Consider the following 72089-nt stretch of genomic DNA (forward strand, 5'->3'; position numbering starts at 1 on the left):
AAGCCTGTAGATCGAACTCTTCCCAATCATCATCACTCATATTTGCCGCCTTAGATTTAATCCCTTTTAAAGTCTTGTGCAAACCTTGTTAGATGAGGATGTCCTTTACTTGGACTTGCTAAATCCCAAAGTTATTCTTCCCATTAAACTTCCCTACTTCAAACCTTGCATTTGACATCTTGGGAGTCATTTTTCAAGTCACACACAATAATCCAAAAAATATTTTTTCACTTGAGAATTTTATTGAACACCTTGTCTATACAAATTTCGAACAATATGGTTATTTACCAAAACTCAAAATCTTAGGTCGTATACTTAAACTCTGATACTAATTGTTGTGAATAACTAATATCATAAACAATGCTATTCACTACAAATAGATCAACTCTACACAATGATTGATCTTTCTCATTAGACAAGACTTCAACACCCTCCAAGTACTATCCCAACACTTCTCAATGTCAATTAAACAAGCATATAAAGTAAAATAATTGATGTAAAAAGAACAAACCACAAGACACGGATATATCGTGGTTCGGCAATTTGTCTACGTCCACACGGCGAGTTCCAAGCTTTACTTGATGTCCAGAGTAATAGATTACAAGAACTCTCAATTCACTCACAAAAAATGAACATTCAACTCACTAAGAATTGCTCTCTTACAATCTCTCTCTTTCTTGGTTTTTGGTTAGGTAAATTTTTCTTTAGAAAAAACTTTTGTTTTTTACTGTTTTCAAAACTGTCGAATTTTTGCCGAATTACGGTTGGAGCGCAGGTGCGCCCTTGTCCAACCATAGTTTGACCGCGCACGCCGTACAAACTGTTTCTTTTCTCTAAGCCAAAAAATTGGCTAAGTAAGAAAAAAAAAAAACGTTTCTCTACATTAATTAAGCGATGTACAACCACAAAGTCCTTACCGCCTTACCTTTATTTTACCACTTGTCGTAGGAGGGGAAAACTTGGTTTGCTTTTCCTTTGCCTGGAAACCCTGTGGCTTTCCATTCAATATCGACACTACATGCATGGTTGGGTTCTTTGATGACCTGTGCTTGATCTTGGGTCTCTGGAATAGCCTCATCTTCAACCTCGTCAAGTTCGTTTCTAGTCATCACAGGATAATTCACGTGAGGACAATCCAACACAATTAAGTAGATTTGTTCATTGCATCAGTTAAAGGGTGGATCCCAAATATCCTCTACCACCTCATTATCAGATCGGCCACTTCTATTATCGTGTCCCTCCCTCCATCTTCTATGGAGTCCCCTGCACTATGGCTAGGGCTATTTGTAGTATGATGACAAGGGGGTTCTTCAACATTTGAGTATTCGGTAGGGTTAACTACTAAAGTGTCTTTTTCTATAGCAGATCGAGATTCTATTGCCAGTGGACAATAGAATCTGGGCCATGTCCAAGTTACTTGGAGTAGGAGTCCTAACCTTAGCCCAACTATCTTTCCTAGGTGGTTCAACAGATATCTTCGCTGTTACAGCTGCACCATTAATTTCATTTCCTTGGCGCCTTGATCCGCTTTGCTAGTTGCAATTTCAATTTTCAATTGAGTTGGTTGTTCCTTTCTTTTCTCCCATTTTTTCTAGGATAGACTTACTTCCACTCATTAGGCTTCTTCATGTTAGGTGCAGCTAGCAAATTTGTTTTGCTGGGTTGTAGATATTCTTCTCGCATCTCCCAATATCATGGCCAAAGGTTTTACAGTTTGTACGTAAGAGTGGTTTCCATGGATATTCGAGGAAATAGAGATAATCTTGTTCTGCTTTGTCTTGTACAGCGCGCCCCTTAATGGGGCTTTTCCGTGGTAGAGCTGATACTTGATTTTTAAGAATGGGTTACATCATGAGAGGATATCCTCTCTGAATAAGTCACTGCGTACCTCCTTTGTTGTATTGGATTCTGTAAAGCAAAACCCCCCACAAGAAAAACAACCACCCTGTGAGGGGATGGAGTTCACCCAATTCCTCTTGTGTGGGAAATTTCTTATCTGCATGTAGTTTTGCTAAGCTCTAGGACTCCATAGTATTATGCATGACTTCACAGAGAACCTCTCAGTGCCGGCTCAACCCTTAGGCGAGTTAGGCGGCCGCTTAAGGCCTCAAATTTGGAAGGCCTCATATTTCCTAATTTATCCACATATTTGTTTATTATTACCTAATTTTATAAAGAAAAAAATACCAAAAAAGGATATGATAGTCAATTTGTTTACAAATGGGTTTTCTATCCACGCACTAAATTTCGGAGTGAATTAATGTGTAGTGTATACAATCCAATAGTCCACCGTACAAATGACATCTCGATGTATTAATATGAATCCAATGACTACACGCGCATAGTAATTTCAGTTTTTGTAGGAGTGTGCTCATTTAATCAAATTGTTTCATTGGAAGAATAAAAACAAATGGAAAATCCCACGTTTAGTGAAAGAATCTCCACATTCTATGCATTTTCTTCTTTTCTATCTTAATTAACTTGTCTTAATTAAAGAAATTGTCATTACACTTCTCTCATTAAATCTTTCTCTCTCACTTGTTCTATTTCACCAATTTCAAGTTTAACCGTTTGTCAATTTCACTTTTGAGTTCTAAACAGTTAATCATCAATTCATCATCTAATACTCACAGTTTTTGTGAAATTTGTTTTGTTTTTGTTTTTTTATTTCAATATGAATCTATTATTTTATTTATTTATAGTTTTGATGTTTATTTGGTTACGTTCTTGTCGTTTTTTCGTTCGATTTGAGTCATGATACTAGATTTTCGCTCTTAATTTATAATAAAATTGTGAATATATAGTGAACTTTTTTTGGTGATTATAGATGGCCTGAGAAATAAAGGCCTCGCAAATAAAGGCCTCGCCTAAGGCCACACTTTGGCTTGAGCCGGCCCTGGAACCTCTCGCCCATATCCACTTCTCCATCTAACTAAACCCCTCTCCATCATAATCTATATGATGATTGATGTGGTACTTTTAAATTGTTGTGTGTTTTCAATTAGCATGATATGTGACGTGTCAATAACTTGCTTATTTGATATCATAGTTTTTATAGTAATATTTTCTATGCAAGTCGTTGTTTTTTATGTAGGATTATTGGTTTTACTCAGTTATTTCTTGTGTATACTTTTGTATAAAATTTACTCTTTTTGTCCTGCTTGAATACCTTCATAACTAACCCTTTTTATCCTTCATAATAATATACCCTTCCAACTGACTATAGTGTAAAACTTAGTTGAGTTGGAGTGGTTTTGATCTTTTTAAGTAATGGCAAACCATATCAATTTAGAAATGCATATTATCGACCGAAAAGCCAAGAGTAACACAAAGCAGTGTGAAAAAGAATCTGTAAACTTGTGAAATAAATGAATTTACGAATCACATATCATTGAATGCTACTCAATGAGTCAATGACCATGTTGTCTCACCTCCACTGACCTCGTGGGAAACTGCAAAGTTTGGCAGCTGACGAGTTCTTTTAGACTGATGGATCAGTTGATGCAGAGAGTGCAGGATTGGGGGTATGCTCAGAGATGATAAAGGGTCTGTTCTCTGATACATTCAGGTGGTGATGGTAACATGTCAGTGTTACTTCAAGAGCTGAACGCTATCAAACTTTGGACTCCTGGGTTGCCGTCAATGCAGATCATGAAGATTCCACTTAATTCGGACTCTCTTATAGTTGTTAGTCTTAATAATAGCAGTGTTGTAGCTCCATGGTAGCTCACATAAAACTCTTATGTTAGGTTTGAGTCAATTTTAATTTCTCATATATTTGTATATAGGAAAGGGAACTTTGCAGCAGACTTTCTAGCAGTCGCAGAGTGTAAGGAACAGGTTTGAGTCACTTTTAATTTCTCATATATTTGTATATAGGAAACGGAACTTTGCATTAGACTTTCTAGCAGTCGCAGAGTGTAAGGAACATTTTGTAATCTACTCTGTACCTCCACTAATGGCCTCTTTGTTCTCGAGGAAATGCTAGGGAAAGGAAAGGAAAAGAGTTGTGGTTCACTTTTTCCGTTGTTTTTTAGTTATTTGTTTGCCCATGGAAAGGAAAGGCTGCTTTCTGTGTGGAAACAAAACTAGGGAAATGTAAATAGTTTTGAGTCTGTGCTCTAGACCTAAAAATTTTAGGGAAAGGAAAAGAAAAAAAAAAAAAAAAACATTACAATTTACTTTCCTTTCTACAGTTTACCAAACAGACACAATTTTAAAATTGTTTCCATTCCTTTCCATAGTGGACCATTCTAATTATTTCCTTTCCTTTCCATTAGTTAAAATTTAACAAACAGGCCCTAACTGTCTACGCCCCGCATAAAGACTGATGCAGCATAAGGTACCTAGCACCTAAACAAGATAATCCAAACTCCAAACCAACATGCTACTATGGGTTTCTTGTATAAGAAATTCATTTTGATATATAATACTAATTAATATTGAATTAAAACATGTATTTATTCATTTTATTATTGTAATTATTAAAAAATTTTGCTAAATAAACATCAATCGGTCCGACCGAGTCGAACCATGGTTGAACCATTTTAAGAAAAAGTCGGTTTGACCACCGGTTCGATTTTCAAAACATTGGATAATACAGTCAGAAGTACTATATAAAACTATTTCATTGTCAATGGGATGGATGCTTGGATGGGCGTAGTTAGGTAGGATAATGGGTGTAATACATGGTGGGTGGGGTCAACCGTGGGTCAAATAGTGACGGGGCGGGTCTAGGGATACAAATCCAGTGGTCCCCGATGGGATGGGGCGGGGCGGGATGGGATGAAGTGCCATGTCTTAGTACCACCACCCGACCTGTTAGGTCAGCTTACGGGGCTGGTTTCGGGCGGATCATCCGGGTTGGGTGGAAACTATCATTTTAACCCAATTTTACAAAAAAAAAAAAAAAAAAAAACCTTTTTTAATTCTGCAAGTAATATCTTTCTAATTCACAACATAGATAAAATTAATGGAATAAATCAATGAAAAATAAATAAAAATGAAAAACTATAACTTGAACCCAAAACTATATATATCTGAAAATTTAAAACTTCTTTATCGTGATTTACCATATGTAAATTGATTATCTTCCATATATAGCAAGATAAAATAAAAATGGGAGGATCTATAATACAAAACAATAAAATATAAACTAAATGAATTCAAAATTAATACAAGGATGAATGATTCATTTTCTCCAAAATTCCAAAGTTGAATTTGAACTCTTGATATTTGCCCAATGTTCAAAGTTGAAACATTTGAAATTAATGATGAACTCATAAGTTTGTATTCATATATCTCAAATTCCTACAAAAGTTAAAAGAAAATATAAACAAAATACAAAAATATTAAAGTTAGAGTCTTGGAACGGTGCTGGTCAACAGGGTATGACAATATGGGTCGGGTTTGAGCATAGAACCTACACCCATAGCCTGACCGCGTAGAAACGGTGACAGGGCGGGGTAGGGCTGTTTTTGGGTCGGTGCGGGTTTGGGTTGCAGATGAAAACCGGATGCCCTACCGGATGATGGGTTAACGGTTTATTTTACACTCCTAGGTAGGATCATTAAAATAGAAAGACTTCTGTCTGTGTGAGGCAAAAGTCGGAAAAATCTAAAGGCTCGGCCTAACCACTGTCCAGTGTCTACTACTATCACGTACTAGAGGAAACACGTGAATGAGGCACCAAGCATGGTAACAAGGTATGAGGCCTGCTTTGTAACATATTCGGCATGGAAATGCGAAAAGTTCACCACATGCAATTATGCAAAATAACTTTACATTCGGACCCTTTACATTCACAGCTTGAATTGTGACGAAGCCTAAGGCTTTCAAGCTTGAGATGTATGGTGGGAAGCTTTGAACTTGCTTCACTTGATGGCATTTTGGTGGATGAATTAGTGCATTAGTGGTGAAACGCATGCAATGCATGAAATCCAGGATTTTGTACTAGCCTCTGTAGCTAAGGCACTTAAAGGAGATAATAAACAAAAAATTGATTAAAGCAACATTTGGCTGGTTGGACACTAACCAGCGAATGCCCTGAGCAACTACAATCCTTTTATTATTATTCTTATTGTTTTCGAGGAAGAGGAAAATTTAGCTTCTGAAGATGATTCCATCTCGTGGCAAATGCACAATGATTTAGAATCTATAAGATGTTCACACACTAACATTCTCTTCAGACTTCAGATAGTGGTAGTCAGTCGTCACCAAAGTACCAAACACAAGAAACACACCTAGATTCAAGAGGAAAAAAAAACAAAACCCAAAAAAACCAAATAAAACTAAACAAAACAAAATAAAATAAACAAAAATTAAAAACTGATAGATACCCGGAACAATAGTTGTGAAAGAATCTCTCTTTCTCTATCTTCGCCATGGCCAACTCTCCTTTACATTCCCTTCTATAACTTTCACAAGCCTTGGTATTTGGGAATTGGGAGCTAAAGAATCCATTAAGAAAAATAATCTATTCTACGTTGTAATGAGGCGTAGGTGAGTGAGCTGGAGAGCTGTGGCAAATCCGTTCGCACAAAGAGACAATTTCATTTATATTATTTCTATTTGTCCCAACTTTCCATCTAAAAGCCTTGTAATATTAAATAGATTGCAAGGGCTGGGAAATGTATTAATTGGGAGCTAAATTTGCCATCCAAATTAAGAAAAATTTAATATCAAGTATTAAATGTTGGGGTTTAACACCAATACCAATCGATCCCCACTAACATGCCCAACTCCCACGCTAAAACAATTATTAAATGTAACAAATGATAATAATAATGTATAACTTGTAAAAGGATCAATAACAACTCAAGACACAAAAATATACCCTGGTTCAAACTAACATGCTTAACTCCACAAACAATTAATCTTTTTTATAAAATGGGAAGGAAAAGATTACAATCAAAGATATAATCTCATTTCACTCTTACTTCCACAAGAGCCTTTTACTAAGATCACTCTTCTTTCTTTCTGAGTTGTTTCTTCTCTCTTAAATGTTCTCTGTAAATGTTCTCTCTCAATTTTGATTGCTTTCAAGATTGGGTTTCCTCTCTGTGTGTTGTGTCTTTTTCGTGTCTTGCATGTGTTAGGTTTTGCCAAAAACCCAAACCTTATACTGCAAACTCGCAGTTTTGCAAAAATAGAAATCCTGACCAAAATAGGCATGAGTGCAGGCGCGCCTTGGGCAAGGCCAAAGTCGAGTGTGCGCCCTAAAAACACTGGAGGTTGTTCACGGCATGGCGCTGGCGCCACCGAGCAAGACTATAGGAACGCGTGTCGCCAAGCTTCCCACGAAACCGAACTCCTTTTCTCCTCATGTAAGGGATAACTCCAACAATCTCCCCTCAAATGGGGGGATACCTCCATGCAATTTCCAAATCAACGGGAGGAGTCTCGCTACTATTCGGCAGTAGACAAAGAAACATCAAACTTACCTTTCGGTAAGACTTTTGTCATCATATCCGACCTGTTCTTGTCGGTATGGATCTTCTCAATGCAGAAATGCTTGTTTTCGAGTACTTCTCTAATCCAATAATAATGCACATGTATGTGCTTTGATCTAGAATGAAAACTCGGATTCTTGCTCAAATGGATGGCGCTCTGACTGTCACATAGAACTACAAACTGTTTCTACTTTAGCCCTAGTTTGTCGGAGAACCTCTTCATCCATAGCATCTCTTTGCAACACTCAGTGGTTGCAATATACTCCGCTTCTGTAGTAGAGAGGGCAACACACTTTTGCAACTTAGATTGCCAGGAAACTGCTCCCCCTGCAAAAGTAACCAGATAACTAGAGGTGGACTTCATCGAGTCAACATCACCTGCCATGTCTGCATTAGTGTAGCTTTCAAGTAAGGGCTTACTTCTACCAAAACACAAATATGATTTGAAAGTGCCCTTGAGATATCTCAATATCCACTTAACACCTTCCCAACGCTCCTTCCCCAGATGTGATAGAAATCGACTTACAACACCAACGGCGAAAGTAATATCTGGTCTTGTACACACCATTGCATACATCAGGTTGCCCACTACGGATGCATAATGAATCTTTTCCATCTGACTCTGCTCATGCTCACCCTTTGGAAACATCTCTTTGGTCATGCGAAACTGGCCACCAAGCGGACAACTAACTGGGTTCGCTTGATCCATATTGAATCTCTTCAACACCTTCTCAATGTAGCTTTCTTGAGAAAGCCACAACTTCCCACTCTTTCTGTCATAAATAATCCACATCCCAAGTATCTGCTTTGCTTTACCCAAATCCTTCATCTCAAAGGACTTACTCAAGTCTTTCTTTAACTTAGATATCTTGTTCATGTTTGGGCCAACTATCAACATATCATCCACATACAACAAGAGCACTATGAAATCCCCATTTGGAAATTTTTGAATAAACATACAATGATCGGAAGCAGACTTCTTGTATCCTTGCTTCTCTATAAAGGAATCAAACTTTATGTACCACTATCTCGGTGCCTGCTTCAACCCATACAAACTCTTTATCAGCTTGCATACTAGGTGCTCCTTGCCTTTGACCTCAAACCCCTCTGGCTGGTCCATGTAGACATCTTCTTCAAGGTCTCCATCTGTCTTGACATCTAGTTGCTCAACCTCTAGGTTCATACTTGCGGTCATACCCAATACCACTCGGATAGAAGTCATCTCACTACAGGAGAGAAAATCTCATCAAAGTCAATACCTTTCCTTTGACCAAATCCCTTCACAACAAGGCGAGCTTTGTGCCTTGGGTGTGATTATTCTCCTCATACTTGACTTTGTAGATCCACTTATTCTTGAAAAAATTTCTTCCTTTCGATTTCTCAACTAACTCATAAGTGTAATTATTATGCAAAGAATGCATCTCATCATGCATGACCTTTAACCACTTCTCTTTGCCTGTACTTTCAAGTGCCTCTTGATAGTACATATGTTCTCTTCCATCAGATAGTAAAACATATGCATGTGGTGGATACCTTGTTGAAACTTGTCTCTCTCTGTCAGACCTCCTTGCCCCATCTGTTGGTGCCTCAAGAGGATGCACTTCTGCTTGCTCAAGTGGTGGTTCATGCACTTCATCTGCATCGTCTATATCAATAGGTTCTATCCCATCATGAGCAATAGGATTCTCATCATGAGCTTCAAACTCATGGTTCTCTGTATTCTCAATGCCTTCTGCATGTTCCACAGTAGGAACTTCTAGTTCTGAATCAACATGATCATAAGTGAAAGCCTGTAGCTTCTCACCCTCCTCAAAGTCTGCTATGGTTTGGTCTTTCAAGAACACAACATCTTGACTTCGGATTACCTTCTTGTTAATCGGATCATAGAGTTTGTAACCAAACTTTTCATCTCCATAACCCAAAAAAATGCACTGCTTGGCTTTGTCATAAAGCTTGGATCTCTCATCCTTCGGAATATGCACAAATGCCCTGCACCCAAATACCCTCAAGTATCCATAATCAACATCTTTGCCTGACCATACTCTCTCTAGATAATCACTATTCAGAGGCTTTGATGGCGATAGGTTGATCACATGCATGGCTGTACACATTGCTTCTACCCAGTAGCTTCTAGGTATCTTAGAGTGAGACAACATTCATCTTATCCTCTCTACAATGGTACGGTTCATTCTCTCTGCTATTCCATTCTGTTGCGGTCTCTTGGGAATGGTCTGCTCATGACGAATCCCATGACTCTGGCAATACTCTTCAAACGGCCCAATGTACTCACCCTCATTATCTGAGCGAATACACTTCAACAACTTCCTTGTCTCTCTTTCCACCATGCTATGGAATTTCTCAAACACGCCAAGTACTTCATCCTTGGTCTTCAAACTATATGCCCATACCTTTCTTGACGCATCATCAATGAAGGTCATGAAGTATAAAGCTCCCCCGTGGGACATCACTTTTATAGGACCACATAAGTCTGTGTGCACTAGTTCAAGGACATTGTCCTTTCTGTGAGACGGAAATCTTTGGAAAAACACTGGCTTGTGTTGCTTTCCTACAAATAGTGAGTACATCTATTTAAATGTGTACCTTTGATGTCTAGCAAGACCTTTTGCTTAGCAAGAACTTCCATCCCTTTTTCGCTCATATAACACAGTCTCTTGTGCCACAGTTCAGAGGAAGCTTCTTCTTCTGCCGCATTCACTTCTGCTTTACACAAACTAGCCTGTGTTTTGTAAAGAGAGCAAGTTTTTTTTCCTTTTGGCTGCTACAATGGAACCTCTGCTCAGTTTCCATACCCCGTTACCAAACGAGTTTACAAAGCCATCATCATCTAACTTTCCAGCTGAAATTAGGCTTAGCCGAATGTCAGGGACATGTCTTACATCCTTGAGTGTCAAGGTGTATTCGACATTGGTTTCTATGTGAACATCCCCGATCCCTGCAATCTTTGAGACTCCACTGTTGCCCATCTTCACTTCACCATATTCACCACAGCTGTAGGTAGTGAAGAATCCCTTGTGCAGTGTGACATGATAGGATGGTCCTGTATCTATAACCCACTATGTATCCTGGTATGAGGTACTAAAACAACATTCACCATAATCTGACACAATTCCCACTAGACCATCATCGACTAATAGCGGTAGTATCTCTGCCTGAGTTTCTGTTCCTCTTTACCATGTCTTCATGTACACAGTTATTCTTTTCATCCCTCTTCAGTGTTCTACACTCATATCTGAAGTGGCCCTTGGTGGCACAATAGTAGCACTGTCTTTCTCCCTTAGGAGTTCTAGCTTCACCCCTAGATTTGCTTCTGTCATCACCTCTAGAATAAGATGGTTTTCTACTTCTACCTCTCCCTCGTTTCTCTATGACAAGGATCTCTGAGTGAGAGGAGTTAATTTTTGAACTCCTTCTAGTCTCCTCATTCAACAAAGACACGGTTGCCATCTCCATGAAAATAATTCCATCCTTGGTTGATCCGTGTAGAAAGACTACTAACGTCTCCCAACTTTCGGGTAGAGAGCCTAATAGAAACAAAGCCTCAACTTCTTCTCCCAAATCAATCTTCATCAAATGCATCTGATTGATGGTAGTCTGTACTTCGTTAAGATTCTCAAACATTGAAGAACCTTCTTGGTACTTCATGTTGGCAAACTTCTTAACGAGCAGTACATTGTTTCTACCCAACTTCCTCTCATAAAGGTTTTCGAGTTTCTTTCACATGCCAAAAGTTGTAGTCTCTTGGGATACATTGTGAAAGACACTGTTATCAATCCACTGTCGAATGTACCCAATTGCTTTTCTGTCAAGCTTTCTCCACTCAGCCACAGCAACCGATTCCGGTCTTTCTCCTCCATTCTTAATGGGTTGTGCCAAGTCCTTGCAATAAAACAAGTCTTCCATCTTGGCTTTCCAAATGGTGTAGTTCTTTCTATTCAGACTCGTCATGCGAGTGTTTACGGAATTGTCCATCTCTACAAGTTATTTAAACTCAAATCTTCCCTCAGAAATTTTGTCAAACACCTTTCGACCAAGATTTGGATAACACCCTAGGTTAATCTAACTAAGGCTCTGATACCACTTGTTGAGGTTTAACACCAATACCAATCGATCCCCACTACACAGATAACTTGTACTAGGATCAATAACAACTCCAGACATCAATCTAAATATTCCCTACAACCAAACTAACATGCCCAACTCTCTAAACAACTATTAACAACAAATAATAATGTAAAACAGTAAAAACATACCATGACACAAAGATATACCATGGTTCGGCCAATGGTGCCTACTTCCACAAGAGCTAATCCTTTTATAAAGTGGGAGGGAATATTACAATCACTCATTTCAGTCTCTCACCTTACTAGATCACTCCTCTCTCTTTACAGGGTTGTTTCTCTGTAAAGGTTCTCTCTCAATCTTGATTGCTTTCAAGATTGGGTTTCCTTTTGTGTGTTGTGTCTTTTTCGTGTCTTGCATGTGTTAGGTTTTGCCAAAAACCCAAACCTTATATTGCAAACTCACGGTTTCACAAAAATATAAATCTTGACCAAAATAGGCATGAGCGCGGGTGCACCTTGGGCAAGGCCAAAGTTGAGTGTGCACGCCCTAAAAACACTGGAGGTTGTTCACAGCATGGGCGTGGGCACGCCTGGAGCAAGACCAATAGGAGCGCGTGCGCACTCAAGCTTCTCCACGCAAACTGAACTCCTTTTTTCCTCATGTGAGGGATAACTCCAACACTAAAAATACGGTGTCTACTTCAAACTTCTTTCGTAATGATCTTGGCCTATACAATTCATATTTGAGCTTCTTTTTCTTTTTTCTCTATTTTTTTCCCCACGAGATCCTGAGAATGAGCACTTCATATCAATAAAACACTAAAGCCATATAAACTTAAATACTCCCAAGTTTGAGACATAGATTAATCAAAGTTCTCCTTGGCGAGAATCTTCTTCAACCGTGTTAGGCAATACTTCATTGTGCCCTTGCAGCTTTTCCCTTTAGTCCATTATTCTCTATGCTGGCTGCTGAGAAGCATACATTGCCAAGTCAGCCTTGGACATCACCAGAAACCACTTTTGAATCTTTCTACAAGGCTTCCAAACTGGCCCTTCTTAAACTGAAGTTCATCTACGACTTCCACAATTTTACTAGTGTCTGCAATAATCACAAAAGGTCTAGCGACCAAACATGCCCCTGCTGGTGGACTTTTTCCATGATCAAAGTTGATCCCCAGGAAATCTTCATCAATCCAAGAGTAATTTTAGCCCACGCCATCCAGTTAGGAAAGTGATAATAGATTGTTTTTACTTTTAAACCCGAAAGATGTTGAACACCAGAAAGTGTCATACTACATCCACCAGACACCTTCAAGCAAATATCACCCACTTTTTTCCATTTTTTTTTTGGTAAGTGAGCTTATATGTAATATATATTAATTAAATGAGAAGAAAGATGTCTACAGGAGGGTGATGAGTAAAAGAAAAAGGAAAATAAACAAAAAAGAAAAAAAGAAAAAGAAAAAGGGTATGCATTGTTATGAGTTATATGCATCCCTACTAGGTAGGCACCCCATGTAATACAAACCATTTGCACATCCCTCTAGTTTTACTCCTAGTTCACAAAATGATAGTAGCTTGGTCAGGGACCTCCCATTTACATAACCGCTCCTATTGACCTTAGGTAGGCACCCATTTACAAAAAGTAGCTACCTACACACATTATGTAGAATTCCATATTAGTGGTGATGTTATGAGAGTTGTGACATTGATATAATGAGAGAAAACAAAGAAGAAGAAAAATTTAGAAGAGAGTAGGCTAGAATAATAGGGTTAGAGTTATTGTATTTTAGATTGTTCTCTACCCAGAGTTACATACTTATACTAAACTAAAACATGATAATAAAAACTACTAGATATGAAATTCCACACGTATAGAAACGTGGGATTTTCCATATTGGACATATTCTAATACTGACATATTCTTATACTCCCTCTCAAGCTGTAATGCTGCAAACATGCAAATTGCAGCTTGAATGGCAAAAAGAAAAGATAAGAATACAACTCCCCCTTTCGCATAGAACTGTCTTTAATTGAAGAACTGGAACAACTGTTGAGACGTTCTGGAAGTGAAACTGTCGGTTTAGGCAATGGCAAACAATAACACTGATTTGATGTGAGCTTCTTGGCTACTACTACCAATATCACTGTTGAAGTCTTGCACAACATAAATTGTAAACAATAACACTGATTTGATGTGAGCTTCTTGGCTGCTACTATCAATATTACTGTTGAAGTCTTGCATAACATAAATTGCAAACAATAACACTGATTTGATGTGAGCTTCTTGGCTGCTACTATCAATATCATTGTTAAAGTCTTGCATAATATTGTTCTGGGTACTCCTGAATACTTAAACATGAGTGTAGTTTTGGCTTGACTGCTACCTGGAAACGTGAGTGCTGAATAGTGGGGATGTCATATTGTTGAGATGCAAAGAAGTGAGTTCGCCAAGACATGATGGAATATGGAGAAATATGGAGACATGAGTACTCTTCCACATACATCTCCATATTCTCCTTGCCTTATATACTACTCAATGTCCTCATATCTCCATATTCTCCCCCTCAAGTTGGAATATACAAGACATAGTTGGAACATACAAAGGCTTGTCTATTCCGACTTGAACTGAGCACCGAGCACCACTGCGGCATAAAAGGAATAAAAAAAAATGATAACCCCCAACATGATGAGGATAACAAACAAACGCGAACTGGATAACCCCAAACATGATGAGGATACCGAAAAAATGCAAACATAATAACCCCAAACATGATGAGGATAACAAACAAATGCAGACAGAATCAAATCTGGCCTAATTTGACCGGCTAGGTGTTCTTCGAGTAAGTTAAATTAGTAACATGAACATGAGGAACTGGGTCGAATCTAGCCCAATTTGACCTTCTTCTTTACCCATTTACCCACAAAACCATATCACAACACCCAACACACCTATAATCAAACTCCATATAGAAATGAGCTAATAATATGTAACTGTCGGCAAGAATAATTCCTCGTGAGATAGAGGTCATGTGCCCCTATAATACTTCAAACAAACAACTTGATCATGTTCTAGAAACAATATCAATATCAACTCTTGGCGAAGACAATCCATCACATACAAATCAACCCTCAATCACGGAAAGCTAGAAACCCAAACATCCATAACGACATACAAATAATACGACCCCTCCAATCCTGGACAAGAGTGTAAACTACCTTCCAAAGGCTTGTCTACTTCAAAAAATCGCGAAACCTCATGTGTGGAGGCTAGAATTTTCCGTCAAATTGAAACATTTCGGTACTTGATATACTTGAGCAAATAAAAACCGGCTAACGATCTTAAGAATAACTAATCAATATCAACGTCCAATACTAACTTCAGTGAATCAATACTAAGATAAAGAGATTGCGTAAGGCGTAACAATATCCAGCATTCTTCAAATAAATTTTAAACACCAACGGAATCTTGAAAACTTACTGTGAACAGTACGATGAATAGTACCGGCAGTGAACAGTGCGGTGAATAGTACCACCGGTGAACAATGTGGTGAATAATACCGCTAGTGAATAATGAAAGATTAAAACTTCAATTGAGATATAAGACCTTCTTCTTGTGAGAAAGCTTGAAACTTAACTTGAATACTAAAAAACTGAAAAAGAATTGATTTTTTTCTTCTTCTTGTATACTAATTTTAGGAGATACCTCTCCTAGCATACCACTAAACTTATATTTGAACTTAATGCTCTGATACCATGTAGAATTCCATATTAGTGGTGATACTAGGAGAGTTGTGACATTGATATAATGAGAGAAAACCAAGAAAAAGAAGAGTTTAGAAGAGAGTAGGCTAGAATAATAGGGTTAGAGTTCTTGATTTTAAATTGTTCTCTACCCAAAGTTACATACTTATACTAAACTAAAACATGATAATAGAAACTACTAGATATGAATGTCCACACTTATAGAAACGTGGACTTTTCATATTGGACATATTCTAATACATTACATAATCGCGGAACTATGTCTCATTGTCTTGGTAGCACTTAGTAGTGACGACGTACTTTAACTCCTTCGTGACTAAAATCAACAAAAGTGGAAGTAATGTATTAATCAATAAGCTCCATGATGGCAATTTGATCTGTAGTGTCAATCTTGCAGCCTTTTGCGGGAACTACTAGCTCCATCTTTCCAATCAGTGCAATTTTTTTTAAGGTGCTTACGAAAGGTTTCTTACAACCACTACAAAGAACTGAACTACTGAAGTATGACTAACCAAAGCAAAATTTATGTTTTCATTACCTGCACCATTCATTTTATAAGAGTGTACCCCCCCGCCCCCCTTGTTTCTTATATTCTAAATGAACACGGAGCATTATTTCCCAGTAACTCCACTCAACTTCCTTAACTAGCTAAGTGTGGTTATACAGAAATAAGGGAATGAAGCATATGAAGTTATGAACTACTATGAAGACCTACATCCAAAAAAATCTGATAGATGTAGGGGTGCAAAACGGGCTGGGCCAACCCGGCCCTCAAACCATGAAGCCCTTATGACTTAAGGGACGGGAAGGCCTAACCCTCTCATGTAGTGAGGGGTGGGCCTATGAGGGCCAATGCTAAAATTGTGAAGCCCTAACCCTCACCTCATCCCTCTCTTTAGAGAATTGAGGGTCGGGCCAGAGGGTCGGGTTTGAGGGTCGAGCTAGAGGGTCGGGTTTGATTACTCTCTTAAACTCTTTATTTATAGTATAATTTTGCTAAATTGATACACGATAAATTAATTATCATGTTTAAATAATATGTTTTCTCAATCTTGACTTTGGTTAATGTACTTAATTAATAATATAGCTAAAATTTGTAAGATAATAAAATTCAAAAGTTTCGTTCTTAGGTTTGATGTGCCGATGTATTACATGAATCAATAAGAAATGTATATGAGACCAAAAATATGATGTGGTGTTGTAGGTTGTAGAATAACTTGTGTTTGATTAGTTGAAGTTGATTAAAAACTTCATCATCATATACCAAGGATCATATCACATCACTCTGATTTATATTTTATTCTTGTTTATATATGGTGAAGTGACCCGGGTTCATATCCTGACAAGAGAACAATTTATTATTTTGAACTAGATTTTTCATGTAGCGTTGGAGGAGCCTACACAAAGCACTAACTTATGTAAAACATATTTTTCATTTTGCTATTTAATTTATACAATTACGTATTTTTTAACAAAATATAAATAAAATTACATATAAAAGTTGTGAGGGCCTTAATGCGAGCCTTGTGAGAGCCTTTGAGGGTCGGGCTGAGGGCCGCCCTCATGCTTTCACATCTAGGCCCTTACCTTTCCCTCAAAATGTGAGGGCCGGGCCGGGCCGACCCTCAAATTGCATGAGGATTTAAATTTGAGGGATTTTTCAGCCCATGGGCCGGGTCGAGCGGACTGAGGACTTGAAGGCGTTTTTTACACCCCATAAGGGATCATATAGGAGAACTGTTGAATTTGGTCTGAAATATTTTCTTTATATATATATATTTTATATATATATATATATATATGATTGGAAATGCTTTAAGAGCTTAGGTATGTCAGGTTTAATGTCATTTATCTCTTTTTCTCCAGCTTTTCCAAACACAATTAGTTTCAATCCAAACATAATTATTTTTTATTTTTTATTTTATTTTATATATATATATATATATACAGCCCCACTCTTAGACGGACGACTTTTTACGGACTTTACTTAAAAACTGAAATTTCAAAGTACGAAATATACTCTCACATACTTCTCTTTCTTTCCAAAGTCCAAACTTACCTGTGACTATTTCCCTCCCTCCTGGTATTCTCTTTCTCTTTCTCTTTCTCTTTCTCATGGGGAATAGTGTTGGTTCTTCACATCAGGAATAATTCTTTTGATTCAATCTCATGTTCTTGTTTGAGCATTACTTTGTTGAGGAACTAATGATTGCTAGGTGGAATCCAGAGCAATCTCACGAGGAATATATAGTAGTAGATATATGAACCGAGTAAGGATTTTGAAGAAAGTTCTATTACATTTTCTTTTCTAGTCAATGAGAAAACTTTCAATGTAGGATCTGAATGTTAGAGTATTTCACTAGTCATTCTGGAAGCATAATTCCTGTTGCGTTATTTTTATTTGAGAAGCAATAAGTATCTGCTTCTTCTATCCGTCTTTCTATTGATTTTAGATATATGTTAACTAATGAGTTATGAGTTGTCCACTTTTATTTGTATTATTGAGGGTTCCTCTTTGACATTCACTGTTTTTTTTTGGGTCGGGAAGTCTTCTTATGTTTATTCATCGTGTCCAAAGCTTTCCTCATTTCAACAACTTTTCAACGCGTCAGAATCTCTCCCTGGCTTCCTCATCTTTAAAGATGGTAGGTGTGGCTTGCTCACGGGTCATGCTGAACTTCTTAAAGTGAGCAGGTTGATCTACTCAACTGAGCGTGTTTTGGTTGTGCCATTATCGATATCTCGACCAATGAAGATACACAACAGTATGAGTTGAGTTTAGAGGAAGCTTTATACTCGTTTCAGTCTTTGAAGTTCCTTAAAATTAAATGGAAAGAGAAGTGTTTCAAGAACAGTGATAAACTATGGGAGTTGATGAGGTTAATGAGGAAACAGTTTTCAATTTTCTACAAGGCCTATTCTCATACCTGAACAAAAATTTGGGTTGTGAGATCAGGAATTCAGTAGAGTGTGGATCATCCTTCTCTGGTTCATTCTGAATATGCTGTGATTGTATCAGAAGGCAATGGTAATAAAGACACATGCTTGCTCGCTTGGCCTGACATGCCGCAGTTCGCCTTTAAGGTGGTGTTGCCAAAGCATTGTTACTTCTTCACACTGAGAAGCATAGTTATGATGCAGTCTCCTCTTCATGTTTAGAGCAGTACACAGTTGAAAAACAAACTGTTACCAGATGAAATACAGAGCAATGTCGCGAGGAAAGAAGGTAGTTAATAATGCATATGAACAAGAAATATAGCACCCATTTTGTTGCATATGTATCATATTAATCATGTGTTTGATTGGAATTATCTGCATACTTCAGTTGTACTTTTTGCTTTTTCAATGGCACCAAATAAGAAAACATTGCGTGATACTATTTTCAGTACTGAATTCAATACTTTGAGTTACATCCAACAGGTCAGAAACTAGAAATAACCAATACAGGTTAACTAACAAATTTGTCAGATAGAGAGAGAGAGATATATATATATATGCAGAAGAGGGAGCAGAGCAATAGGAAGCGGGTCAGCATCAGCAATAGGAGCAGAGCAATAGCAATAGGCGGAGCAGGAAGCGGGTCAGCATCAGCACCTCCAGGGAAAAGAGGACGTCCAATAGGAAGCTGTAACCTGAATAATGTATCAGGTGGTTCTGGTTCAGCAGCAGATGCAATAGCTCCAGCTAGTCTGTTACTTGGTCCTCCACTTCAAATTCATAACTCCTTATCTGATCAAAATAACAAAAGAATTGTTCTTGCACTTCAAAGTGGACTGAAAAGTGAGTTGACATGGGCATTGAACACACTCACATTGCTTTCATTCAAAGAGAAAGAAGAAGTGAGAAGAGATGCTATCCCTCTTGCTAAAATACCTGGTTTGCTGGATGCAGTTCTTCAAATTGTAGATGATTGGCGTGACATAGCTCTTCCAAACGAGCTTAAAAGAACTCCTAGGGTGAGATTGTTAGGTGCAAACTCTGTTGTTTCTGGGTTCGGAAGTGAATACGAGGCATTAGATAAGGATGAAGCGCATCTTCACCATGGCTTAGCACCATCCGCATCTAGTACCGCGAGCGTAGGACGTAAAAACTCAATAAATCATCATCCCTCTGAATGGTGGTTCGATGAAGATGGCTTGTTTAATCTAGACGAAAAAGGCTGAGCAGAAAAGCAGCAGTGTGCTGTTATTGCTTCAAATATCATTCGTAACTTCTCTTTTATGCCGGAAAATGAGATTATTATGGCTCAGCATCGGCATTGCTTAGAAACCGTGTTCCAATGCATAAAAGATCATTCCACTGAGGGTGAGGAGCTTGTAAAAATGCTCTTGAGACAATTGTGAATTTAGCACCACTGCTGGACCTCAGGATCTTCAGCTCTTCCAAGCTGTCATATATCAAATTAAACGAGAAACGTGCAGTCCAAGCTATCATGGGGATTCCAGGATCCTCTGTCAAGGCCTAGCACTGTGCAGCTGCTGAATTGCTTGGTCGCTTAATAATAAATCCTGACAATGAACCATTTCTATTGCCTTTTGCGCCACAGATATATAAGCGCTTAGTTGATCTCTTGAGTCTACCAGCAATAGATACGCAAGCCGCAGCTATTGGAGCACTTTATAACCTTTCAGAAGTCAGTATGGATTGCAGGCTGAAGCTTGCAAGTGAGCGATGGGCAGTCGACCGGCTTCTGAAAGTGATTAAGGCTCCTCATCCTGTACCTGAAGTCTGCAGGGAATCAGCAATGATACTGGAGAGCCTGGTCTCAGAGCCACAAAATAAAGCTCTTCTTCTAGCTTTTGAAAATGCCTTTGCAGAGATCCTCTTTTCCGATGGAAAATATTCAGACAACTTTGCCAGGATTTTATATGAATTAACATCTAGACCTAACAACAAAGTGGGTGCGGCTCATGGCATTTGGGGTGTAGGCGTCTGATTTAGATTGTTCTAGAGGGCGACTATCACTCTTGCATGTAAAATATTGAAAAAGGTATTTATAGCAGTTGTACCTTTGTTTCAACATGTTATCCTTTTGTAGCCAATATATTCTGTTTGATCAACATTTGTTTTTCGTTATAAACTCTACTCTATACTACTTGATACATGATGGTTTAAGATTGGCTCTCACTCTTTTGTGTTGTTGTTTAAAAAAAAAAAAAAAATTTGTTAGAGGCATAACCAACAGAATAGGGAAAGGACTGTCATCTGCTACCAGATACGAAATTACACCATATGCTCATTTTCACGTTCATTTCAACACAGAATCTTTCTTGTACTCTTGCATTCCATTCATCAATAGACCAGCAAAACCACAATTCTTGTTTGGCACAAAATAAGGAAGCATAGCTTAATACTAATCAATGCTCATTAAACATAAACCTTTGAATTACATCCAACAAGTCGGAAAATAGAACAATTGCAAATACAGGTTATCTAGAAAAATGTATTCTCATGTTAATCAGAGATACAAAGAACAAATACACCCAACAGATTAGGGAAAAGAATACCATCAATATCGGTTAAGCTCAACGACTCAAGAAGCGGGCAGCCTGAGAAGATCTTAGTGGCATCCTTAGGGAAAGAGTCATCGCGATAATACTGAGAGAGAATAGGAGAGAGAGTGAGAGTCGCAATAATATTGAGAGAGAATAGGAGGAGGTTTGGGGTTTTTTAAAACCCTTCGTGAGTATATTTCGTATTTCGATATTTCAGTGTTTAAGTTGAGTCCGTTTACGGACGTCCTGTATATATATATATATATATTTTATTATTATTATATTTTTTATTTTTTGTATGATTCTATTAGAGGATGAAGGCGTGTGCCCCTTGTTTGCTCTTGGCATGAGGGCGTACACTCCCTATACGTAGTTGACATATGTAAAGTCGCCCACGTTTCTATAAGTCAAACTCATCCGTATCTAGTAATTTCTATTATCATGTTTTGGGTAACTTCACACCCAAGGTAGGTTAGTATAAATATGTAATTATGGGTAGATAACAAAAAAAAAAACCCTAACTCTAATTAATCTCTAACCAACTCAATCTCTATCAATTAATCAATCTATGTTCTTCTTCTTGGTATCTCTCCATCTCTCAATACTCTCCTAGCATTATCACTAACATGGAATTTAACATTGTATCGGAGCGCCAGGTTCAAATCAAAATTTATTGGTACGTTAGGAGAGGAATCTCTCAAAATCAATATCCAAGAAAAATCAAAATAAATTCTTTTTCAATTTTTAATATTCAATTCAAGTTTCAATATTTCTCACAAGAGGAAGTTCTTATGTTTCGAATCATAAGCTGCACTCATTTGTATAAAAAAGCTCGTTTTTGCTGATGTTCATTGATATAGTCTTCTCTTTCTCTGTTGGAGATTTTCTTTTCTGGCAAGCAGATCTGGTGGTGTTCTCGTTGATTCTATTCTTATGCTCTAGGGTTTACTGTTCACGACACTGTTCATCTCACTGTTCATGGTACTGTTCACAAAATTCAACCGGCTAGTTCTAATTTGAGGGCGTGCGCCCCTTCCTAAAGGCAAATCAAAGGGCGCGCGCCCCTTCACTTTAGGTACTCAAGTCCAGTTTTCCGTATTCTTCGGCAGTTTCTCCTCGTCTCAACTAATATGATTTGGTAGAATTCCTGATTATTGGTTGGTTGATAAGTTCTTTCGTTTGTAAAGGTTTGACTCTCTTTAATGTCATGGGTATGAGTTCTATGGTGTTTCACCGACTTTATGTTTTAGCCTTCTTATTGAGGAGCTTATTATATGCTGCTGTCGTTGATGGTTAAACTTTTCAGGTTTTGATTCCTTTTATGCCGCAGTGGTGCTTAGTACTCAGGTGTTACATTAACTCTTACTATCTCTTGTTGAGCTCTTTGGCTGAAAAACACGAGTTTTCTATTCATCTCTTAAGTAGTAGGTACATCATCACTGCACTATTCAATATTAATCTCTCAGGTTACAGTCACATCATAACTGCACTATTCAGTATTAATCCCTCAGGTTGCAGTCACATCATCACAGCACTACATATTCATCTCTTAGTATTCATCAAACAAGTGTTATGTTTTCAGTTTGTGCTTGTGGTACAACTTCAGTATTCAAGTTAGGCCATTGCCTACACCAACAGTTCTACTTTCCCGAATGTTAGTTGTTCGCGTTCTTCAACTAAAGATAGTTCTCTACAAAAGGGAGAGTTGTATTCTTATATTTTCTTTCTACAATTCAAGCTGTAATTTGCATAGTTTGCGGCATTACAACTTGAGGGGGAGTATTAGAGTATGATGGTGTGCGCCCCTTGTTTGCTCTTGGTATGAGGGCGTGTACCCCCTATAAGTAGTTGACATATGTAAAGTCCCACGTTTCTATAAGTGTAGACTATAAGTCAAACTCATTCGTATCTAGTAATTTCTATTCTCATGTTTTGGGTAACTTCACACCCAAAGTAGGTTAGTAAAAATATGTAACTCTGGGTAGAGAACAAAAAAAAACCTAAGTCAAATCAATCTCTAAACAACTCAATCTCTATCAATTAATCAATCTCTGTTCTTCTTCTTGGTATCTCTGCATCTCTCAATGTCACAACTAACTCTCCTAGCATCACCACTAACATGGAATTTAACAGATTCTGACTCCCTGCGAGTGACAATATATAGCCATAGTTGACTAGCTGTCACCTGTATTCTAAACTTGCCTTACAGAAGCAATCAGAGATTATTTACAATGCTATGTGTTGAATACAAGAAAACTGAGAGAATGTTGTATAATACCAACACCTATTTTATTATATTATATATTAGTAATATTGTAGAAACTTGATGGACATTCCTTACAACGTTAACTAAATATAATCACAATGTTCATCCTCAGCGAATGACACGGTGGAGGTCCTAAGATCAAACAAAACCCTGTAGTCTGATTGAGCATAGTTTCCTATTATCGCCGGAACATTAGGGTAGCGATCTTGAGCTTGAAACACCAAACACATACAGTCGGGCAAATACAAGAACGCTTGCTGGTCTACATTATGATCAGTATTCTCAAAGTGGTATGTTATTGTTGGGATCGAATCGGTCTTTTCCCCATAGCATAATACGTACACCTGGAAGCTCAGGTTTGTCTATGATTGGCAAGTTTTTCTGTTGAAAGTAGGACACCATTGCATCTTTCACCTTCGTGTATGCGCCTATAGGAAGAGAAGTGAGCGGACTCCCACTGTCAAGGACACATCCTCGGCTTCTCCCATCTGGTGATAAACTGAAGTCTCCAGGTGGGATTTCAAGCTGCATTCTATTAACACTGATGCCTAGCAAATTCATATAGTAAAATGGATTTGGTGATGCCAACAAAGGAGTCGTGAATATCTGTTGCCATTCAGGAAATCTAGCATCTTCACCGAAGCATAGAAAGAGACCGGTGGTCATAGATCTAGTATAAGGTACTTAGGTACGCAGAGTGAGAAGCGGCCTTGAGCCCCAATCACCTAGTTGGCTAATCAAGGCTTCAGGTCCAGGTTCCATGCCAATCATCCCAGCTACTTTGCTTGGGTTTCCCAGAAAGTTGAAGTTGAACTGTTTTATTCCACACCCACATACTAAACCATAAACACTTTCAGTTACACCATTCTCATCTCCGGACTCAAATGTGAATCTATCACTGCCAAGGACACCTTCTGTTGATGGTCCACCCAAATATCCCGCTGAGTGTGCATTTGCCATCGTTGCAGTTGTCTTTGCTACATTGGTTGTTATCGTCACAAAGCAGAGACTGGTAAGTTTGTGATCGAGAAGCAGGGAACAAGGGGTCAGTTTGAAGGAAGCACTCTTTACAGTTTTCACACTGAGTCCATATAAAGCTGCTACCAGTGTCAACAATCAGGTAGTAGTTCTGGTAATTTGGTTGGGGTGGTGGATTATCAATAGTGTCGAGGCCAACTTTGGCTGTATAGTGAAACCCCTGGTAATCTATTTGTGAACGTATCACCTCGGGAGCAACCTCCCAGGACTGATTCACAGCTTTTATAATTGCAGCCAGGTAGTTTATTCTCGCATCATTCTGATGCAGAACTCCCTCCAGCCTTTGCTCCTTAGTGAGATCTTTGACATAGAATGGTGACTCCTACAAATCCCAGTGAACCAGTTTCATAGTGAAGCCAGTAGTGGTTGCTGCTGAATTTGTTACAAGTTTAGGAACATGAAAACAGAGAATATGCATTGTAATGAAATAGAAGAAGCACTCATGATGGCAACCATTTTCCTTGATGAAGTGGTGGAGAATAACTAGCTTTCGTTTACATTATATAACCTCGTTCTGTCCTACGATTTTGACATGTAACTCAACAAGATGTGCTACTAAAGGATTTTAGAATCTACATTTCCAATTTAATCAAGGAAGTTTAAGACTTTAAGTGAGGTTTAAGTTTAACCGTTGATACCATCCCTATTCATCTTAGTAGGTGGTTATCCAATTTAATTTCAATTTCAACCATTAATCTCCTCTGCAAGGGGTTTGCTGATGTTTATACTTTTCTATCTAATTTCAGCTTAGGCTACGTGTATTTCACATGGGAAGTACCATATATAATTAGAGTGAGTACCACGTTGAGAACTCAGAAACCGAGTGAAATTGATAATGTGTCGAAATTATGTTCCTTCTTTTGATAACTTCCGCGTAATTTCTCCCGTTATCTAAACATTTCACATTTTGTACATGAACATGGGAATTCCCAAAATAAGAGCAAGTATCATAACTGAGAAGCCGAGTGAAATTGATTCATTTGAATATTTGATACTCCTTGAGTATAACATGTGCAATGCAATAAACATCGCAATTACCAACAAATTCACAGCAATGTATTCCTCATTTGGATGCCGCCATCATAACTAATGGAACATATTGTCTGAGTTCTATTAGAGCAAAGCAAGTCCAATGGGGTTGCTATATGGGATGCTAAAGGCCATATAGCACCCCAAACACCAAATGAACCATTCTAATGGGGATGCTAGGAGGGTCTTAAATTTGACTGGTGTGATAAACTCAGCCAAATTATTGTAGCCTTGTTTAGCAGTTGCCAAAACTATGTTTCGGGAGACGGATGACACAATTTATGTCGTTCGTGTATTAAATTTCTGCCGTCTGTATCAATTTGGCACTCCAAAGTTTTTTTCTTCCATTGGAACTGTTTTTGAGTTTTTCGCATCTCAAATTTGACTTGCCTACTTAAATTGCTAAATTTCCTACATGGTACCGTTTTACCAGTCAAGTTTAAGAGCTCAAGTCCAATGGAGAGCTGCTAAAATGGGATGCTAAAAGAGTGCCATATAGGATTTTTAGACTTTTTAGCTTGCCACCAAATTTGGCTTGCCAAAACATCAAAAACTAGTCTAATATGAGGGTTTTTTTTTAGCATTTTGTGAATCAAAATTGGTGGACAAACGACAAACTTTCTATCGTCTGTCACTATTCGATGAGCGGACAGCAGACTATTGAACAGTAACCATGAACAGTACAAATAATAGAATTTATGTCGTCCGTCTCCCAGAAATTATTTTTAGCGCCAGCTAGACAAGACTACAAATTTAGCTAGGTACTAGATTTTGGACTCGGGCGATATCTATTAAATATTTTGTGTGCTGAAAAGGCTTTACAAAATGTCTTACACAAATTTTGGAATCAGAATATATTTTTATTGAAAATCAACTGAAATACGTTAATGAGTAGCGATTATGGTGTATAAATACTTGAAAACTAAGGCATCAAATTGAGATAGCCTCTTCACTTTGTGGTTTAGGATATTAATCCCTAATTTTTAAATGGAATTATCTTAAACTCGATATAGTTTGTATAATAGTTTTCTTCGATTTATGGTGATTTAGCGGTAAATCATCACCGCTCGGCTTACGTTCTAATGTGTATAAATCACTAAAATATCTATCAAATCGCTAAAACAGATTGCTTGTTTCCGTATCTTCAAAGAATACACTACTCCTACTTGAAAAGATTTATCACATGAACGTGTTCTACGAAGAATTGATAAATACAAAAAAAAAATCTCATTCAAGAAAATGTGTTCACCTACTTAATTAGAATACTCCCCTAACTATTTTCTCTTTTTCTAGGTGATTATTTGTATACATGCAAAATATATTTATTCAATTTCAACATGAATAACAGAGAAGATCATGTCGTTCTATGTATTTCGTCAATGTGAACATGTCAAAGTGTTAATGTAAGATTGGGTGGCTAAAATGAGTAATGACCATTAATTTTCATATTTGAACAATCTAATAATCAAATGGATGGAAAAAGAGTATGCTTTTCAAATAACATTCCCTTTCCAAACTTGAAACTTCTAACACACACCTTGAACTTATAAGAGAATGCTCAAATATTCCATCTTATTCCACATTTTTTCTTATTTTTATAGTAGATTTATCTATTCTTAATGTTTCTACAAGCACATTGCAAAACAAAGTTCGGATGAAGAAATAGTACCACAAATTTTTTCCAATATTGCACTAATGTTGCAAGGATTAAGTTTGATTGTATTAATAAAGTGCCACAAAAATAAGTATAACAATAATTCACACAAACACTCTTCACTGTTTTGGACCAAAGAATTATCATCCATCAATTATTAGTAGAACACTCGTAAGAATTTTTAAGCTTAGATATATTTTACTCCAAAATTATTAAAATTCCTACAACCAAAAAATATTTAGTTGTGGCTCTCTTTGTAACCAAAGTTTGTTGCGTATCGAATAAAGGTTATGGAGCTATTGCAAGTTCAACTGTACTTCCTTCCATCGCTTTGAAATGCTCATCACAATGTAAATTCAATAATAGCTTTTTATGCAATACCAAGAGTAGCTCATATAGGACATCATATTATTATACAACTTAGCAAAATCCTACTCCATATAATGATATAGACATTCTATAAGCACACCCATTTATGAAGTTAAAGAGGTGAAACATACTTGGCAGGATCCTACTCCATGATATGGACATTCTATACGCATCCTGACCCATATCGTTTAACATTATCATATCTTCCTACACTCAGAATGAGCACAAATTTTGAAAATTTATTTTTAGCACTATCCCATCTTCCTGTACTCAGGAAAAAAATAACAAAACTTAAGAAGCCAAAGACAGCCACCTCGATCAGTTAATTTAATCTTCGCTCCTAAATGAAGTGATTTCACTCACCGTATCTTTTATTTGTTATAAAAGTCAGTTCCAATTTCTGTTCCAAGAACTAAAATAAAATGTAAGAAGGTTGTATATATTCAGTTCAAAGAAATCCAATGTATTGTTTATAAATGAAATTAGTTAAGTACATATACTTAAGGTTTTGCTTACCATTTGGGCCCTAAAGGAAACCGTCCCAAGTGCCAAATACAATTTTAATTTTGAGTTCATTTGTGTTTCCCGGTGATATCCGGATACAAAATCTAGATTGTTATATATAGTCAGCTCTTATTGTGATAGAAAAAGCTCTATGGATTCACATATAAACGTACTCTATTGCTCTATATACATTGAATAGAAAAACAACATCACATGCATAACCATGCATTACATCTACCTGTCTTTCAAATATGACTATCGGTGATCGTCCGATCCTCTCTTAGTGTTCTTAAACCGATAGAAGCACAATTCTCTACATTAACGAGAAAGAACTTGGGAGAGTTTCCACCTTGGCATTTGATATCCTGTTAACTTTGGCCTTTTCTGAATCGAGTGTTCGAGTGTATGTATGTAAGAGGTTGTGTTTGGATGATTATTAGATATATCATTAGATTGTCTAAAGAAACAATGTCATATAAAGAAGCATAAATCAAATGTGTAAATAAAAGCACCCCTTCATAATAAGTCGATGTTCTTTTTATAGGTCTAGACTTTCAATATGTATTATCATATTGTAGCCTGCATGTGTTTGAAAATCAAAATGAGATCCAAGAAAAAAACACGAAAAGGAAGAAAAGTGCATATGTTAAAAATGTGAGAGTGTGTGATGGGTATTCAGACACTTCCTCGGGAAGTATATTGGTTTACTTCTTAAGAGTTTAATAACCAACAACAAATACAAATTCCAGGTATATGAAGGGGTTATACGAATAACATTTTGAGTGTTCTTATTCAGTATGTCTCACATGCATAATCCTTAGAGAATGTGGGGAACATCGGAAGCTGATTTTACACTCTATAATAAGTTATTAACTGAAGAATATATAATGTTTTTGAAGCCGCGTTAAGGATATATTCGAAATAAGTCGGTGCTTTATCATAGATACTAAAAGTGTATGATTTGTAATAGAGAATTTGCTTCTACAAATCACATATTTTTTAGCAATTTTTTTTATTTGATTAAATATATAAGAATTGGAACACTACAAGTGTCTGATTCATAATAGGAAATTACCTTCTACAAATCACCTATTTTTTAGCAATTTTTTTTATTTGATATATATAAGAATACAAATATATAAGAATTGGAAATACACTCAAACTCTCTAAATATAAGAATTAAAAATACACTCAAACTCTCCAAAGAGGTTCCATGTATGTGGGATTATAGGCTATTAGAAAAGACTATCTTTCATATTATAGTGCCACATAGGAGAGAGAAAATATTGTCTCTCATATTAGAGTGCCACATAGGAGAGAGAAAAATCTTTTTTAGAAGTCTCTGCTTTAGTATATGGACAAGGTTTTCGACCCGGCCATATGGCCGGCTCTTTCAGAGTTTTCCATGACTTGGGTATTTGTAACTTTGTAACAGCACTACAACAATAGGAAGAAACATATACACACATAACATGTGTTTTTTTTTTATACTCTAACGTTATAAGTTATAACACAAAAAATAATCCCTACCAATAGTCAACAGTTTGAAGGTTTGATATTGTGATTGCCTGCATAATCTCGAGTGACCAACCTAAGGCCATTAGTATTGGATGTTCCAGTATCTGGAAAATTAGTCTCTGATAAGAGCCCAAAACTGTAGTTTTAACCCCTTAATAATATTACATATAGACCAATTATATTTATAATAAATAAGAGTTAATACTGTTTACGTACTTTTGTGTATTTCAGATCTTTGAATCAATTATGTGAAGAAATATTACACTTTTGCAAGAGAAAGGAGCAAAGGTTGGTTACTAAGAAGTACCCAAACAAAAAGAGAAATCTTTTAAGAAAGAGAGAAAATCAAACTATATAGCCATAAATTTGAATCTATGGTTAAAGCCCAAGTTTCAAGGAGAAAAAGTCTTTTTTAAAGCCCAGTAAAAGCTGAAAAGTCAAAGTCAATGCGGGAAAAAATAGAGCATAAAAGTCAACATAACTTCCACAGGCCGTATCTTTGGACTCAGACCTCGGAATGGGGTCTATTATATGTCAAAATGATTGGCTCGGGAAGAGATTTCTAATAGTCTAGGCCTTGATCTAATAAAAAGGTAAAAGTGGATGAAAAGAGCTGTTGCATTAATTTCCAACAAAGAAACCCTTTTTGGACTTAAATAATTAGGTTTTGGGCTTGATTTAGTGGCCCAAAATATAGCTCCAAAGCCCATGCATGAAATTGTAAACCTAGCCCTCTCCTATATAAAGAGGACTATGGCAAAACTATAACTCTCTCCTACCTCTTGTCTCTTAGCTTCTCTCTTTAGTTAAAACCTAGTTTATGTTTTATTAGCCTAGCCACCATTAATTCAATTCAAGTTATTTTTAATAAAATAGTTCTTTCATTATGTCTTCTTCTTCTTATTATTTATTTCATGATGGTCTAATAATCCATAGCTAAACCTCCATTAGAGGGGTTTGATTGAAGCTTTAATGAAGACTTGATGTGTTAGTATAAAATAGTTGTATTTAAGAGTTTCAATTCTAGAGGGTAGTTCATTCACCATGAAGAATGAGTTTCAAATTCCTCTCATGATAATTATTAGTTGGTTAGAGATGCCATGAATAATTAGGAATAAAAATACCTAGCCTTTATGTTGAACCTTGTGTGAAAACATAAAGATTAGGGTTGCAACAAATCTATACTAGCATGTTAGGGATTAATCAAGGTGGATTTCAAATCTCCCTAATTCCTTCATCATATTCACATCTTTATTTAATTTTCATAGTTCAATTTAGAATACATCAAATCATAATTTTCATAATATTAGTTATATTTAGAATAATTACTCTCGTATTGTTTAATTGTTCATCATTAAGTAAATTAGTTATTTTCTAAACAACTAGAACTGGAACAAATTCTTACTCTAGTTTTATTTCATGATAATTAAGAATAGAAACTTTGATCAAACGAGTATAATTTATAGCTTTACTTCTTCCTAGCATAAATCAGTTAAGATAGGGTAAACGACTATTAATTTACTTTTCTCAAATGGTGTCGCTGCCATCTTAGTTGTGTTTAGAATTAAATTATCTTAGTTTTCAATTCTACAATTGCCCAAATTCACCCACCCACCCTTTGGTTTGAATCTGACTATATGTTCTGTTTCTTGAAAAAACATAATTTTGCTCTTGGAAGTCTACTGAAAATTTTCAAAGTTGTAACTCGGAGTGCGTCCGTGCCCTTATTTACACTAAACTTGAGCATGCACGCGCCCTTCCTTCCAGTAAGCAAATTTCGTGTTCTTTCTAATTTTCAGGCCCAGCCCATTAAGAAAGCTCCTCTGAAGAAAGCTCAATATACACAGGTTAGTTACAGGTCCTCTTTTCATTGGGAATTCTTGTTTCTTTAGTGTTCCAAGCATCCACAGGACAAGTAGGTTCGTATTAAAGATGCAATTCAGAAGTGTAGCAAGGAGGCATCCAGGTTCTCCTTTCTTTAGTCCTCGTTTCTTCTGTCGGAGGAGTTTTAATTATAGTATATCAGGTTTTGTTTGACTGCTGTTGGGCTTCTTTCTTATTGGACTTAGCCTTGCATAAGAATAAGGTCCGAGAAGAGAAAACCATCTAACGTTATCTATAGTAAACATCAACGCACACGCCTATGTAAAATATCACACACTACACCTGCATTAATGGTTGAAGAAGCAAAGACTCCTCTTTCTCTGATTTTTATAAAGCCCTAAACGATGGCCCTAAGTCATGCATCGTTCTTGCAGATCCAGTGGGGGATTTTCGAATTCCCCCGAATATTTTTAATTTGTTACCCATTTTTCATGGTTTAGACCACGAAAAGCCTTATCAACATATGCGTAAGATAGAACAAGTTCTCACTATATTCCATCATACTAATGTAGGTTCTGAACAAATTAAACTCAGGCTGTTTCCTTTCACACTAGCCAATAAGGCGACATCTTGGTTAACTACCCAAATGCCTAATTCCGTGGACTCATGGGCCAAACGTGTTCAATTGTTCATGGAACAATTTTACCCATCACTGAAGGCAGATGAAATGATTCAAAAGATTCATTTCTTCTACCAGAACCCTCATGAATCCTTTTCAGAAACCTAGAACAGGTACACTGATCTTCTTATATAGTGTGCACATCATAACCTTGCGAAAGACACGCTTGTTCGTGCCTTTTTCAAGGGGCTTTCACATCATTATAAGGAGGTTCTTGATATAATGAATGGGAGTAGTTTCCTTAGTAAAGGAGCCTCAGAGGCTTATAGGTTTTTAGAAGATCAATTCAAGCGTAATAATAACTGGAGGAGGGTAACGACATCCCCCGCTCTGCTACTTCTTCTTTTTCCACAGCCAAGGCTACCAGTATGTTTAAGGTTAAATCTGATCCCGAGCTTAGAATACAAATCTAATCCATCACGAAAAAGGTAGTAGCCATTTCTATTCAAAATAAGCCTACTCTTGTCATGAACATCAATTCTCTTCCATATAATTTCTATTTTAGTCTTGAGCATACCGACTCCTATTGTCCTCTTGTCTATGAACAACCACCCGCACAACCGGATAATGTTTGCTTGTTAAATAGCCTTCATATTCCTAACACACCTTGGAGACAAAACCCCAACGTCAGTTGGCGAAATAATCAACCAATTACACCTCCGGGGTTTAATAATCATAATATTATGCCACCAAACAACTATAACCCAGCTCCACCACGACAAGGACAAGGACTAGGTAATTATAATAATAATAGAAGTATCGTCCCGGTTTATAACAATTATCACGACCTATAACACCCCGTGTTTTTATTTAATATTTTCCTAGTACAATAAATAATAATAATAATAATAAGAGATAAAATAAAATAAAAGGATAAATATTAGTAAGAGATAAGGTAAAGAGGATAAACCCTATTCTCTATTGGAAGGGGTTTTTGAAGAAAAAAAATGTGTTTACATAGGAGTTGACACGGAGAGTTTTAAACAGGGAAAGAGAGAGTTTTACACAGAGTGGAAAAAAAAGAGAATGACAAAGGTTATTATGATTGTTTTCTGACGATTGTTAAGTGCCGTTTTTCGTTCTCAAGTTTTTATTTCTTCACGCCACTCGTAAACACAACAGAGGTGAGTAGTTATATTTTTCACTCTATTTCACAAAAGCTTTACTGTCAGAGTTTTTGTTCTCGCTCAGTTTTTCTACTTTTTCCTATGTCGTTATTTTTCTCATCCTATCAAATTTTTGGACTAGTTAGATGTTAGTATAGTTATTTACTAAATCATTGAAACTCTGAATTTAACTGTTGGAACTTGGAAGAAGTCGTTAATGGCGGCGCAAGCTAGAGTAATCGTCTGTATCTATGCGCCAGAGAAATCGTCCAATATATTATCTATTTTATCTGAACCATTATAATGTTTATTATATCTGTGGAATTGTTGTTGTGTTGGTTAGATTATGATTGGTGTTAGTGGGATGTTTGAGTGCTGTAGAGTGGGGGTTGGCGAAGCTCTGAAGGAGTGTTAATGGCGGTCCAGATTGGGTTTGGGGAAAGGGTTGTCAATGTAGTCTATATGGTAGGTTGTTTTGATGGATGAATGGTTGGTTATAGTGAGTGATTGAGGGCTGGAGAGTGGGGAGGTGCTGTTGAAGCTTGAATGTCCATTAATGGCGTCAAAACGCGATTTTAGAGGAGTGATAGAATTTAAATTGGATGGTATCGGCATACTGGGTTTTTAGGGAGGAGTCAAACCGCTGGGATGAGGGGTGGTATAGAGGAGTTGGTGGTGTCCGGAATTCGCGGAGGAGAGCTGCTGATGCGCGTGAGGAAGAAGAAGAGATCATGTTCCTCTTAGTTGGGCTTGGGCCAAAGTGTTTAACTTTTGTTTCTTTTAAGTTTGGGCCGGTTCTATTTTTTGTTGGGGCGAGTTCTAATTTTGTTTACATGGGCCGGTTTTCTTTTAGTTTTTGGTGGGCTGGTTCATTATTGTTTTAAGTGGATCTGTTTCTTTTAGATATTTCTAGTTGGGTCCAAACCATAACCTTAACCATGACCTTAGTCATGAGCCCATGAGCCATGCACCTTTACCTTAGCCGTGACATGAACTATGACCTTAGCCATGAACCATGGCTGACCATTAGTCTGTTGACCATGAAAATGATATGTTGACTGTCGACTTTGACTGTTGACCATTGACTTTTTGAATGTTGACTTTTTAGACTTTTGACATATTGAATTTTGTGGACAAATCCAATAATAGGATATTGTCGAAACTTGTATAAACATGTTTGTAATTATCTAATAAAGATTTGGCGTGGTATTATGCAATAATATATATTTGGCATTGATGGACTTTGATTTTGACTATATGACTGATAAGAACTACAAAGGCTTGATTCCAATCTTAAAAGATTTGGATACGTAGGCAGCTTTGAGCAAAAGTGCAGCCACTACACTATATTATATATTATATATTAGTTTTTGTGATAACTACATGTGCACAATGTTAGTACTTAATTGTGTACATGATTGTGGTTGTTTAAAATGTATTCACGAGATATTTAACTAATGCGTTATTCCTGATTGAACCTTTTGATATTTATGATTTATATAATTGATAATGAGGTGAGTTGATTAGTTATTGTGTTTGGAATATTTAGTAATTATTTTATTGTTTGAGACGGTGTTTGTTTTGTAATGAAAATATTATAATAAATGAGAACTCTTGAGTGTTAAAAATCCTGTATAAAAATGTCAAGTGAAAATTTAATGTGTTGCCCACATCTTTAGATCTCTCCACGTGCACGCCTCTGTGACGAAAAGAAATGTTTATGACTAATGATGTCATGTGAAAAGCCGCCTTAGAGAGGAACTAAGGCATTCGCTTTGCGGATGGGCTGTATTCCTTCAATGTACGAGAATGTAGGTGGGTATTCCTTGAATGTGGCGGGAATGACCCAAGGTATTCATTGAATGTGTCATGAATAACCTGTTAGTGTTATGATAGGTATTCCTTAAATGTGGCAGGAATGACCTAAGGTATTCATTGAATGTGCCATGAATGATCTGTTAGTATTATTATGGGTATTCCTTGAATATGGCAGGAATGACCCAAGGTATTCATTGAATGTGCCATGAATGACCTGATATTTTGTTATGCCCAAAGGAGGCTTTGTGATTATGTGTATGGAGAGCCCAGTGATGGCTGTGACTCACAAATTACGAGTTTACAAGATGAAAGTATGTTCCTAGAGGCGATATCCCGCTTGGGACATATGTCTTATAGTGGTACTTGGTGTGAGTGAGGCACACGGATATGTGTGATTTAGCAAATGTGTGTAGTACAAATCGTGGAGTATGAACTAAAGGTTGGGTTGTGTCATTGAATAAATGAGTCAACAAGATAATTAATAAGCAAAGTAAAAATATTGATTTTACGTGTGATGGAGTTATTGCTTATGATGTATATGATTTCTTATGAGAAATATATACGTGGTTTATATGAGTTGATACTCACAAGGGATGAATGTACTCCTTGGGTGTGATATTTCTCCGTTCTCATAAGTAGACGAGTGGTTTTTAAGTAAAAGTATATGAATTGTGTGATGTTATGAATGTGAAGTGTGACAGTGAATAATATTAGTAAATGATTGTGATTTCTATGTGACTGCGACATGACTATAACTTGATATGTTATTATGAAAATATTAATGACTTGTGATAGTCTAAGTTCTATGGTTATGCACGTAGAAACTTTATGACATAATGATATCATATGAATAACTACCCTTGATATAGGTATTATGATAAGTGGTATTCCTCGAATATGCGGGACGAACCAGGTTTTATCAATTAGACTTAAATGTCTTAAATGAAGTTTGGTTATGAATGGAAATTTGACTGGCTGAGATAAATCATTTTATTGTGATGTCTAACTCTATTTTGCAGGATGGTAGGATCTATTAATCTTTTCTGCAGGGACATAAATATCCTACCCTAAGACGACGTGTTGGCTTAAAGGTAAGGTATACCAAACTCATATTTAATTAGGTTATCATATGTGCATTAAATAAATGGAATGTAAGTGGTATTTATGTTGTAAGTTATTTTGGAAAGTGGGAATGATGAGTACTGTTATATGAGATTCTTGGAATTTGTATATTGGGGGTGAAATCTTACTTGGGAAGAAACTATACGTCTTCCAAGTTGAAATGGTTGGTAATGTTATATTTATTAATTTGAAAGATTATTATATATTTTGTTGTTAGTCTACTCATACCATGAAATTCAATTTGCTGACCCATGTTTGCTTTGTTTTGCAACGTGGGTGTGTTCTTGAGAACATAGACGGTGCAGTGCAGTGGATAAGGACACTTGATTTGGAGTTGCTCTTGAAGTCTTCTGGTTTAAGATTTTCTGAAGGGTACGGTTTTGTTTTGAGACAAATGTAATAGAGTTGGTTAGTTTCTTTGTAGTTTAATAATGTGATTTAAGGATTTTTCCTTTTAGTTTTCTTTTGATTTCAGTTTTGTATATATCGTGTTTGATAATAGGGTTTTAGGTTTTGTTTCACCCCGGGTTTCCAGATAATTGAATATAATTGCTTTAAATATTGTCTGGAAATTTGGGGTGTGACACAACCCACCCATTAATAATCAACGTGAGATAGTTCCTGTCACACCACCTGTGGCCACTACACCTTCACAACTGGATCGTTTCGATGCCTACATGCAAGCTCAACAACATATTCTACAACCCATTCAACAATCCATACATCACTTAACCCAAGAGAAAGCCCAACCAAAAGGGGTGTTTCCAGGTCAAGCTATAACTAATCCTAAAACGCCAAACACAACCTTTGAAGTAACCGATAATACTAGTAACGGAAATTTAAACGTAGGTGAGTTAAATGTCATCACCACTCTTCCGTTCTGGTAGAGTGGTTGATAACGCCGTCACTATGCCCGTTGATACACCACCAGTGGTCATTGAAAATGAAAATTTACTAGATACCAATATAGAAACTGAAGATCCTACTCCTATAGAAGTCCCTGTTAAATCCACAACCCAAAAAAAAATGGCCAAGGTTAAAAATCCTATTGACCCATATGCTAAATATAGAGAGAAACCACCATTTCCCCATAGACTAGCCATGTTAAATAAGGATACAAATTTTGATGAGATTAATGAAGTTTTTAAAAATCTAATGATAAACCTACCTTTTCTTGAAGCTATTAAAAAATTACCACAATATGCTAAGTTTTTAAATGAATTGTGCATTACTAGGCGGAAAACTAACATTCCAAAATATGCATTTTTAACTGAACAGTTTCCCACTCTATCTGAACATAATAGAATTGTTAAGTACAAGGACCCTAGTCGTCCAACTATACAATGCACCTTAGGGGATACCCACATGACAACTGCTCTATTAGACCTGGGGGCGAATGTTAACTTACTCCTTTATTATCTATATAAACAAATAGGTCTACAAGAGATGCAACAAACTAAAATGAAGTTGCAATTAGTTGACCATTTTTTATTAAGTATCTTAAGGGTGTTTTTGAAAACGTGTTTGTTAAAGTTCAAGATTTTTACTACCCAGCCGACTTTGTTATCCTTGACACAAAAGCCGCTAACGACTTTGTTCCTATCATCTTAGGGCTTCCCTTCTTGGCAACCGCCAACGCGCTCATAAACTATCGTGATTGTTCGATGTCCATGTCCTTTGGACACCTTTTCGTGAGGTGAATGTTTTCAAAATGATGAAACAGTTACCAGATACGACTATCGATGGAGAAGTTAGCATGATCGAGAGCTTAGCTCAAGATTATTTCAACAATACGTTTCCTGAGAACCAGATGCACCAATTCCTTTCCTTCAGAAGTTCCAACTTCGACGATGTCTCCCTGGACGTAGATGAAATCGAGGAAGATTTCCTTTGACTCTTTTGAAAATCTTCTTTGCCACCTCGCGAGTCCCCCCTATCAACATCCATTCATCCCTTGACGTTATGACGGAAGATGAATTTTTCACCCTCTATCCCAGTGATTCTTTTGACCCACCTATTGAGGAATGTATAGCATATCTCAAGGCCTCTAATGATATAGAAATAAGAACACTAGCTATGCACCATTCACCCACCTCACATCTTCATGTCACTCATTCACCTTCCATCACAAATGTTCCCTACCCTCCACCTTTTCAAAGGAACCTTCAGTTTGCACTTGACCCTCTTGCTTCTCATGTGCTTCATAATTTTCTAAACCCTCCTAGTAAGAAAATACTACCCAAGGACAAGCCACCTTTCATTTTTAGATGTGTGATTATACCAACCCAAGCCACCAATGAGTTTTGTGCTAAATCCACATTCTCATTTTTTCCATTCCTCCCTTCTAAAACTTATCTATATCCCACATATCTTCCACAACCATCCATTTTTTCACGATCATTCACTTGGCAACCCTTTCGTTAGAGAAAAAAGAAGAAATTGCATGCTAGGTTAGGTTCTAGATCTATCTGTATTCACTTTCATTCCACTACGCCATGTCATAGAAAATCTTTGTGCCTAATTCTGTTTGGGTTTGCAGTCCATGTTAATTATTTATGGACAGACCCGCAACTCTTTAAATTGTTGATATGTGGTAACTACATGTTAATACATGTTTTAGATAAAGTCTCGAGTATCTGACTATAAAATACTCATTTTATTATTCAGTGTACTCCATTCCAATCTTATATTATAGGAGTGCACCATTAAGGTAATTGGACCCTCCCTTTGGAGTGTATGGCTGTAAGTACCGAATCCTAAGTCCATGTTTAACGTAATTCATGTTTTCCACTCTTGCATGTTTTCTCGTTTTTGAGTTGTGTTTCTCTATGGAGTGATTTACGTCCTTAGTGCTTTTTTTGTTTTCTGTTATATTAAACCTTATTCATAAAAAGTAAAAAAAAAAAAAAAAAAATCCTATAAACATTAGTCTAGTAAGTCTCGGGAATTTGACTTTAAAAGACCCACGTTTTAAAACAAATTTTCTAAACCATGTTTTCAAAAATTTGTTTGGGGGTGGGGTGTTTGGTCTTTCCATTCTTTATCACTCAACTTCATATTCTTCTCCCTTCCTCCTCTTGTGGCTAGTTCATTTGTATTATTTTTAAGAATATTTCCCTATTTTAGTAGATTTTTTATTCCGAGTTGTTTAGTTAAGATGTTAATATTTGATTATGTAATTAAGTTGGTTGTTATTTGAATTTTAAGTTGGTTTAATTTTTGTCCAAGCATGCTATCTATTTTTCATGAATCCCACCATTCCGACTTGTTTGGGGGTGGCATTATTTGTTTAGCATTGTATTTTACCATATCCACATGTTTTTTAATTAATATTGCAATGTTTAAGGAATATAGTTTATATATGAGCATGTTGCTAATGTGGTGTAGCTAGAATTAGCTACTGTTGTTTGGTACAACCTCAAAGGTTAAAGGCATTAAGATTGCTATTTGATAGGCTATTTAAAACCATATAGAATTGCTATTGTGAGCCTACTCTCGGCTATTTCTATTTTGGTTTTAACAACCCTTTTCTTATTCCATCTCTTTCCTTATCAATTTGGGAACCTTTGTTTAAGAAACTAGTGCTCTATAAATACATGGAACGCCATATACTTCACACTACACCTCTCATATTCATACCACAAGGCTTGCTCCAAGCGCGCACGCCCTTATTTTACATTAACACAGAGCGCGCCCGTGCCCAAATTCCAGTATCGCAGATTTTCCTTTTCTCAGAATAGAACGCGCGCCCGCCCTCAGACATAAGCCATTCTGAGCACCCGCACCCTAACCTTAACATACATCTAATTCTTTTTTCTGGGGTTTTCTGCAGTCACTTCTAGGAGTTCAGTAGTGTATTTGTTTGCTATGAAATCTCCTCAAATCATACCGGAGCAATCCTTTGAAGAATTGCTCGAGAGTGACACCTATTGGATCTTGTTTCACAACTTAATTGTGCAGTCAAGATGGCAGCCTCTAATGGTAAGTGTTGATGACACTTATTCTCCTACACTTACTGCTTATTTCTATGATAATTGTAAGTTCTTTTGCCGACTAGATGGGGAACAAGTGTTCTCTATCACCTTTGATGATGTAACAATGGATTTAAGCAAGTTTTTGTTATCCTATGCTATTGGACTGTCTATGCCTACTGCCCAAAACTCGTGGGGTGGTTATATGGCTGATAATATGTATATCTACAACTATAAGTATTTCCATGAGACCTATAGGGCAGGGATTTTTCATGTAGAGGACCAAGGGCAATATAATGTAGCCCTTGGTAGCCTGTCCCTTAACTTAGGCACTATTATGTTCTTTATCATGCTAAATATTTTAGGGGAATGGCGTTTTTCTTCTATGAATAACGCCACTTGTGATGTCTTCCTTGCTCTAGCTGAGGGACGTATGCTATATGACCTTCCCCAGATTTTAGTGTCTAGTTTAGCACGAGCCCATAGTATGAATCATAAGTACCTTCTTATACCTGTCTTGGTTTGTCGAATGATGTTATGTTTCTTTCCTGAGTTCTATACCCATTTCACGAATTGGGTTGGGGTTGATATAATGCAACCTACCAATTGCATTATACGCTCTTTTCATGTTATGATTTGGCCAGGGTGGCGGTTACAACCTAATTGGGTTGCCCCTTACACCCCATCCGACCAAATGGCGTGAGGCCTACAAATTATCATGGCTTGAAAGGACGAAAAGGAACCTCACTTCTTTATAAAAGGGGAGGATAACGCGTAGTGCGGGATATAAAGTAAGTTTTACTTTTAGTTAGTGTCTGCTTATGTCCCAAGCAATTTAATTCTTGTTATTTCTATAATGGGTGGAACTCATATATATAGGAGATGCGTCTGTTTTTCTTTACCTATATTAGTATGTTCTAAATTTGTTTTGCAGGTGCTCTGAAATTTTCACGCGTTTCCATGGTATTTTCTATCCTTCTTATTTTATACTTTGAGGATAAAGCATGTTTTTGTTTGTTGGGGCGGCATAGAAACACGCAGCGAATTTAAAGGCACCTATTAGGATATATATATATATATATATATATATATATATATATATATATATATATATATATATATATATATATATATATAATATGCACTTGTTTTCAAGAAAAAAAATTATTAAAAAATATAAATAAAAAGTATTTATACTATGTACTTAGGAATATTGGTATTGTTTCTTTTTCTGTGATGATAGTAGTCTAGAAGTTTCACGTTAGCTCTTAAATTAGAATAGTTTTTAGAAACTTAGGTTAATATGTAGGCAATAGTCATTGCATATTTCCATAAATATATTGCATGAGCATCTATGTTTGTATTAGCAGTAAGTTTCTGAAATCTATGCTAGATTACTTATTCTACAAATCCAATGAGAATATAGCCTAAAAGCCTTATATGAGTGAAATATTTGAGTAATAACACAAAAGAGAAGTAAATTCCGAATAGAGAAATCACACGTACCCACTTGCTTGATCACTATACCATATCCTAAGCGAGAATTTAGGCCATTTTTGGATCGATATAGCCAAAAATTCAAACCTATATGAAATTATTTTCCCCTAGTCGCCCCTCTGAACCTTTCTTTAGCCTTTTCATAAACCACAAATCCTTTACCCTTTTATAAAAACAAAATAAAAAGGAAATCAGCCTACCCAATTTTGAATGAGTCTAAGAAGTATGATGAAATGGAATAAAGAAAAGAGAAAGACCTGTGAAAAATCAAGAATTTGTTAGTTGTTTCAAATAAGATAAGAAAAGAAAAGAAAGTTTCCATCCAAAGAAAAGAAAAAATAAATAAAAAGTTAGAAACAGAATCAAAGGAGTCAAAAGTCAAAAGCCAAAAGAAAAAAGAAAAAATAGCTAAAGATGGAAACAAAGTGTAGAAGGAAAGTAAGAACAAGATTTTCTCTAGTTACATAATATGAAGACCCTATTTTCTCAGACTTGTCCTTTTGAATATCCATTTTCTTCCTTCTTAAGCCATCACCTGATCCCCGTAATACCTAATAAAGACCTCTAGCTCAATTAGGAATATGTTGGTATGATAGTAAGTGGCAGATGTATTTGATCGATCTCGGCTCCCTTGTACGTCATTGAGATTGTGAGGAAAAGTGTGCCCACTGCACACTAGAGTGAGCAAAACTTGAATGGAAAAATCAGAGTGTTTTTGTCTTGACATATTTGTGATGACCTACTTAAGGATGCTATTCCAAAGTTTCAGAAATGGATCTGTTATTGCATTTCATAGCATAGTTCATTATATATATGTTTATCCGTAGATGTTTGATTATTATGCACGTATTAGCTTCGGTTTCAAATTGATTATTATGTATTCATTGTTAGTGAGATGTATAGATATCTGAGAATAAATAAGGAAACAGTAATTTTATTTTTTAGTCGTTGTAGTATAAATAAAGTTTGTGAGTATCTTTTCTGTAAAACTCTCATGAGGCTATAACTCGTCCACTAGGGAATTTCCTAGTAGTTTAAGGCCTTATTATATATTGTCAATGCAATCACACTCGGCAAAACGAGATTAGTTAGAACTTCATTTTTGGTCACTTATTTTAATTTCTCATCTTTGCTTGAGAACAAGCAAAATGCTGTTTGGGGGTGGTTTGATAAGTGATAACCGTAAAAATACTAGAATCCAAAATATTAATGTTAACAACACTAATACGTAATCCTACCATTCTTACGTTTAAATCAATTCTTCTTACTCTCAAAACATAATCATGCAATATAATGAGTAAGGATTCGTTCCACTCTTAACTGTCTAGACTTAAATTGAATTCAAATAATCAAACCCAAAAGGAACAATGGTGAGAGTAATGATTTGATGTGAAATTTCTATACTACCATTCCCAACACAAGAACAATAATAAGAACATGTCATTATGGAATAAGTAATTAACTTTATAAATCTAATAGAACAATAAGAACAAGATATGATTGAATGAATAACAACTACTTATTAATCTAATGAACAATAAAAACAATGATTCAATACTCAAGAAATAAACTAATTAATTAATCTAAAACTAGATCTAGAACTAAGGTTTAATGGCTACTTTTCTTATCCTAACCTAATTTTATTTTCTAACCTAACTATCTACCATTAACAAAAAGTCAAGCTCTTGTTTTTATACTTTCAGATCCAAAAATCGTGCATGGGCTTGGAGCCATGTTTTGGGCCAGAGAATCAGGCCCAAAACCCAATTCTTTCAGTCCAAAAAGGCCTCTTCAGCTGCAGTTGGCTTCAACAGACTTTTCGTCCACTTCTGCTTCTCTGATTAGGTCAAGGCTTAGACCATTGGAAAGCTCTTTCCGAGCCGGTCGTTTTGACATAAGGTAGGCCCAATTCCGAGGTCTGAGTCCAATGATACAGCCTTCGGAAGTTCTGCTGACTTTGTGTGTTGTTTCTGCCCGAGTCGACTTTTCAGCTTTTAACCGGGCTTTAGAAAGGCTTTGTCTTCTTGAATCTTGGCATTTAATCACATAACTCCTCAACAACCGACCTTTGCTCCTTTATCTCGCTAAAGTGGCATATTTCTACACATAATGGACTTTGAAGCCTGAAATACATATAAACACGTAATTAGTATTAACTCTTAATTATTACTCACGTAATTGGTCTAAAAGTATGACTCTTACAGGGTTAAAACTACAGTTTTGGGCTCTTATCAAACCACCCCCAAACAATATTCTCAAGCAAAGATGAGAAATTAGAATAAGTGACCAAAAATGGAGTTCTATCTACTCTCGTTTCGCTGAGTGTGATTGCATTGGCCATATGCAACAAGGCCTTAAACCACTAGGAATTCCCTAGTGGACGAGTTATAGCCTCGTGAGAGTTTTCTAATGAAGGTACTCACAAACTTCATCTATACTACAACGACTAAGAAATAAAACTATTGTTTCCTTATTCATGCTCTAAATTAACTATACCTCTCACTAGCAATGCATATAGAGTAATCAAGTCGAAACTTAAGCTAATATATGCATAATAATCAATCATCTACAATAAACATGTATACAATGAGTAATACTATGAAATGCCTAGCAGGTTCGTTTCTGAAACTTGGGATAGCGTCCTTAAGTAGGTTCTCATAATAATAGTCAAGATCTGACACTCTGATTTTTCCACTCAAGTTTAAGCTACTCCGTGTGTTGCACCTTTACCTTTTACAAATCTCAATGACAACAAGGAAGTCGGAGTCGATCAAACACATCTGCCACTTACTATCACACTAACCTATTCCTAATTGAGCTATAGGTCTTTATTAGGTGTTGCGGGGATTAGGAGATGGTTTAAGAATGAAGGAAATGGATATTCACTACTACAGAATGACACTTATACCACTGTTTTTAAATGTGGTATAAATATATTTACCACTGTTATGCAACCGTGACAATAGGTGGTGTGGTATATAATAATAGCAAAACTGTGGTATATATGTTTAACGAATACTACGGTTTTTCAAAGAACTGTGGTTTGTATGCCCATGATATACCACGGTTGTCAACAGAACCGTGGCATATAAGCTATTGAAACTGTGGTTTATATTAGTGTATGTGTTATAATACGTGGTATATAGTTATACTAAACACTATGGTTTATGCCAAACCATGGTATATATATATATTTATTTTAATAATAATACTAGTAGCAGTCTTCCACTTAAAAACCGAACCTGCGTAACAAAATGTACACAGCCTGCCTACGTACTACATTTCCATTTTCCCAACAAATTTCAAAATGTACAATAAACTATCAAACATTGCAAAAAAAGATAATAATAATAAATAAAAAAACTTCCATTAATTTTTTGAGTGCACTAAGAAAACAAACTTCAAATTCCTTTTCATAAATTAAAAAGGTAAGACTCATATATTAAACTGGACCCAACATAGCTAAAACTCATCCTCATTAAACTTCGGCTGAAACACCCCATTTTCACGGATACCAACTCTACCACTATAGGATACCAACTCTAGTACCATATAATCACACGAGGTAATGATGTGCCTTTGAAGGCTCGAAGCCCGAGCCATACATGTTCCCTTTTCACCAATTAAAAGAAACCAAAACTAGGTTGATTTTCTCCCCTCACTCGGATGTGGTCGACATTTCATTCCCCTCAGTCGTAGGTGCTCGCTTTTGATTTGCTAAAGTAGCCATTCTTCCTTTCTGCTTGTCGGTTTCTGCTCTCAATTCCTGGTCGAAGTCCCTCTGCCTATAAGTTTGCTAAAGACCGGCATGAACAAACAAAATGGAATACTTTCGGTTTCTATTTCCTCCATCTCTTGCACAACCTTAGCGTAAACTTTTAGCTTTTGGTCTCTCTCCTAGATCTGTGCAGGTTAAATAGAGAGTAAGCTCAAGCAGTTGACAACAAGCAAAGGATTGGGGATTCAGTACATGCATGTGCTAAGCGTGAGGTGTCCATTAGAAAAGAGAAAAAATAGTAACAATTCTAGCAGAGTGCGGTATATACTGAGTTTCATAATATAACATATTGGAATTCTATATTAGACCACAAAAATTAAAAGGAATCCATAACAAAGTAATCTTTCCCATCTTAAGCAACAATGCTTAAAGGCCCCCTCTTAAAAGAAGAGTTGAATCCACTTCCCTCGGTCTGTAACCCTATGATCAATCTTCTGCAAAATATTTAATGACTCATATTTGGATGGATTCTTCGAATAAAATGGCCAATGACATAGCCAAATTCAAATTGCAGTAGTTCAAAGTTCGACTTTCATTAGAAATTTCATAACGAACTACCAAGAGACAACCTCGGACATTCAAAATGAATCAAACGGTTTGTCCCACTACTCTAGGAAGAAGAATGATCCAAAGACAGAGTCTTGAATAATTCAACTTTACATTTAAACAATTGAGCTTTCTTTCACTACCTTCCTTTGTTATCACTACCTAAATCCATTAAAATCGTCCGGTCTTTTGCGGTTTTCGTGAACTTCGCTGCATGATACAAGTGAAATAACCTTGTCCGAGTTGAGAATGGAGATTCACAAGTAGAAATGCGGCTTCTGATATTGAATTCATAGAAACATAAACAATATATTGCAAATAAAACCCGACACCTTACCTAAAAGGTTCATCTCCAATTGTACTTTCTCGCACCATTTGCATCCCGGTAGAGCACACGGCGAAAGCATCTCGATCTTTCTATACCAAACATGTTAGCTAACTTACTATAAAGCTCTTGATGCGACCCAAGGACTGAAAGATCTAGGGTCCTTCCAACATCCTCGATTCGAGAAAACTTTTATAGTGGCGGTTCGGACCCGCCTTCACTTAGCTACGCTCTACAAAGTAAGGGTGAGGGTTACATGCTCATAAAAGTTTGTTGCATATGCATTTTACAAAAGCACATTATATATGTAATTAGACAAAATTGATATTTATACGGTAATTGCATAATTGATTGTACCCGGACTTCGAAAGTACAAAAATCGGCCTTATACCACTCGAGTCTCAAATACTACCCTCCCCCAAAAGAAAGAAAAATAAAATAAAAATAAATATCCGCCACATTTGGTTTGGGTCCATAGTCGATCTTTTCTTTTCACTTCCATACTCAACCCAAAGCGACGTTAGCGACGTTAGGGGTGACCATATAGTGTAAGGGTGACCCTATATTTCGATTGCATACTAATAAATGTATATTTTAAATGGGCATCCAACTTATAACCAATTGGTGATAAGTGGAGAGGCCCCATGAATCATATAATTTTATGCGTGGCTTAACATATCCCATGTGGGACTTTTTTTTTGTTTTTTGTTAAAGGTAATTGATTAATTATAAAGAATAAGGCTTACATGATATCAAAGGTAGCAGAATAGAGAAAAAAAATAAAATACAAGCCTACAATATAAATGAAAATCTAGTGAACAAAACAATAATAAGTCGTATGATGGTTCTCCAGATGAATCATGAAAGAAGGTCGAGAAATCCACCATATACTGTCTCCCAGTGTTAACGCAGCCCCCTGTCTGGCGCAACTGTCCGCTCCCAGATTAGTCTCTCTCCAAGATGGAGTGAGATTAATCCATGCCGCTTTTTCTTTCAAAGATTGCCAGATTTCTTTGACTCCAACGCGTTGTGTTGTGTTGTTCGAAAGCCCGACAACTGAAGTAGAATTACATACCACCCAAATATAGCGCTAACCCAAATCAATCACCTGTTTAATGGCCTGGATAATAGCCATTGTTTCTGCCATGTAGTTAGTGGATATACCCATCCCACCAGCAGCCGCTCCCAAGAAATCTCCTCTGTAGTTTCTGAAGACATATCCCCACCCCGATCTTCCCAGATTTCCTTTCGAACATCCGTCAGTGTTTATCTTGAGTATACCCAGAGGAGGAGGTAGCCAATAGCACTCAAAGATTTTTGGGGACCTGCGAATTTTGAGCTGTAGCTGAAAATGCTTTAGAATCTTGAGGTCATGCATCGAGTTTTCCATAATCCCCGAGGACTTATGGTGCACTCTTCTAATCGCTCTCCTGACCAAGAAGCAAACTTGTGTGTAGCTTGGAACTTTGTCGTCATAGAGGGCTTTGTTCCTGGTTTTCCAAAGACTGACCATGATCGTCAAGGAGCAAGCTTTCCACATATCCAAGATGAGTGAGCTGTAATGCTTGCTCTGCTGCCTCACATCAAAGAAGGACTCCAGTTCTCGCTGAATTTGAAAGATTTGCTGTGCAAACTTCCAAATCTTCCTAGCAAAGGCGCAATGGAATAGGACGTGCTCCAGAGTTTCCTCCTGATTTTGACAAATACAACATCTAGATGCAAGGTGAAACTTCCTTTTTTGTAGCTGATCATCCATTCTAGCAGCACCTTGCGCTAGTTTCCAAGCAATACCCTGTGTTCTCGGCAGAATTTTGGCGCTCCAAGTGAACTTACTCCATGCTGATTTCGGAGCTTTTTTCCTGATACCTTCATATGCCGCTGCCACTGTAAAGTGCCCATTTGTAGAAGCGATCCACACTCTTGAATCTTCTTTGGAACTGTCTGGTTGAGGTAGCTTAGAGATGTCGATGCCCAGCTGATGGAGTACTTGCGTCATCTCGTTGGAGAAGGACCATCTATCCTCGTGTATGTAATCACAGAGTCTAGCTTGGAATTTAACAATTTCTTTCCTTTCCTCCTGAAAAAAGTCACATATGGGCCTTTGCAACAGCCATTTCTCCCTCCAAATGTTAATCGCCTCACCGTTACCGACGTTCCAACCATGTAGAGATGCCATTTCATTGAGAGCCCATTTGATGCCAGGCCAAACTGTTGAGGTTTTGTAGTTTGACCATCCACCAACTCTGTTGGTATATTTCCCCTTCATGAAATCTTCCCAGTCTCCATCTCCGGACAGCAGCGTCCAAGCTTGTTTCATTAACATCGCAAGATTAATATCTTTGAGCCTCCTTATTCCTAACCATCCCTCCTCTGTTGGTTTGCATGATTTCTCCCAAGAAACCGTTATAACTTTCCTTTCCGCTGGGTTGCCACTCCAGATAAAGTTCTTGATGATGTTTTCACATTCCTTTATCACCGATTTTGGCCATTTGTAGATAGCCAAATTGTGAACCGGGATACTATTGAGGACATGCTTTGCTAGCACCACCTTTCCTTGGAAGGATAGCATTTTTCCCGCCCAACCTGCCGCTCTCTTTCTGATCTTATCCACTAAAGGAGCAAGAGCCGCTTTCGTAACTTTTCCCTTGATAAGAGGAACACCCAGGTAATTCTCCGGCAGAAGACCCTCATTGATGTTCAGCACCCCCTGTATACGGGTCTTTCTTCTATTGGGCATAGGGCTAAGAAATATCTTGTATTTTTCCTTATTGATAATCTGCCCTGAGGAGTCCTGGTATCAATTCAGAAGTTTCACCAGATTCTTGATACCTTTCATACTAGCATTGCTGAATAGAAACACATCATCAGCAAACATCAAGTGTGAGGGGCTACAGTACTTTGTATTGACCACCATATGTGAGAGCTCTTTATTCTGAATTAGTTTGCTGATGGACCTGCTTAAACAATCCTCCTCCAGGGCAAAAAGCATGGGAGAGAGAGGGTCGCCCTGTTTAAGGCCTCTTTCTACAGTAAAGTGACCTTGTGGGCCCCCATTGAGCAAAATAGATAACATATTGCTTGCGAATGCTCCCTTCAACTATTGAATCCATTTGTCACCGAATCCCACCTGTTGTAGCACCACCCAAAGAAAGTTCCAATCCATAGTGTCGAAAGCCTGCTAGATATCTATCTTTATGGCGATGTTACCTCCATGTCTAGGAGTATGAAGCTCATTAATCAATTCGGAAGCTAGTCCAATGGCCTGCTGGGAATTCCTGTTTGGGATGAACCCATATTGCTCCTTGCTGATGATCTTTTCTGCAAACGGAGATAATCTCATGGCAAGAATCTTAGTGATCACTTTATAAATGAAATTAGAGAGGCAGATAGGTCTGAATTTGTTCACCGTTTGCATTTTTCTCTTTCGGGATTAGCACTATGAAGTTAGCGTTAAAACCCGTGGGCAGTCGCGCTTTGATGAAAAAGTATTGTATAGCTCTGACAAGGTCATGTTGCACAATGTCCCAACAATGATGGTAGAAGCACCCACCGAAACCATCAGGTCCTGGAGAGCTATCTCCATTCAATTGGAAAACAGCGGATTTTACTTCTTTTGCTGAAGGTTGGGTGGAGAGAGAAGCGTTGTCAGCCTCCGTGATAATCTGGGGCATGGAGCCAATAAGATCCCAATCGATATCATGCTCCACCTTTTTAAATTTCTCTGAGTAATGCGCCACTAGGAAAGAACCAATTTCTTCTTGAGAGTCCATAGCGACCCCCGCATAATTCTTCATATCAGTGATCGTAGTTCTGCATCTATTCAGATTTGCTTGGGCATGAAAGAATTTGGTGCTTCTATCGTTGTCATTATCCCATTTTGCTCGAGCTTTCTGTCTCCAGAATTTCTGTTCTTGCTCCAATAACATCTCCACCTTATTTTCTTGGTCCACCATGAGAAAGCGGTGGAGTCCCTCCGACATGTTTCCTTGGTCAAACTGCTCCTGCATCTGTTCAAGGATTTTGGTTTCTTCCTCAACCTTCACCTTAATATTGCCAAAGACTTCCCTATTCCATGTTTTCAGAGCCCTTTTCAATCTCTTCAACTTTTGAGTAAGAATATATATCGAGTGTCCCATGATTGGAGTTTCCCAGCTTTGTTGCACCAGTTCTCTGAAGGAGGGATGATCACACCACATATTAAAGAACTTGAAAGGGATATTTTTCGGTTTGGGGATGTCTATACTTCTCCCCACCAGAGGAGAAATATGGTCGGAACATAGTCTGTTAGCCACTTTGTACTGCCAGCCTGGATATTTAGATCCCCAAAGGACGTTGCAGAAAATCCTATCCAATTTACCCAAGATTTTGAAGCTTCCCACTTGTTTATTCCACCAGGTGTGGTGAAAACCTTGGTACGGTACTTCCATCAGAAGAGAGTAGCTGATACACTCTCGGAAGTCATTCATGGCGGTGATGAAGTCATTACCACCTTTTTTATCCCCGTAGCTTAGATAGGCATTGAAATCCCCCATGACCATCCATGGCAGGTTGGAGGAGCTGATGAGTTGCAATTCAGCCCATAGATGTCTCCTTTGTACATATATACAATGGGCATGTACTATTGTAATAAGAGTCCCTTCTACCTCTACTGTGAGCTAACATGTGATAACCTTTAAGTGTAAACTTGTGATAATGTAAACTCGAGTACATATGATAAGTGTAAACTTGTTAATGTCACTTCTCATTTTTTTTTAAATCTTTTATTGGATAAAGAAGTATCTACATATAGCCGCCAAGTCAAGTGGTATTTCTTCTTACCAATCCATTAAAGGGGGAGGGGGTTTACACAGTCGAAATCCCCATTCTACGACAGTAACATTTATTAAACAATACTCTTTTTATTTGTTCTTTTCCTTTTGTTTTGGATTTAAGAGTGGTGAAAAAAATATTCACTTCATTAAATGTAGTGACACACCATAGGTCAAGCTAGTAACCAACCTAGTGAAACCAGTTACAAAATACTCAACAAGATTTTTAAATTAACTAGAGGCGAAGATGCCTATTGCGTGGACACTCTTGGGCTTGACTAAACTAGATGTCTGCATCAGATATTATCTCACCTCTATACATATATGAAGACTTAACTAAACATGGGCAATATTAACAACAATATCCAAAGCATATATAACACCATTCAAATGGCTCATGAGTACTCACTGGCATTAATCTTGAAAAGTCTATTTTTAAAGAAAACCACCCTCATAGTATCTACATAGTGAGTACACAGTACTCAAATGGCTTGTGTTCCTCACCACTGTGCAGAGTCATATACCCCAAGGACTCACAAACTAAAGTAATCAAAAGATGGCAACTAAGTTTCCATGCTAATTGACCGTCTACTGTCGCATAAGTCTTGAAAAGTTTGTTCTTACAGAAAACCACCCTCACATCTGCATAGTGCATAGACTGGACTCAACGAGGAAATGTTCTAGGCTTCTGGCTTTATCCACAACTAAAACCTTAACTATAGAAGGCTAAAAATTTCAAAAATGGCTATTCCAAATAAAGCGTCTATCAACACTATCAGCATGCCCCGTATTCCTTTCAAGCGACATAATGCATTGAATTGCAAACTGAGTAACAAAAGCTAATCACACACTTGCATAGTATTTCTAGAATAAACTAATGCACATTAGCTTGGAAATGAGAAAGGGAAAGCATGCAGATCAAGAAGTGCCTACTATAAAATAAAACTACATAGAAACTTGCGGCATAGATGATGAGAATTAGTTATAGCAAGCCTTACTTGAAAGATAGACCAAGGTCATAGTCACTTGATTGGAAAACACGTCTAAGAGAATCTTTGAAAACAGAATGACCAAAGCTTTCTGCGAGCACGACAAGGCCCCCAGTTCTTTCAACTGTAACTTTTAGTTCGGCTAGACCCACCTGGAAAAGAATATGCCAGTATGGTGAGGATATCCGAAGTATGAATCTAGATCTGGAAAAGGATCATCTACAAACTTACATATAAGCATGTAAGTAACTCTTTTCTGAAGTGGAGTTTCACAACTAATCAAACTACAAAATATTAATAATAAAGTAACCAACAAAGTTCACAGTACATACCATGTTAAAAAGTTGAAACATTCACTGAATTTAGAAATTGGGGTTTAGAAATTGAGGTCTGGAAAAAAAAACACGAAAATTGATGATAGAGAGAAAGGGGGAATACCAAAACTTTAGAGAGAGATGAGGGGGTTACCAAACTTGAGAGAGAGATGTAGCTCTTACCGATTTGAGAGAGATTTGAAGCTCTCACTGTTAAATCACTCCTACCAAAGCTTTACTTCAGAGCCCACCCACCAAAGCCCTCAATTTCCTTACACTAGGGTTAGGGTTACTGAAAAAAAAAAAAAAGTATTTAGGCGGGATAGTGAAATATTGGGCTCACCTTCTCTCTGAAAATTCATCTACGATGGTCACCGAAAATAGGAAAGACAATAAATCTCGTCTCTAATATGGGACGATAACTAATGTCCTGTAGTCAACCTTAGGTCAACCTAAACAACAAATACTACGGGTCCAAACAATTTAGGACAACATTTCTCATTCTTAATTAGAGACGGGGTATATAGTCCTTAGGGTGTGTCCTATATCCAAAATTATGGTGTAGTGTGCGTGGCGATCCTTGTACCATGGAAAACCTTTGGGGGGATGAGTTCTCTGGTGGACCGTGCTGATGGAGTGCGGATCCAAAGCCATCAGACAAGTTTGTCGTCTTCTCCAGATTTTTTTAATAATAATGCTAGTAACAGTCTTCCACTTAAAGTGGTAGAGTGGTAGAAGTTGGAAAAAATTGGAAAGGTTAAGAGTCGTAGAACTATAGAAGTTATGGGGAGAGAATAGCGGGAATCCAATTTGAGTGAGTTTAAATGCGTGTATTTTTTTTTTTCGTGTATTTGACTATTTGGCATAAACCACGGTAGAAAGTGGAAAAATTATATACCACTGTTTCTGTTTAAATGGCCCAATTTATCCCACGGTTTTCATGTAACTGTGGCATATACTAGTAAACCAATGACCAAAGAAGTTTCCGCCGTGGTATATAAGTATTTCCCACAGTTTTTGGAAGAACTGTGGTATAAACGTTCTTATTGACCGTGGTATACGTGTCATTCTGTAGTAGTGATTCAAAAAGGACAAGTCTGAGATAATAGAGTCTTCATATTATGTAACTAGAGAAAATCTTGTTATTTACTTTTGCTTCTACACTTTGTTTCCATCCTTAGCCATATTTTTTTTTTTTCTTTGGCTTTTGACTCCTTTTATTCTATTTTTTTTTTGGAGTTTTTATTTTATTTCTATTTCTATTTTTATTTTCTTTTCTTTGGATGGAAACTTCTTTTCTTTATTTTCTGAAGAAATTAACTAACTTTTGTTTACACAGGTTTTTCTCTTCTTCTTTCTTCCTCATTCTATTCTCAGACTTATCTAAATTGGGTAGGTTGATTTTTTTATTTTTTTATTTTTTATTTTGTTTTGTTTTTGTAACAGGGTAAAGGATTTGTGGTTTATGGAAGGCTAAAGAAAGGCTCAGAGGGGCGACTAGCGGAAAATAATTCATAGGTTTGAATTTCTGGCTATATCGATCCAAAGAGGGCCTAAATTCTCGCTTAGGATATGGCATAGTGATCAAGCAAGTGGACGTGTGATTTCTCTATCCAGATTTTACTTCTCCCTTGTGTCATTTCTCAAATGTTTTACCTCATATAAGGCTTTAGGCTATATTCTCACAGGATTTGTAGAATAAATTACTCTAGCCTAGATTTGAAACTTTACTTGCTAACAATCATAGATACTCATGTAATATATTTATAGATAGATGCAAAGATTATTACCTACATATTAACCTAAGTTTCTAAAACTATTCTAATGCAAAAGCTACGTGAGACTTCTAGATTATTAAGAGCATAGAGAAAGAAACAATACCAATATTCCTAAGTGTATAGCATAAACTTTTTATTTTTATTTTTATTTTTATTTTTATTTTTATTTTTATTATTTTTAAGACAAATAATACGTAATATACAACCTAATATGTGCTTAATATTTACATCGTGTTTCTATACCACCCCCAAACAATTTGGGAGAAGGGGGTTCATGAAACAATTCAATAGCACAATTAAATTATGTAACTAACTAATTTTTATAATTTTTAACATTTTATAAATAAAAGTGCGTAATTTACATCCTAAAAGTGTCTAATTTTTGCAAATGTTTCTATCCCACCCCCCAAACAATCGAACGCTTTGTCCTTAAAGTGTAAAGAGATAAGGAAAAGAATTTACCATAGAAACATGTCAAAATTGGCGCGATTACACAATAAAATATTGTAAAGATAATATGATAATATGAAGCACAATTAAACCTGTGCGTCTTAACTAACACAAACTCTCTTTGGAGTAAACATGGCCAGGGGCTTAGGGTGGCAACATGATTTGAAATAAATACCAAAATCATGCCCCCCAAAAAAATTGGAAAACTCTTTTTAAGTTTGAAAATTTTGTTTGGCCTATACTCTCAGAAAGTTGGTATTGTCACGAAAACTTGGGTCTTTTAAAGTCAGATTCCCTAGACTTACTAATATATGTTTATGTTTTTATTTTTTTTAGTTTTTATATGTTTGATTTTTAGAAAAACAAAACAAAATTACGATAAAGAAATAAAAATGAAACTCCCTCCATAGAGAAGCACTACTTAATCCACGAGAAAAAGTGCAAGAGATAAATGCGTGAGTCACATGAAACGTAGACTAAGAATCCGACACTTACAACCACTCACTCCAAAAGGAGGATCCGGTTGCCTTAATGGTGCACTCCTATAACATAAGATTGGAATGGAGTACACCGAAGAATAAAATGAGTCTTTTATAGTCAGATACTTGAGACTTTATCTAATATATATGTATTAAACTACAGTTTACCATATATCAACAATCGAAAAAGTTGTGGGTCTTTCCACAAATAATTAACATGGAATGCACCATCAAACAGAATTAAGCACCAAGATTTTCTATGACGTAGCTTAGTGGAATGAGAGCAAAGCCTTATAGATCTAAAACCTAATCGAGCATCTGAGTTTCTTCTTTGTCCTCCTACGAAGGGATGCCAAGTAAATGAATGTGAAAATTGATGGTTGTGGAAGATACTTAGGATGTGGATAATTTTGAGAAGGAAAAAATGGAAAAAATGAAAAAGTGTCGGTGGCTTGTCCTTGGGTGTTACTTCTTCACCCGGTTGGTTTTAGATAGTTATGAAGCATAGGAGAAACGCCAAGGTCAAGTACAAACTCAATGGTTCTTTGAAAAGGTAGAGGGCGAGGAACATTTGTGATGGAAGGTGAATGAGTGACATGAGGATGTGAGGTGGGTGAATGGTGTTCAACTAGTGTTCTTAGGTTTATATCATCGAGAGGCCTTGAGATATGCAAGACATTCCTCAATAGGTGGGTAAGAAGAATCAACTGGGATAGAGGCGAAAAATTCTTCTTCCGTCATGGCATCAAGAGATGAATGGATGTCAATAGGAGAGAACTTCATGGAAAGACAAAGAAGGGTTGCAAAAGAGTCGAAGGAAATCCTCCTTGATGTTATCTACGTCTAGGGGAGTAGAAATTGTGATCCTTGTCTTCTTCCATAAGAGGGTATCTACTAGTGTGGGGACTAAAGTGTCGGCCCGCACTAATGTGAGGTACAAAACTCTCAATGGACTTCACTTCCCTTCTACGAGGCAAACCTAGTTGTCCCTGTTTTTGCCTAAACATGTTAATTTTTACTGAAAAGATTTCCAAAAGAAAGAGTCATTGAGCCATCCCGACAATTGATTTGGGCATTGGCGGTTGCCAAGAAAGGGCGCCCTAAGATGATAGGAATGGAATCATGAGCAACTTCGTGTCAAGAATAACAAAGTCGGCTTTGGATAGTAAAAATCCTGAACTTTAAGAATATTTTCAACTACACCCTTGGGATACTTAATAGAACGATCGGCTTAACTGCAAAGTCATTTTGGTTAGTTGAAGTTTTTGTTAGACCTAGTTGTTTATATAAATAAAAGGGAGTAAGTTAACACTTCGCCCCCGGTCTAATAAAACAAGTTGTTATGAAGGTATCACCTAAGGTGCATTTATCTGATAGGGCGACGAGGGTCCTTGTACTTAACAATTCCGTTATGTTCGGATAAAGAGGGATATTGTTCGATTAAGAATGCTTCGTGGGGTATGTTGGTTTTCCTCTTCTTGGTGCACAACTCTTTTTAGAAACTTAAGCGTGTCGGGTAGACTTTTTATAGCTTCTAGAAAAGGTAGGTTTATAGTCAAATTTTTAAACACTTCCCTAATCTCATCAAAATTCTCGTCCTTTTTAAACACAACTAGTCTTGGGGGATATGGTGCTTTATCGCTATTTTTAGCAGAAGGGATAAAAGTATTATTAGTCTTTGCTTTATATCTAGCCGTTTTCCATCTAGGTGTCCATATTGGAACCTCTACGGTGTAGGGTCTTCACTTTCTATTATTGGGTCTTGTAATGTTTTCCCTTTTGGTTGTGGTTTAACCTGGTACTTCTACGGTTGTAGGGTCTTGATTTCTATTATAGTATTTGGTATGGTATCATTTTTAGTTTCACGGATAATCTTTAGGCATAGTCACTTGGTTATCAACTACTGCATACTAAACGAAGGGTAGTGACTGCTGTAGATCCCCACTGGTTTTATATTACCATTCAAATAAATCTTTGTTTTATTTCGGGCGGTGTTTGTTGACTTAGGATTAGGCAATTGCTTGACTTGGAAACTCGCGCCGGTTTGGTTATTATTTTGGTTAGAAGACATGTCAATAACCTTTTGGCACAAAAGACTGCATCATTTGCATCGTTTGTTTCATCATATTAGAGTTTTGATCATGTTGATCTTTCATCAAGTTGGAGTTTTGTTGCATAATTTGATTTTGTTTCTCCAACAAGGTCACTACTACTTTGTCGTAGATGGTTGTATTGGAATTAAAAGCTTGTTGGCGTTCATGTCTTGATGTTGATAGTTAAGGGTTATGGGTACTAAACCTTTATTCAGTCACCTAAGTTCCCTTGTCCTTGATGTTGAGTTAACTTGTTGAAGTGTGATGGTTGTGGTGGTGTTTGTGCATAGACAAGAGGACAATAGAAGTCGGAATGGTCAAGACTACAACCGCACATTACAACGAGTAGAGTTAATGTTCATGATTGGAGTGGGTTGTTGTTGAGCGAGATGGCATCTACCTTTTAGTGAGGGCATCGATAAGAGTTTTAAGCTTCGGGATCATATTTAACCTCAAGAGAAGAAGAAGGAAAGGAGGCCGGGAGGAATCGTTACCTCCCCAATTGTTGTTCTTCTTAGATTGATCTTCTAAGAATTTATAAGCCTCCAAGGCTCCTTTACTAAGAAAACTACCCCCAGTCATGATATCTAGAACCTCCTTATGATAATGTGAAAGCCCCTTGAAGAAAGCAAGAACAAGCGTGCCTTTCGCAAGATTATGATGCGGGCATTCAATGAGAAGATCAGTGAAACGATTCCAGGCCTCTGAAAAGGATTCATGAGGATTCTAGCTGAAGAAATGAATCTTGTGAAGCATTTCATCTGTCTTCAGTGGTGGGTAAAACTGTTCCATGAACAATTGAACAAGTTGAGCCCATGAGTCCACGAGTTTGGCGTTTGGGCGCTTAACCAAGGCGTCGCCTTATCGGCTAAGGTGAAAGGGAATACCCCGCCTTTAATTTGTTCCGCACCAACCGTAGGATGGTGGAATGTTGTTAGGACTTGTTCAATCCTACGCATGTGCTGATAAGGTTTTTCATAGTCTAAACCATGAAAAACGGGTAACAAATTAAAAATATTTTGGGGGATTCGAAATCCCCACCGGTCCTAGAATGATGCAAGATTTGGGGCTATCACTCGAGGCTTTGTAGAAGTCGAGAGAGGAGTCTCTCTTTCTTCACCATTATATCAGGTGGTGTGTGTGAAATTCTTAGATAGGCGTGTGGTATTTATGTCTACGAAAAACAAGCCCGATTATACTAAATTAAAACTCCTCGACAAAATAAGCGAGAGTGGAAGAAGGGAATACCTATTTGCGTCCTTGCTTAGCTTATAAATAGCGTCTTGTTCACGCGTGTTCGGTGTATATAACAAGTTAGAACACTAAAAACTTGAAAATTGAAAATTTGAATCAAACCTGGAAAATCGGCAAAATCAGTGAGAGCAAGCTTCACTTTCACTTGAGTGCGCTCGGTCTGGTTGAGTTCCAGTGTTTTGGCGCCGGTCGCTCGGTATAGGCACAAGTCGCGCTCAACTTCCAAAGGTGTTTTGGCGTGGGGTTAAAACGCTGCTTAGGCGTGGTCGCACCTCAAGGTTTTCGAATGTCCAGTGTTTTGAGGGCAGATGCGCTCCTTTTGGGCGCAGGTTGCGCTTCAGGGTTTTCTAGTTTTAGGCCTTTTATCATACTTAAAAAATTTGAAATTTTTATAGTAATTTGCTAAGACGTCTGTCAAGTATCCTGTAAAATTTCAGATCAATCGGAGCTATGAAAGTCCCTCTACTTCCCTGCAAAGTTTGCGAAACAATTTTCGGACACAATACAAACAACCGAATGGTTAACCCATCAAAACAAATCCAAAAATTTCCAAATTTTTACTGGAGACTCCTGACAGACCCTACTTGTTCTTGTAAAAACTTTAGAGAATTGGAGTTCTACAACCTCTCCTTATCGGCTAGTGTTCCAGATATTAAGTGTTCGCAACACTGCAGAAACACACTGGAAACACTCTACTATTTAGGAGGTCAAAACAAATCAAAAACTTGTCAAATTTTTACTACAAACTCCTGACTTAGGATAGATACTCCTGTAAAAATTATAGAATTTTTAGAACTCCCTAAGTAACCTTACTCGTCTGTTTTTCAAGAACATCACGATGAAAACTGAAATGCAAAGACCAGTAAAGATCGTATGGATTATTGATAAGAGCCCAAAAACTGTAGTTTTAACCCCGTGTAACACTCATACTTTTAGACCCGATTATGTGAGTAATAATTAAGAGTTAATATTGATTCACGTATTTTTATGCGTTTAGGGCTTCAAAGTCAATTATGTGCGAAAATGTGCCACTTTGATGAGATAAAGGAGCAATGGTTGGTTGCTAAGGAGTTATGTGATTAAAGGCCAAGATTCAAGAAGACAAAGCCTTTCTAAAGCCCGGTCAAAGCTGAAAAGTCAAAGTCAACGCGGCGTAACAAAGTCAGCATGAAAGTCAGAAACTTCCGGCTTCGGCCGTATCTTTGGACTCGGACCTCGAATTTGGTCTACCTTATGTCAAAACGACCGGCTCGGAAAGAGCTTTCCAATGGTCTAAGCCTTCGCCCAATCAGAGGAGCATAAGTGGATAAAAAGTCTATCGAAGCCAACTGCAGGTGAAGAGGCCTTTTTGGACTGAAAGTATTGGGTTTTGGGCCTGGCCCAAAACATGGCTCCAAGCCCATGCACGATTTTTGGATCTGAACATATAAAAACAAAAACTTAGCTCTTTGTTAATGGTAGCTAGTTAGACCTAAAAATATAGATAATTCTAGATCTAGTTTTTATTAAATAAAATTAAGTTTAGTTCATTTCAATTCTTGTTTTAGATTAATCTTTAGAATCATTGTTCTTCATTAGTTTGATAAATAAAATAGCTAGTTTGTCAATTTTGATTTTTGTCATTTACAATTGTTTAGATCTAAATCCCCTTATTACTTGTTATTCATTTCCTAGTTATTACCTGAGATTTCAATTATTGTTTAGATAAATTGCATAAAGATAGAATTTTTATATGATGTCTAGTTTTAAATCAATGGGAAATGATAGTAGTATGAATCAAGGCTAAACCTCCATTAGAGGGGTTGAAGAAGCCTTGATGACGCTTGATCTCTGTTAAACTTAGAAATCGTCGTGATAATTATTCCACTCTAAAAATGATTAATTCACCATGAGAATGGGTTTAATCGCTCACATGCTAGTTATGTATTGGTAGAAATGTCATGTATAATTAGGGATTATAATTACTATTTTGATATGCGAAGCATTCAATTTGGATCACGACGAGTCTTTGTTAGTAGGATTAAGTCGAGTTAAGGTAGATTCAATTCCCTTTAATTCTTTATCTAGATTCAAACCCTTAGCATTCTATCATTTCGTTATTCATAACTTGTTAATTGAATTCACCTCGTAGTATAGAATTCCCCTCGTAAATCTCTCACTAGACTTAAGACCGATTAGTTAACTATGAAATCATCTCATGCTAAAGAACTAGGAGTGGAACGAATTTGTTACTCCACTCTATTTCGATAGAATTGAGAGTAGAAAACTTGATAAATTAAGCACGTATTTTAGTTTTAGTTTACTTACATTTTGAGTTTTATCGTTCATTTCGTAGGTAAACTATCATTTTTATGTTTATCAAATGGCGCCGCTGCCATCTTAGTTACCTTTAACATTGTTTTCATAGTATAATTAGTCATTTTTAAGTCCCATTAAACCCACCCACCCTTGTTTGATTCATACTGTGGTTGTCCGTTTTAGCATTGAAAAGTTCCACTAAAAATTACCTTGGCGACGACTGCCCAAACGCCGGAACCTTGACTCCACCAAACCAAACCGGCGTGACCATACTAAAACACTGTAACTTGAAGTTACACGGAGTGCACCTGCGCCCAAAGTGAGTGCACCCGCGCCCTAAGCTGAATTTTGCCGGATTTCCACAGGTTTGTTTCGAACTTTGAGTTTTTAAGTTTTTAGTGTTCTAACTTGTTATATACACCGAACACGCGTAAACAAGATGTTATTCATAAAGCGAAGCAAGGGCCTTGTCAGGTATTCCTTTCTTCCATACCTCGCATCTCCGGTTAGAGGTTTATACTAATATATCAAGATTGTTTGGAGTGTTGTCATGTTTAGACTTAGACTTGCATGAGATTAAAGATGCAGTGGGAGAAAACCGAGCGTAATTAACCGTCAACGTCAACAAACAAATCTATCGAGTATACCAATCACTACAGCTCTAGCTATTATCCCACCCACCACACCGACATAATGGTGAAGAAAGAAAGACTCCTCTCTCCGACTTTTACAAAGCCTTGGCGATAGCCCTAAATCTTGCATCGTTCTAGCGGATCCGATGGGGATTTTCAATCCCCAAACATATTTAATTTGTTACCCTTTTTCATGGTTTAGACCATGAAAACCCTTATCGGCACACGCGTAGGATTGAACAAGTCCTTACAACATTCCACCATCCTACGGTTGGTCTTGAACAAATTAAACTTTTCAATATTTCCTCACTTTAGCCCGATAAAGGCGGATTGGTTAAGCTGCCAAAGCGCTTAACTCTGTGGACTCGTGGGCTAAACTTGTTCAGCGTTGTTTATAGAGTGTCCACACCATAACCTAGCAAAAGGCACGTTAGTTCGTGCCTTTTTCAAAGGACTTCTACACCACCATAAAGAAGTCATTGACATAATGAATGGGGTAGTTTCCTAAGTAAAGGAGTCTCGGAGGCTTACAAATTTTTTAGAAGAACAAACTAAAGCTAATAATAATTGGGGGGTAGTGATGATATCCCCGCTCTGCTAGTTCTTCTTCAACGATTAAGGCCCCCGGTATGTTTGAGATGAAACCCAATCGAACTTAAAAATTTAATCGAATCTCTAACTAAAAGGTATAGGCTATTTACGTTCAACAAAGTCTATCCCGTCATGAATGTCAACTCCAACCCATGTAATTTCTGTTTGAGTCCCGAGCACCACGACTCTGTTGTCCTCTAGCCTATGAACAACAACAATTAGAGCAAGATAATGTTTGCTCCATTAATAGCTATCCTATTCCTAATGCCCCATGGAGACAGCATCCCACTTTAGTTGGCGAAACAATCAACAAGTTAAACCTCCGTGGTTTAATAACCAAAATGTTAGGCAAGCAAACAATTATAACCAAGCTCCACCTAGACAAGGACAAGGTCGGGGAATTATAATAATTATAACAACCAAAGCCTTGAACCACGACAAGGTCTAGCACAAGGTCGGGGGTAATTATAATAGTTATAATACTAATAGAGGTATCGTTCGGTTAACAATAGTAACTATCACAACCCACCCATAAATAATCAACGTGAGATAGTTCGATCGCACCACACGACTACTACTACACCTACACAACCGGATCGTATCGACACCTTTATACAGGTTACCCAACAACTTTTCCAAACAATGACTCAATCAAACCAACAGATCTTACAATCCATAAATCAGGGCATACAACAGTTAGCCCAAGAGAAAGCCAACCAAAAAGGCGTGTTTCGGGACAAAGCGATACCAAACCCTAAAATAGCAAACCGCGGCCTTTGAGGTAAACGGTAATACTAGTACGGAAACTACAATCGTAAGTGACCTAAATGCCATCACCACTCTCCGTTGTGGAAGAGTGGTTGATAACAAAGTAACTATGCCTATAGTTACCCCATGATACTCCTACACCGGATATCGAACTAGATACGAAAATAGAAACCCGAAGAGCACGCCACTTGTAGAGGTACCGGTTAAACCACAAACTAAGAAACAGAAAGCCAAGGTTACACATCAAATCGAGCCATCGCGCCAAAATATAGAAGCGAAACCACCGTTCCCTCAGAAATTAGTCATGCTAACTAGGGATATAAACTTTGAGGAGATTAGGAACGTTTTCAAAAATCTAACGATAAACCTTCCTTTTCTCGAAGCTATTAAAAAGCTACCTAACCACGCTAACTTTCTTAATGACTTGTGCACTACTAGGCATAAGACCAACATACCGAAAGACGCCTTTCTAACTGAACAGTTCCCAACTTTATCCAAAAATAATGGAATTGTTAAGTACAAGGACCCTGGTCGTCCTACTGTAAAATGCACCTTAGGAGAATCCCACACGACGACCGCTTTATTAGACTTGGGGGAGAGTGTTAACTTACTCCCGTTTTATTTGTATAAACAAATAGGTCTACAAGAAATGCAACCTACAAAAATGACGTTGTAGTTAGCAGACAGGTCTATAAAGTATCCTAAGGGTGTAGTGGAAAACATGCTTGTTAAGGTTCAGGATTTCTACTATCCTACGATTTTTGTTATCCTTGATACGTAAGCTAACGACTCTGTAGCGATCATCTTAGGCCCCTTCTTGGCGGCTTGTCAATGCGCTTTATAAATTGCCGCGATGGTAAGATGTCTTTATCTTTTGGCCATCTTTTTCATTTGAGGTAAATGTTTTTAAAATGATGAAAGCGATTACGAGAATCGTCTATAGATGGGGAGGTTAAGCATGATTGAGAGCTTAGCTCAAGATTATTTTAACAACACGTTTCCCAAAACCATATGTATAAATTCCTTTCTTTTGGAACTTCAGATTTTGTAAATGACTCCTACTTAGAGGAAGTCAACACCATTCTTGAGTCCACACCAATTGTAGACCGCTTCGATTGCTCCATATCTCGAGTATGAAGACTTGCTACCTAAGCAAGTATTCATTATGCAAAATAAGGGACCACGATGAAACATTTATTGACATTCCTTCCACCCGGTTAGCTTAAACCTCTTCCCCGAGTTAAAATATATCCAACTTGATCCGGATGATAGTCATCCGGTAATTATATCTTCTCTCTGTTATCTAAGGATGAAGAGACCGCGTTTAATCGGGGTGATTAGGGAACATCGGTCTGCGATTGGTTGGTCCCTAGCCGACATTAAAGGAATTGACCCTAATGTTTGCACTCATCGCATCCATTTGGAGGATAATCGCGAAGACTTCTGAACCTCAACGTCGTCTGAACCTTGCCATGAAAGAGGTGGTTAGGGAAGAAGTCTTCACGATTACTTTCGATCGCGGGTATCATATACCCAATCTCGATAGCGAATGGGTAAGCCCCATTCATGTAGTTCCTAAGAAATCGGGGAGTTACTATGTGCGTAGCGGAAAGGGTGACTATGTTGTCACACAAGGTCCTATGAAATGGAGAATCTGTATTGATTCTGAGGCGTTTAAATGCTATGACACGAAAAGGATCACTTTCCTTTTACCTTTTATAGATCGGATGCTTTCGAAAGCCTAGGCTGGTCATGCTTTTATTGTTTTCTAGATGGCTACTCGGGCTATTTTCAGATTATTATTGATATTGATGACCAAGAAAAGACTACCTTCACATGTCCCTTTGGAACGTATGCCTATAAACGAATGCCTTTTGGCCTTTGTAATGCTCATATTACCTTCCAAATTGTATGCTTCATATATTTAGTGACATGGTAGAAGCTTTATGGAAGTTTTCATGGATGATTTTTCTATCTATGGAGACTCCTTCATAGGCTGCTTGTTTAACTTTGTCTAAGGTTTTGACCGCGGTGTGAAGAAAGAGCCTCGTTTTTAAGCGGGAAAAGTGTCATTTCATGGTGAAAAAGGGCATAGTACTAGGTCACATTGTATCTAGTGATGGCATCGAAGTAGATAAGGCCAAACTAGATAAGATAGCGACTCTACCTAAACCACGCAACCGTCTGTCGTGATATTAGAGCCTTTCTAGGCCATGCGAGGTTTTTATAGGCGTTTTATTAAAGATTTCTCAAAATAGCTAAGCCTTTAACTAATCTGCTTTTGAAGGATGCAATCTTTGATTTTAATTTTAACGTAAGCAGGCTTTTGAAACTTTAAAAGCCATGCTAACCTCTGCACCAATTATACAGCCTCGGGATTGGTCTAAACCTTCGAACTCATGTGTGATGCTAGTGATTATCACGGTTGGTGCCGTCTTGGGGACGAAAACTAGATAATAAGTCCACTTTGTTATTTATTATGCTAGTAAAACCTTAAATGATGCTCAACGGAATTATTCAACTACCGAAAAAAAATTTTTAGGCTGTCATTTATGCTTTAGATAAATTTCGTCCTTATTTGGTTGGTTCTAAAACTTTAGTTTACACGGACCATGCACCATTTTAAGTACCTTCTTGCAAAGAAGGATGCTAAGCGAGATTAATCCGATGGATCCTTCTCCTGCAAGAGTTCACATTAGAAATAAAAGGACAAAGAGGGGTCAAAACGTGGTTGCCGACCACTTATCTAGACTTACAAACGATGATAATAGTGATTACGAGTCCATACCGGACTCCTTTCTTGATGAAATACGATGCTATTTTTTTGGCACCATGGTATCTTTGACATTGTAAATTATTTAGCGGCTGATGTTATGCCTTATAATTGGTCAAGAAATGAGCGTAAGAAGTTCTTGGCGAGTTAAGTTATACTCTTTGGGATGAGCCCTACCTTTTTAAGTATTGTGCGGATCGGATTATTCGTGCGTTGCATTCCCGGTGGGAATATAATGAAGTTCTATCGTTCTGCCATGACAAAGAGTGTGGTGGCCATTTTAGTGGAATGAAAACAGCCGCTAAAGTTCTTCAATGTGGATTTTATTGGCCTACCCTTTTTAAGGATGCCCAAGTGCATTGCAAGACGTGTATTCGTTGCCAACAACTTAGGGGAATCACGAAGCGTAATATGATACCATTAAATCCAATCTTGATAGTAGAAATTTTTGACGTTTGGGGTATTGATTTCATGGGTCCCTTCCCTATTTCCCACGGTTATATTTATATTCTAGTTGCCGTGGACTACGTGTCTAAATGGATAGAGGCCATGGCTTGCCGTAGCAATGACCATAAGACAGTTGTATTTTTTTATTAAGGAGTATATTTTCTGTCGTTTTGGCATTCCTAAAGCCATCATTAGTGATGGTGGAACACATTTTTGCAACAGAGTTGTTGCATCTCTAGTGAAAAAGTATGGAGTTACACACAAGGTAGCAACTCCTTATCATCCACAAACTAGCGGACAAGTAGAAGTTTCTAATAGGGAAATCAAAAAGATTTTAGAAACAACTGTAAATCCTGATAGGAAAGACTGGTCGAAGCGTCTATCGGATGCCTTATGGGCGTATAGGACGGCTTTCAAAACTCCTATAGGTATGTCTCCCTTTAGACTTGTATTTGGGAAACCATGTCATTTGCCCGTTGAATTAGAGCACCGTGCTCTGTGGGCTATAAAAAGCCTTAACTTCAATATTGATGAGGCGGTGTCAAACGCAGTTGCAATTGAATGAGCTTGAAGAAATCCATAGCGATTCTTACGATCTCGAAAGGATTATAAAGCTAACATGAAACGTGTTCATGATAAGCAAATCTTGCTTGTAAAAGAGTTTGTGGTTGGTCAAAAGGTTTTGCTTTATAACTCCCGTCTACATATTTTCCCGGGAAACTAAAACCCGTTAGTGCGGTCCTTTTAAGTTCTTGAAGTCACCCCCTTACGGGGCAATCACCTTGGTAAATCCCAAGGACAACAGTACCTTTCAAGTTAATGGTCAACGGTTAAAACATTTTCACGAACTTTTGTCCCCTGATGTAGAGGAAGTCCTTTTACAGGACCCTATCTATGAGGATTGACCTTTGTCATTTTGTGTACTTCCTTTCACTTCCATATAGTGGTAAGTACACCATTTAGGTAACCGGGCCCTCCCTATGGAGTGTGTGGCTGTAAGTACCGGATCCTAAGTCCACGTTTCACATAATTCACATTTTCCACTTTTGCATGTTTTCTCAGTTTTTGAGTCATGTTCCTCTATGGGGTGAATTATGTATTTATTGTTTTTCGTTTTTCTTATAATAAACTAATAAAAAAATATAAAAATAAAAATAAAAATAAAAATTCTAAAATCATAGAAATAACAATCCAACAAGTCTTGGGAATCTGACTTTAAACGACCCACGTTTAAAACAAATTTTGTGTTTAAAAATTTGTTTGGGGGTGGGCAGTCGGTCTTTCCATCCGGATTGCTCAAACTTTCCATTTGTGTTGCTTAGGCCCATTAGTTGTAGTTCATCTGGGTTGACGTTATCTAAACTTAGATTTCCTTCGTTCGCATAACTTACGTCACACACGCACTTTGAGGCATTTTTCCACCTTCTTATACGTCACCCATGGTTGGAATTGAGTGTTTTATGGATCATTGGATTGGAAATTCTCTACTGATCATTTCCATAACTCATTCGCCAAAATCGGACAAGATGCGGCGCAAATTGAATTTGAAATTGCCGCGAAATATCGGAAAAATTGAATTCGAATTGGGCTTGGGGCCAAACCGCACACACGCGTCGTCGCGTCTCTTTCCTTCCTAAAAACGCCGCATTGTTTCCTTTTCCAATCCGCGGTTACCAAAGTTTAAAACAAACCTTAAACACCAAAATAAAAATAAAAAGAGAAAAAGAAAACCTAACTACACCCACGCCAAGCATTTAAATCAAACTGAAATCTTCTCCAAACCATTATCACCACCAACCCCAACAATTTTAAAACTCCGAAAACAGCCACCAATTCAAGCTTCAACCTGCCACCGTACCCACCATCCCCACCACTGTTGTTTTTAGTTGTTTTTCATCAAACTCGCCTCCGCCACCGTCTACAAAACCATTGTTTGTTTCAAAAACTTCAATGGCGCTACGACGAAGAATTTTGTTGGAGCACGCGTTTGTGGCCGACCGCTTCGCGCCATTTTACGACGTGAAGATGATTAGGAGAAATTGGAATGGACTGTGGTACTCGACTGAGGAATTCTATCACTACGATTTGGTAGAACAGTTTTATAAGAAGCGAGAATTGGAGGGGGATAGGATTTTCATTAAGGTAGCAGGAACGAGGAGGGAAGTAACGAGACAGTTGTTGGCTGAGCTGTTAGGAATTACGCCTGAAAGCAACCTAGAAACAACCATTCAGGAATCCCAGTATACTGGAGTTCCTGCTTTGATGAAAGATACTGTCGTGGAGGGTGAATACAATCCGAGATCTCATTGCGCCCGCCAGTCAAGTCTGAGAACCAACCAACTGACTGTAGCTCGGTATATTGGTAGGAACGTCCTCGGGAAAGACAAAGTCAGCGATATCGGTGCGCAATGTGCGCGTTCTTCGGATTTTGCAAAACGAATAAGTATAATTTCTGCATCCTCGATTTAATTTTTAATGTGATTAGAGGAGTAGGAAAAGAGCATGGCCCTCTTCCCGTATTGATCACTAAGATCATGCTCTCATTTAAAAGTCGTCGCCAAAATCTGCTCCTATTAAGATCAAATTGCATTCTAATGCAAGTATTTATATGGATTGCATCCAAGAGACTTGGCCGTTATCACGAAAAGAAATGTAGTTGAGTTGGCGGATGAAATGGAAGATATGACATGTCCGGATGAAAATGCATTAGATAGTTGTAATTCTAATTTAGAACGCGTGCAAGTGTTACAAAACCGCTTGCGTTAGCGTTTATGGTATTTGTGAAGATATCCGAGATAGCCGATTGTAGTTTGAAATAAACAAAGCGAACCTTCGAGAGTTGAAATGCTCGAAAGGGGTCGGGAAGATATCTTGTCTAACATGAAGACTATGAACCCGGTATGAAGAGGACCACTATATAGTACTAAAGGTCGAGATGGAAGCCGCAATTTGCTTCAAATAGAGATGCTACGTCGCATGCCAACCTTGGAGGATTCTGGCTCAGACAAGTCTGAGAGGCATGAGCGTCGTCGCCAAAGGACAGATGGCTCAAGGCCTTCTTTAATCCCGGACCAATCTCCATCTCAGGGTCCATCTTCATCACATGGCTAGGTGTTCACCATCAGTTTGTGTTCGCTGTTATTTCATTGTTTTTATTGTTTTATTAGTTGGATTTTAATTCAGTTGTTAAATTTAAATATTAATGTGTTTGTTTTATGTTGTTTGGATTTAAGTTTTAGTTTTAATATAATTGGTTATTTTCGAATTGTGCATGTTTTTAACATTAATCCCACCTTCCCGAATTGTTTGGGGGTGGTAATATTTATACCGAGCATAATTCTTTATATGATCATCTTCTGTAAGGTTGTCTTGGAGTAAAGGTTGAGAATTTGGCCGATATCGGCATATCTATGATTATGTGTGGTGGTAGCATGAAACCTAGGAGAGTTTAGAAGTTACTATTCTAAATCCAAAGATAAAAGATACCGGGTTGTTATAAAATCAAAAATATGGTTTGTTTCCGTTTTGGGTTTGGAAATTTTCTATTTCGAAATTGCCTTTAAACAATTTGGCAACTTGCCAATTCGTTTTGGAAGCTCAGAACATATTTAAACTTCCTTCATTCTACACTCACAACCCACACTGCACCCCACCATCATCTCTCACCTTTCACTCCAAGCTTTTTCTTCTTTTCCTTGTAAACTTCTTTCAAGATTTACGAAAGCACTGCGCCCTAGACCCCTGTCGAAAATTTTACTCAGAGCCTTTTCTCATACTTCAAGTTGAGCGACTCACGCCCAAACACTGTAAATCCAAAACACCCGAGCGCATCGGCTTCAAGTTGAGTCGCGACTTCGGCTTCAAACACTTGTAACTCCAAAAACACCGGCGCACTTTGCTACCGATAAAAGAGCCCAAAACTGTAGTTTTAACCCTTAATAATCATCTTGTTAGACCAATTATGTGAATAATAAGTAAGAGTTAATACTGATTACGTGTTTTTATGCATTTCGGGCTTCAAAGTCCATTATGCGCAGAAATGTGCCACTTTTTAGCGAGATAAAGGAGCAAAAGCGTGAGAACTTCGAATGCCATATCTTTGGACTCAGACCTCCAGTTGAGGCCTACCTTATGTCAAAACGACCGGCTCGGAAAGAGCTTTTCAATGGTGCAAGCCTTGACCCAATCAGAGGAGCAGAAGTGGACGAAAAGTCTGTGGAAGCCAACTGCAGCTGAAGAGGCCTTTTGATCGAAGAGTATTGGGTTTTGGGCGATTCTCCTCCCCAACCCATGGCTCCAAGCCCATGCACGAATTTTGGATCTGGATGTATAAAAACAAAAGCTTAGCTCTTTGTTAATGGTAGCTAGTTAGACCTAAATTAAGATATAGAATTCTAGATCTAGTTTTATTAATTAAATTAAGTTTTAGTTCCATTTAAATTCTTGTTTTAGATTAAATCTCTGAATCATTGTTCTTGATTGATTAGATAAATAAAGTAGTATTTTTTATCAAGTTCGAATTTGTCATTTCCATTAGATCTAAATTCAATTCTTGTCATTGTTTTATTCCAGCCATTAAATTAGATTCATTATTGCTAAATTAAGTAATTCTCAATTTCTCACATTATGTTTAGTTTAGATTAATGGTAAATGTTAGATTGATGACTCAAGGCTAAACCTCCATTAGAGGGGTTGATGAAGCCTTGATGAAAACTTAGTTGTTTAGTATAGAAACGTTGTAGAATCTATTCCACTATAGAAGGTGGTGTTTTAAGCCATGAGAATGGGTGGGCTTACCCTCACATGCTAGTTAGTACTTGGTAGAGATGCCATGAAAACTAGGGATTAGACTCGAATTCTTGCCGTGAAACCGTAAGAATCGAGATACCACAATCTGTACTAGGTCATTAAAGTTAGATTCGAGGTGGATTCGATTCCCTCTAATTCCTTTATCTAGAGTCAAACAATAGTATTTCCATAGCATTTGTAGTTAATTTCTAGTAATCATCTTAATTAAGTATCGTAGTATAATATTTAAGTAAAAGCTCTCATTGACTAAAAGAGCGACTAGTTAGACTAAGAAAACAATCCGTGCTAGAGAACTAGGAGTGGAACGAACTTCGTACTCCATTTAGTGCAATTCGCATTGAGAGTAGAAGCTTTGATAATAAATACGATAACATCAAAATAGTTATAGTTTTACTTGCGTTGAGAATTCATCGTTTATCTCGTAGGAAAAACTAGTCATTTGAAGTTGTCAAATGGCGCCGCTGCCATCTTAGTTGCACTTTAGCATTGTTTTCATAATATAATTAGTTATTTTTAAGTCCCATTTCACCCACCCACCCTTGTTTGATTCATACTGTGGTTGCCGTTTCAGTTTGGAAAAATTCCGCGAGAAAATATACTGAAGCGGCCTTCAAAAGAGAGCGCCACCAGCGCTATCTTCTTACCGAATTCTCGACATAACAAAGCTGGCCATCAAAGAGAGCGCGCGACCAGCTATCTTATCGGAATTCGACATAACCGAAGGCCGAAGCCAGCAAAGAGAGAGAGCGACCGCTATCTTCTTGGAGGTCGACTTTACCTAGAAGCGCGCCCACGCTAATACCGAAGGCCAGCTTTCAATCGAAAATTTCAGGATTTCCACGGTTTGATTCAACTTCGAAGCCAAGCTTTTCGGTGTTCTAATCTCTTATATACACGAACAACAGCGTACACAAAGACGCTATTCATAAAAGCGAAGCAAAAGGACGCTTATCGGGTATTCCTTTCTTCCATACCTCGCATTTTCGGTTAGAGGTTTTCTACTAGTATATCGAATTGTTTGGAGTGTTGCATGTTTAGTTAAGCTTAACTTAGTCTTGCATGAGATTAAGGTCCGGTCGAACAAAACAACAAACGTAATTACACCACAACAAACAAGTCTATCTAGTACACCACCACCCGACACCTCTAACTACTATCACACACACCATACGACATAATGGTCAAGAAAGAGAGACTCCTCTCTCCGGAGCTTACAAAAGCTTTGAGCGATAGCCCTAAGTCTTGCATCGTTCTAGCAGATCCAACGGGGATTTTTTGAATCCCCAAATATATTTAATCTGTTACCCGTTTTTCATGGGTTAGAATTGAACAAGTCCTTAAACATTCCACCACCCTACGGTTGTAACCTGAACAGATAAAACTAAGGGTATTTCCTTTCACATTAGCCCGATAAAGGCGTCTTTGGTTAACTGCCCAAAGCCTAATTGCACGTGGACACGTGGGCTAAACTTGTTCATTTGTTTATGGAACATTTTTACCCACCCCTAAAGACGGATGAAATGCTTTCCAAGATTCATTTCTTCCGGCGTAACCCTCATGAATCATTTTACGAGGCATGGAATCGTTCACCGATCTCCTTATAGAGTGTCCACACCATAACCTAGCAAAAGACACGTTAGTTCGTGCCTTTTTCAAAGGACTTCAACATCACCATAAAGAAGTCCTTGACATAATGACTGGGGGTAGTTTCCTAAGTAAAGGAGCCTCGGAGGCTTACAAATTTTTAGAAGACCAAACTAAACGGAATA

At 37.4% G+C, this 72089-nt stretch overlaps 2 protein-coding genes and 1 pseudogene across 3 annotated transcripts; 1 reads left to right on the plus strand and 2 right to left on the minus strand.

Moving 5' to 3' along the window:
* Positions 1 to 17447: 17447 nt before the first annotated feature.
* Positions 17448 to 20400, plus strand: LOC147480456 (armadillo repeat-containing protein LFR pseudogene; annotated as a pseudogene). Its single transcript, XR_015206333.1, has one exon. The product of XR_015206333.1 is annotated as an armadillo repeat-containing protein LFR pseudogene (transcript).
* A 2742-nt stretch (positions 20401 to 23142) lies between these two features.
* Positions 23143 to 23725, minus strand: LOC147480457 (aspartic proteinase nepenthesin-2-like). The gene is made up of 2 exons (XM_086578657.1): positions 23404 to 23725; positions 23143 to 23270 (listed from the first exon to the last, which is right to left on the minus strand). Exons 1-2 carry the CDS (start codon positions 23723 to 23725, stop codon positions 23143 to 23145), a joined length of 450 nt encoding a protein of 149 aa, XP_086434783.1.
* Positions 23726 to 23743: 18 nt separating this feature from the next.
* Positions 23744 to 50033, minus strand: LOC147480458 (uncharacterized). Its single transcript, XM_086578658.1, has 6 exons — positions 49388 to 50033; positions 49045 to 49155; positions 48676 to 48683; positions 46946 to 48628; positions 24131 to 24419; positions 23744 to 24036 (listed from the first exon to the last, which is right to left on the minus strand). The coding sequence occupies exons 1-6, from the start codon at positions 50031 to 50033 to the stop codon at positions 23744 to 23746; spliced, it is 3030 nt and encodes a 1009-aa protein (XP_086434784.1).
* Positions 50034 to 72089: the final 22056 nt, after the last annotated feature.

The sequence above is a fragment of the Coptis chinensis genome, chromosome 8, assembly GCF_015680905.1.
Source record: "Coptis chinensis isolate HL-2020 chromosome 8, ASM1568090v1, whole genome shotgun sequence".
Lineage (NCBI taxonomy): Eukaryota > Viridiplantae > Streptophyta > Magnoliopsida > Ranunculales > Ranunculaceae > Coptis > Coptis chinensis.

Bases quoted from the DNA above. Each gene is read 5' to 3' on its own strand.
- LOC147480457 (XM_086578657.1), bottom strand. From the start codon at position 23,725: ATGACCACCGGTCTCTTTCTATGCTTCGGTGAAGATGCTAGATTTCCT. The intron at 23,271-23,403 runs GTGTACGTATTA...TGGTGTTTCAAG, and splicing joins AGACAAACCTGAGCTTCCAG to CTCAAGATCGCTACCCTAAT.
- LOC147480458 (XM_086578658.1), bottom strand. From the start codon at position 50,033: ATGTGGTGTGATCATCCCTCCTTCAGAGAACTGGTGCAACAAAGCTGG. The intron at 49,156-49,387 runs GTGGGTGCTTCT...CTCCGTTTGCAG, and splicing joins TCCAGGACCTGATGGTTTCG to AAAAGATCATCAGCAAGGAG. The intron at 24,037-24,130 runs GTAAAGAGTGCT...CAACCAATGTAG, and splicing joins ATGGACTCAGTGTGAAAACT to CAAAGACAACTGCAACGATG.